A 72,089-nucleotide genomic window follows, 5' to 3' on the forward strand; every position below is an offset into this window, starting at 1 on the left:
AATTTGCCTTGTATTTTTCTTCTGTTTACACACAATCTCAAAGTTCATATACATTACCATCTTATAATAATCAATGTAAACATGACTTTGGAGCGTTCACTAATTTTGTAATATCGCGAAGACAGATTTATCAATACTTAAAAAGACTTGATACAACTAAAGGGACAGGTTATGATAATATCCCTCCTATATTTATTTCTAAATGTGCACGGGTACTAAGTTTCCCTTTATATTTATTATACAACGAATCACTTCGCTCAGGTGTTTTTCCCGATAAGTGGAAAATAGCTAGGATCGTACCAGTATATAAGTCCAAGGGTAGTGAGTGCATTGAGAATTATAGACCGATTTCCATACTTTCCACTTGTGCCAAAGTATTTGAAGCAATAGTTTACCCATATCTAGAATGTCATGTAAAGCAAATGAATAATAATAACATCAAATCTTGTTTCGTACAGTGAATTCATTGTGCCAGCTATTGATAACCACAAGCAAGTTGACGCAATTTATACCGATTTAACCAAGGCTTTCGACAAAGTTTCGCACGATATTTTACTCTTAAAATTAAGCAAGTACGGATTCAATGGTAATATGCTTGAGTGGTTCAAATCATATTTATACAATAGACAACAATTTGTTGTCTTAAAAGGTTTTAGCTCGAGTCTATATAAAGCCTGCTCCGGGGTTCCTCAAGGGTCACACTTAGGACCTTGGCTCTTTAATATCTTCATTAATGATATTTGCGATACGGTACATTATAGTAGAGTATTTTTATTTGTGGACGATTTAAAATTAACAAAAGTAATAAACAACTTAGCTGACTCAGAGCTCTTACAGGTGGATATTAATGCTATATATAATTGGTGTAAAAATAATAAAATGGAATTAAACGTCAGTAAATGCAAGCATATAAAATTTACGCGAAATCTCAATATAATCAAAACAATATATAGCATTGATAACATCAAGTTGGAGGAAGTTTTTGAAATAAGTGATTTGGGTGTCATTTTTGATGACAAGCTTACTTTTGTCCCGCACTTCAATAAAATAATTATGAAAAGTTCCAAAACGTTAGGATTTTTAATTAGAAATGGTAAACACTTCACGAATAACACGAAAAAAATAATCTATAACAACAAAAAAACCTCATACAATAAATCTAATAAAAATTACAGCAATCTCTTGAAAGACTTTAATATGGATAGTCTCTCTGTACGCAGACAATTATTAGATCTCTCTTTCCTATTTAAGATAATTCGTAACGAGATCGACTGTACTTACTTACTTGAAAAGATATACTATCGTATTCCAAGGCGCAATGTTCGTGGTTTTCTGGGCACTTTTGATGTCAGAATATCAAAAACGAAATTAGGATGTAATGCACCAATGCCTAGATCATCACGGTTGTACAATGGTTTTTGTCAAGATCTAGATATTTTTAATGACTCTGCCATGATTTATCGTAAACGGGCGCTAGAATTGTTGAGAGATGCAAATAAATAATAAATAAATAAATAATAAATAATGTTATCTTAATTTTATTTTGTATTAATTAGTATATTTTTAGTAATTTTTTTGTAACGTAAACTTTGCATGAATTTAATGAATTATTTAATTTTAATTTGTACCTATATCAATTTCAAACTATTTGTGTTATTAATTTTAATTTTATTAAGTGCATGTTTATTTTTTTATGATCTTTAATTTGTACCAATTTGGACTTTTTTTTTTTTAATCTTTCTACTCATGTTACTATAATTATGTGTTAATGTATTTTTAAAACAAATATTGTAATTGTTGTGGCTACTTTAAAAAGCTTCACATGTTAGCTATTTTCACTAAATTGTTTTACATTTGTCATTAAAACATGTAGTAGCTACTAGTGGTCCTTAAAATAAATAAATAAATAAAAAAAAAAAATAAATAAAATAAACATCTGCTGGTGAGCATTGGGCTTAAAACCGACTCGTAAGCCCGCGCCGTGGCGTCCAATGGCGACAAACTGCATGACGCCCTCATAAGCAGCTTTCATAGCGTTCTTCGTTGCTACTCTCTAGTACTTTTTGTGTGCATAGAATTTTTTACTTTATACTAGCTGCCCGCCCCAACTTCGTACAGGTAAAATAAAGATTTTATCCCGTGCCCTTTTATATCAATCAGGTATAATTCGCCAATCGATCTACTATGGGCATACAGTGAAGAGCTAAGGGCATATAATAATATATTATATGCATAAAACACAGCCCAGCATATTTTTAAATATATACTTTATGTACAAATTAATTCAAATATGGAAAAGTATAATTTTAAGGCACTAGTTGAAATTGCCAGCTAAATGTATCCTGGGAGGAATCATACAAATGTGAGCGTAGTCCTAATCAGCAAAATTTTTAATATTTGCAGGAGAGGTGGCGCTGCGCTCTAAAAACCCTCAAAGTACTTTAAATTAAGATTTAAAGAAGACACAAATATGAAAATTATGTTTTAAATTTCTAAAAATTAAAATGAAACGTTTGTTTGTTTATTACGTTCACTTATTTTCAAGATCCAGGTTTTCCAATTTCTCCTGAAAATTAATAATTGAACTTTCAAAAATCGAATAAGAACAACTATCAAGTGGAAAGTTTAAATAACTTATTATCCATTTAACAGGTCATATGATATTGAATAATGCAAGTGTTAAATACACAAATTAATATTCATCCTCTATATTGAATCGAAATATAACACACCATGTTTATTCAGTCCACATTATCAGCGTACTACGAAGATATATTATAGTATTAGGTACAGATCTATTATGTTTGTCAGGTATATTATGTAACATCTAAGTGTTTTGGATTAGAAATATGGTTTAACCCATCTAGGTAATTTAGGAGACGATGTTTAATCGCCTGTCCTTATAATGAAATTAGATATAGTATAGTATGAATCGTTGGATGATGTATTCCTCACAGTTCAATGTGAAAGTAAGATAACTGCATTGAAGAAATAATAATATTAATTTATATTCCCATTTATAAATAAAATAATAAAGAGCCAGATCTAAAGAGCATTACAAAGTTATTAACGTAACAAGCATAATAACCTATTAGGTTTCACGGTTGGCAAAGCATTGGAAATTGTATTGACATTTCCAATGCACTGCTAGCTTTGTCTATGACCAGCGTAGGAAACTTCCCGACAGAGCTTATAATTAACTCCATAATGTAATAATAATACCTTTTATCTATAAAATTATCTAATTTTGTATGAAGATTAACTTGGTATTATTATTGATTTTTTTTTAAGTCGATCATATTTCTTAGGTATGAAAAGTGTATAAGTTGCCATCGATATTAACAACATGATATATATATATATATATAGATTTTTCCAAGAAACTGTAACAGAAACACAAACTTTATATGCGAGTTGCAGATATTAAAACATTCTACATTAGACAAATAACATTAACTTCTTTCTTTTGTTTATTTGAAATTCTGTACTGTTTATTAATACATACTGTTATTAGGGCAGCCTCGTTGAGTAGAGAGCAGCTCCATACATGACCTTACTTGTACTTTATACAAGCTGAGCAGTTGTTCTTGCGTAAAGTAATGTCTCACCTTAGAGAGGATACCACGCTTTCGAGCGGCTGTTTGGACTTTGGACGCAATGAAAGAGTCGAAATTTAGATTCAATTGTCGTTGCAATGCCACTTACTATAATATGTGAAGGGTAAGGGTAACAAGTAACAGCAGCGATAGTAATAAATGTTCCTTTGCTCGACTTACTTTATGAATTAAACATAAAATTCCGAAACAAAACATTACAAAGTATTGATGTTTGTATGGAATAACTAATGATTGGGTGGTACGTACCCAGATGAGCTTGCACAAAACCCTACCACCAGTAAAAAGAGTCTAGACCAATATGGCTGTTATTATAATTAAAAAATATATTGTACCTATTGCATGAGGATAACAGATCATATGGCGAGCTTGTAAATGGTATACGATTGATTGTAATATGTAACCCAGTCTCACTTGGTCAAGCAAGTGTACTATTCACGTAAATAAATGCTTTATTATTAAAGCCTTTGCTTTTTTGCTTTTAAAGATTTCTGCTTGAACAGATTGTACATATTTTACATAGAAGGCAAGTTATTTTCCGATTGTTACTGCCGGGCAAACTTTAAATGCTAGAGCTTGGCTTGTGCCCAATTTTTTATGGCCCATGTCCTTCGCAAAGCGTTCAGCTATGTATTGTATCAGAACACAATGCGACAATAATTTACGAGACTCAAGGATTTAAGCAAGCGCTTTCTGTGCTTATGAATAATTTAAAGATCAATTTTACTTTATTGTTTTAGTATAATTTTATAGCAACAAACTTATGTAAATGTTTGTGATTGATGACAAGGGATGGACTTTGAATTAAATAATTTATATACTACATATATACTTCATATAAACTAAACTAATAAGTTTCTTCACCGCTAATCGCATGCCATTCAGTAGAAATTTCTTTTTTTTTTATTTTGTGCTGCAGGCTTAACATTAACCTTACGTCCTTCAGACCAATTTCGGCCACGGAAACCAATATCAAGAGAGATTAGCCAACTGCGCAGGAGATATTATAGTGCACAAGTGTGTGCACAAACACAGGTGCACTCTCTATTCCCTAGCTCTCATAATTCGATGGGACGGTAATCCGACACGGCCGGAAGAGTTCAGGCGCAGGACAAGCGGCTTTACGTGCTTTCCGAGGCACGGGAGTGTACACACTTCCAACTTCCAGACCCCGGGTTGCTACTGAGAATTTTCTGACAGAAAAACCCAATGGCATTTTATTGGCCCGACCTGGGAATTGAACCCAGGACCTCCGGTCCTCCAGTAAGGCTTAACTTTAATAATGTCTTATAATATGAAAGCAAATCATAAACAAATTGTTAAGCTTACAGTACTTTAGTAATTATCATGATTCCAATTGTATGGTGATTTGTGTAACTGCATATTGAATGCATTGCAAAACAATATTAAATGAAGTCAAACAAAATTGTTAATCAGTCAATTAGAACGACCGTATCGTTATTTGACTGATTAAACTAATACACAGTATATTTCTAAATTCAAGGACTCTTAAAACTATATATTTTAACGACATATATTAATTTACTTGCAATGTTTTTGCACCATCTGGTACGCAAACACAATTAAATAAGTACCGTCTTGTCACACTTAATAAGCTAATTTCTCCGAGCGTCTAGTTATCTAGTAGAACATGAAATGTTTGAAGGTAACGCATTACGTTGCAGACAAAGCAATTAGTCGTCGGCGTCAGTTGGTAAATATTAACACTGGTAATTGTATCCTGAACGTCAGCTCCCTCGATGTTCGTTACAGTGCCCACTTGCAACCTGAATACAAATGAATCTATTAGCAAAAAGAGCCGAGATAGTGGATCGGCGTTGATATCACGTCTCTACTCTCATGCGTGTTGGAGTTCTATTATTTGAACAGACATTTAAAGGTATATTGGAATTTGTATAATTATCAGTTCAAATTGAGAGCTATTATACTTTGGTTATTAAAATGTAAGTAAATGTAAATAGTAATTTAATTATCTAGTTTTGATTGTCTAATGTATATTTTTATTACAGTAAATTGTTTTGGCTTGAGATTGTGCCATATTCAGTCATATTTGTTTTCCGTTCCATTATTTGTTGAATTGGTATAAGGAAACAGTAAGTTAATTATGTAATACAATTTACCGCAATGAAACGTTGATAGCTATTTGGACCTGTACACAATTTGGCTCATAGTACATTATTTTGAAAGCATAATTTATTTGTGGAAGCGATTCGACCCCCGCAACTCGAAAGTTTTGCTGATTGTGATCAAAATATACTATATAGCTTTTATTCCAATTACTTTGTTACCAAAATCTTACAAAAATATTTCAGTTTAATATTTCAAAACAAGAATACCGACTTTGTCTAAGGGTTACAACACGTGAATTTAACTGAAGAAAATGCAGGTTCAAGCCAGGCTTAATACCAACAAATTTTCGTGTGCTTAATTTGTTTATATGTCATATCACACGCTATGCCTGATCTGACATATAAACAAATCTTGACGTCCTATATCTGTACATTTCATATGAAAATCTGCCATATGTGTATCCACCGACCCGCATTGGAGCAGCTTGTTGGGATAAGCTCTGAAATGTTTTCTTCAAGAGAAGAGCAGGTTTCAGCCCAGCTTTGGCACTTTTGATTATACACAATAAGTATTTACTGTGTATTGCTGTTTAGCAGGAGAATATCTGACGGGCTTGCACAAAACCTTACCTAGTAAAACATATTTCACATGTATGATTCAAATAGGTATTATGTGCGTTCAAATGGTCTTGAAGGAATTTTGTCACACACTGAGTTTTACGCTATCGAAACCGCGGGTTTTGCTCAAATTTAATCCAATCTCTATCATACACTTATGTTTATATACAAAAATCACTATTTAGCTATTTAGTTAATAAAGCTCTGTAATAAAACTGTTAATATTACGTCGTCACGAATTAATTGAACAGCTTTAAGCCACGATAACGAAGAATATATGTTTTTTTAACATGACTTGACCAGGCATTTTTTATCGCTGGAAAAACGCATTTACTCGTTTCCCACACATTAAGTGCGAAGGTATGAGGAACTCACCGGTTCCAAGTGCGCCAGAATACCTACTAAAAACATCGGTACTCACATTGTCTTTTCGGGCACGTCACAGGATGGGTGACGGTTGTCTCATCTCTGTGACCTCCAATTTCTATAGTGGTTCTCAGGGAACAGAGAATGCGCCTAGCTCCAGTGACGCATAAAGCGGGGAAGAAGGAATCGGGGCTTACTGTGATGTTGGCCAGCCTGAAGTTAGGAACTTTACACAATATAAATAACACTCAACATTTAAAAATAAAGGAAATAATTGAGTTTTTACGTAATTGACAAGGCACATACGTATTTTACTCCCCAGTCTAATTAATCCAAAGGGAAGAGCGGACGATGAATTGAAATTGTATCAAGAAAATGAAAAAATAAAAATTATACCCGCTTAGTCATTTGTGGCTAATATGCGAGCGATATCAACTTAGATTGCGTGTATTATATCTATATATAATATTTATAGTCATAAATAATTTAATATAAAAGCGTAACAGTCTGCAATTCAGTCACAGCGTATTTAAAATGATTCTACGAATATTTATAATTTATATTCAATGACTATTGTAATTAATTTTCTACATTTCCGAAATTGTGTACGTATAATATTTATAAAAAAAATTTATACATAATTTGCGAGTACATCATATAACTTTGCACTTAAGTACCTTCTTTGTAGACGTCGAGTAAGGTCTTAAAATAGGTTAAATGTCACTTTTTTAAGCCATGAGATATTTCTAATCTGGCTTAAGAAGAATATGTTGGTGGAATTTTGTATGTTGTTATCTATATATAAAATAAAATCGTAACTGATTATCTGATTATCAACGCAATAGAACCCAAAAAATTGATTGTATTTTGAATATTATGCATATCTTACTTGACAGTACTGTAACTGTGTTTCTAAATTTAAATATTTATAATAAATGAATAAAAGTGAACGCCTTGTTTTTGTCTATTATTCATATAACAACACAAGTCACGTTATAAATTTTTACATTGAAAACTATTTAAACATCACAACATTCGTTTATACACCCTGAATAATGCACTTTTACTTGAATTAGACTTTGAGAATTTTTAAATATTGCTTGTCAATTAGGCTTCAAATATTTTGCCGATTCCATATATGATTAAATTAACATTTTCACAAAAGCCTTAGTCTAGCAGTGGTACACTGATAGACTGATATTTTAATGGCTGAATTTAAAATATTACTAAAAGACTCGATGATAGCAGAAAAATTGCGCAAATATATAGAAAATGTGATTAACATTGAAGATAAAATGAAAAATATCAGACTATATCATTGAAAGGACCATTGATGGGATTCTTAATAACATATTGTGGCTATTTTTGAAGTTTTTACCACTGATGATAATGATAAATCAATAATTATCATTTTTGTCGTATTATAAAATATATTTTTTAATCTATTGTTCTATCTATGGTTTTATATGTTAACCGTCACTTTATTTAGCTTTAGGATAAAAGGCAATAGACAAAGCTACTAACTAACCTACTTTTAATAATTTGTTTGATTTTTCCTGTATATAATATAAAGTATGTGTATACATAGCCTATAGGCATATTACTTATAATAATTAATATTGTCAACCATTTTTTTAAATATCGCTAATTAATCTGGATATAATAATGTCAGGGGATAATAATATTGATCATAGCGAATAATGGTTCTCTTACTAGATACTTCCATTATCGGCTTAGTGTCATGTTCATAATCCAATGCGTCAATAGTAAATGCGTACATTAGCTCATTTCCCAGGGTGTAAGCCTTTAAGTGTCAATTAGGATAAGTGTATAGTGTGTTCTAGAGAACACCTATACCACCTTCATCTAAATCATGTTTTAATCAATATAAATGAAATGAATAATAAATATTGTTAAAAATAAGCATTATCAAAAGTTTACATGTTATAATTTAACATGGCATGGAATAGAATGATGCAAAATCGAACTAACGAAATATATCTATTTTATAGAATTAAACAATGGCTTAAGAAACCCTCGTATACATTTTACCTTCATCGAAATCAGTTTAGCCGTATTAAAAGTCGATATAAAAAGCCTCAATCATTCTCCATTATGTTTATTAATATCTCAAAAAAATCCATTCTCTATCAACACATCCATTCCTTTTTGTTTTTTTTTTAATAAATCTTCTAAATTATTTGCTGAAATTTTGCTAGCAATATGGAAATCGGCATTTAGGCTTTCTTACTTTTATTAAAGACAGTTGCTAATTTCCTGATGCTCGGCTTCCAAATCTGGACAAAAAAATGAGGTATTCCGTGGAATTTATCGACTATTATCGTCGATTCGCTGTCGACAATTTTGTTGGTTTCTGAATAATGTTTCTGACGGAATGTCTTACAGGGAGGGAACACGGCTAGTATTGTTAAATTTTTTTAATGTTAGTTCTGTTAAATCATTGATACACGTAAAACCATCCATTACGAAGAAAATAAAGGAAACAATATATATGTGGTAACAATTTAATAAATATTTTCATCTACTATCTACCAAATTGCTAAAAATATCTACAATTTTAATCATTAGCTTTTCTATCTATACGTTATATCATTCATCTATAAAATATAACTAATAACTACAGCTCCATAACTAATAATATTTCAGCATCTATTGTCATAATGTTTAAAATTCTCTCTATCAATATAACTAAACTATAATTGCGAGTCAAAATTTAACTATTCTTAAATTTAATTTACTTCATCTTTTCGAAAGATATATTGCGATTTTTTGTCATCCCTAATAAGATATTATCCGTAGAGGCCGTCGTTGAATGCTGTAAAATATCTTCTTTACTCTGCAGGGAATGATAGTCATTCATTTCTGACCAAGCTGGATCGGATTTGGCTATACGTTTTCTTTCTTTAAACTTAGTGTATAATAAAACAGTGACCATGACAAAAAATACTATAAAACCTAAACAACACCCTACAATTAATCCAGTGCGTCTATTTAAAATAGAAGACATTTTAAAACCCTTGTTTGTTTTAATTTTAATAGATAAAGGTTTTTTGTTTGTATCAAAAGAAACGCATTCACTAGCTGGTGATTGCGCAATTATAGAAGCTGCAAGGTTGCGTCTCATTTTTGATGTGATGTTTGTTAATCCATTATCTGTTTCATTAATCGCTGATATATTCTCTTCATCAATATTTATCATCGTATTTTCATACATGGTTAAAATGCACACAATGTAATTCATATTTGGTAATAAATTAGTTAAAAGAATCGAACTTGAATTTTGGTCAACAGCTCTCAGTTTTACCTGTAACAATATTAGCGAGTAAGTTTTAAATAATTATGTGTCATTTAATCAAATAAAATTGTATCATTGGTTCATTTCGCATGATTCAGAAGTTAAGCTATAATGTGTGTTTGAAAGATTTATTTTAAAAATGATTAGTGATTGAATGTTAGATATTGTACTCACATCAGAATCTAGGTTTTCATTATAGTACAAAATTTTAAGAGCTTTTATTGCAGTACGATTTCTTATTAGCCATGTTACTAAAATTGAATTATCATTGTGTTTGTCAATTGATAATTGAACGATTAAAGGAAAATCGCATTTTTCCTTTGGATAATCTTCGTTAAAACAAATCACTTCGTAAGACTTAAATATTTTTGGGTGATCTTGAATCCAAGTCCAGGTGTTATTCTTTTGACAACGACATATAATAATATTATCTGAAATAGAGGTGGTGTTAATAAATTTAACAATTTTCCAAGATTATACAATGCAATATTTGCATAATAGAAATAATTATGTACCTTTTATTAATATGTCTTGTATGTGGGTTTCTATCGACGTAAGAAGTTCCAGAGGTATAGTTTGAAGTTTATTGTGTTCCAAATCAATTTGAATAATTTTATTTAAATTATTGAATGATGTAGCTGATAAATACTTTAGATTGTTAAAAGATAGATTTAGTACTGTTAATTCTTTTAAATAAATTAAATGTTCATTTATGATGTTTTGTAATTTATTATAAGAAAGATCTAAAAGTTTCAGATTACTTAAATCTTCATCAAAAGATTCCATCGACTCTATATTGTTATTAGATAGACACAAAGAGTTTAATTTAATTAGACCACGAAAGTTGCTTGTTTTTAAATGAGTGATTCTGTTGTAACTTAAATCTAAGCTCTCAAGATAAAATAATTTAGAGAATGGGCTTATCGATAATCGGCGGATCTTATTAAATTGTAAATAAAGATGTTGTATATTTGTAAATAATTCAAACGTAATATCTTCAATGTTTGTGAGATTTGTTAAGGTAATGTGTAGTTCATATAAACTGTCTATGAGACTACCATTATCTACTTTTTTTGTTGTTGCCCAACTAATTGCTGGATTTTTACTTAAATCTATATTAATCAACGATACCCCAACTTTTTTATAAGATAATAAAAAATCAAAGTGCATTATGTTATTGTGAGAAATATTAATATTTTGAATATTTGGAAAATTATCAAATATAAATTCAGGTAAATTGTTGAGTCTGTTGAAACTAATATCAAATTGTATCAATTCATTTAGTATAATTTTTTTAGTACACGAAATGGTCAGTATTTCATTCTTCCGTAATATTAAAGACTTTAATTTGGTAAGTTTCTCTAGACCACTTATTTCAATTGTAGGTATTAAGTTATCAGTTATATCTAGTGTTTCTATTAATGTGAAGTTATCCAACATACTGTACGGTATATAGTCTAGAAAATTGTTACTAATGTTTAATTCAGTAATAGAGTTAAACGAACTAAATAACTTATCCGGTATATCACTGATAAGATTTTGCGCAATGTTTATTTTAAAAAGATTATTGTTATTAATAAAACTACCTTCTATAATTTTCTCTAAATTACAGTGTTCCAGTAAAAGGATTTCTAAAAGTGGAAGATTTAAAAAAGTTTCTACGGGTAAATAATCGAGGATGTTATATGACAGTGATAAATACTTTAAGCCCGGTATGTCAAGACACATTAAATCACTAGATTTCAGAGAATTATTCCGAAGGGAGAGATATTTTAAGTTGTTTAAGCCATGAAAAGTGCCATTTTCTATGAGTTCAATTTCTGCATTATCTAATAACAGAGAACTTAGGGGCAAACCTTGCTGAAATAGGTTTTTATTAAGAATTTTTAACGGATTAAAAGATAAATTGATGCTTCTAAGTTTCTTCAAAGTATGAAAAGCCATATCAAAAATAAATACTATTTTATTGTTTGAAAGGTCTAAGTCTTCTAATTCGCTTAAACCAAAAAACGTATAAGACGTTATGTTTTTAATTTTATTATACTGCAAATCCAAATATCGCGCTGAATTCAATCGTTGAAATGAAAAATCGTCGATTATTATAAGTTCGTTATGGCTCATTTCTAATCGCGTGAGGTATGTAAGATTAGTAAACGTTGCTTTTGATACAAATTTTAAGTGATTATTTTTTAAATTCAATTGATGTAACCTCCTTTGTGGCCCCAGTACTATATGACTTACAGATGTTAATCGATTAAATTCGAGAAAAAGTAATGCTAATTGAGAATTTATTTTGGGCAATATATTTTCGATATCTGTTAGTTTGTTATTATGTAACGCTATAAATTTGAGATTTGACATTTTCTCAAAAGTCCCAGACTCAATGAAAGTTATTTTATTATGGTTTAAATAAATTTCTTCTAAGTTGATTGAATTATTAAAAGTGTTTTTTGCAATATATTTGAGCTCGTTATTATGAATTCTTAGATCTTTGAGATTTATAAGAGAAACGAATGCGTCTTTATTTAAATCACTAAACTTATTATTGTCTAATTTTAATTTTTTTAAATTCTTATTATTTGACAAAATACTATGTGGCACTTCATTTAAATAGTTGTAATCTACCTGCAATTCTTCTAAATTTTCTAAGTCACTAAAACTTTCACTATTTATAGTTTGTATGCAATTTTTATCTAAGTGTATAACACTAATTTTACTAGAATTAAAAAAAGAATCTATTGGCACTTCAAGTATATTATTATGACTTAAAAATACTTTACTGAGAGACGGCATATTGCAAAGTAAGCCATGAAAATGATGCAAGTGGTTATGGCTTAAATCTATAAATTCAATTTTTTTATTGTTTTGAAAAAGATTTGTGTGTAATACTTTGATCCTATTATGACTCAAATCTAATGATTTCAAATTAACAAGTGAATAAAACGCGCGATGATGAACGTTAGCAATAAAATTAAAATGAAATGATAACACTTGTAGGGACGGACTAAATTTAAGGCAGTCTTCAGAAATAAATTCAAAATTGTTGGAATCCAAATCTAAATATTCTAAGGACAAAAGATTAGAATTCTCTAAGTTTTCAATTGAATGTATTTCATTCCAAGCTAATTTTAATGTTTGAAGATGTTTTAAATTTGCTAGAGAAATGATTGGGAATAATGTGAGATTATTTTCACTAAGATCTATTTCAGAAAGTGTCGACTCTAAAGTTATGAATGCAGTGTCAGATACGTGTTGAATAATGTTTCCCTTTATATTTAATTTTACTAACGGCAGTCCATAAAAACTATAACTTTGAATATCTTCGATATAGTTTGAAATTAATTCAAGAGACATTAGTTTTAGCATGCCGGAGAGTGCTTTTTGTGGTATTAATTTAATTTTGCTGGATACAATGCTCAATGTTTCAAGGCACTTTCTCAGTGGCATAAATGTTTCATCGTCCAAGTCTCTTATATTAGTACGCGTTATGTGTATATGTTTGATACAAGCGCCTTGCGGTATAAAATGTGGTCCCAAAGCTTCTTCGCTGCCGTCGAGATCGTAAATAGAAAAAGAATATACATTTGTTACTCTTTTGAGAGCATTTTTAATATTCTTTATGGTCGTATCTTGGCAATCAAGATAAGTAGCTGTAAAGCAAATTAATATAGATAATATTTATTAAATTGATATCTATTTATAATGAACAAATTAAAAATTATTCTTACCATCTTCGAATGTATAACAAGAACATTTATTATTCCTTATGTCCTCAGTGCACTCCACGGTATTTTGAGCTCGGTAAATGGGAAGGAAAAAAAACAACAACGAAATAAATTGGATAATGCCATTTTCATTACTTTTTGCCTCCAAACGAAAAAATATTTTCATAGTTACATTATTGTTGCAATGTTTATTTTCATAACTTCGTCTTCATAGCTTAAATCTGCAATATTAAAAATAAATCATGGCTGCTTGTGTTGTTTGTACTACAAAAACCCTCAAAATGTTAAAAAAGTAATATTGCATATAATTTCCAATTGCTTCAAGAAAACTATTTATTCATTTAAAAATAAACTTTGAAATTATATACAGCTACTAAAATAACGCATATAAAACAATTTAACCTAAATTCAAAAGTTACCTAATTACTTCATACGTTTTCTTTCATATAAAATGATGACGTAGTTAGCTATCAATATATAAATTTAAATTTTTCAATATATCACTGAAGTTCTCGAAGAAATATTAAGGTTAATTATTTTACATTAAAACAGTCGAGTACACGATAGTTTAATATAAATCTTTGCTTAATTTATATGAGAAAAAATGCTTACCTACAAATTCTTTGACGTTTTGAGCGCAACTTTTAATTAAAAACAAAGTTATCCTTTAGTAGTTAGAGTTCATTTTCGTAACGCAACTTCCGAAGGATACGAGCGCCTGTCCTTGAATGTTCACCACACGTAACAAGCTCAATTTAAATAGCGGTTAAGTTTTTATCAGTTACAGTGTTGCTGGTTTGTTTTATCGCGCAACACAGAACGCCTGAGGTCATTAGAAAGCTCGACAGAAGACTGCCGCGGCGGCGCGCGCTGTGTAGGTCAACGCTGTTGTTGCGGCACCCCCGACCCACTATTATTATACTTTTATGACGAATCGGATTTTGGTCGTATACCTATTTTCGTACAAATATGTAAGATTCATCTTGTGGGTGTAGCATCTTTGTACTAGTCCAGCCTTACAGACTATAAAATGTTAATGTTGTATTAAAAATAGCGGTTCAGTGTAGCAGTGTTACATATGGGTACATATATATCTACATATGACGTGAATACTAACTCCTTTGATGAATTCCTTATTTGTTGTTAAAAATTGGGCAATATTTTTTATGTGTGAAGCGTTTCAATATACATTTTAAAAAATATCATCATTCTTATTGAAAGTAAATAAAACAATATTCATAATAAATATCAAGGTAGTAAAACAAAAACCTTATATAATACGTATTTCATTTACAAACAAAATTTTCTTCACAAGAGGTGAAATTTTATTATTTGCTTAAAATTATCGATGCATTTTACCTTAATGAATATATAAATCAAATCAAATTTAAATTTTGGAATAAAGCTTGGTTATGCTTGTTGCACGCAACGAGCTGGAACCCGAACTAAGTGGCACTTGTCGGTACGACTTCGATCCAAATGACGTCATGTCTACATTTAACGATTCATACGGCGCGAAAACATTACATAAGTTATAAATATTTAGAAAACGATTACTTTGTTTTCTTTTCTAACTTGAGGCACATGTGCTAAAAAAATTAACAAAATATTAATCAATATCTCGTTTTTTATATGTTTCACAAATATTATTTTTCCAGCTAAATATTTTTAAGTACCAAAAACTACTTTTAATTATTATAATAAATTCTGATTTACTCTTTATATTTTGGTCTACTCTTAGTAATTGAAACATGCAGAAAATGCATGGATCTTTATGACAGAGAAAAGAGAACTTATACAGCATTCGTGTTTTCACAGTTTAAGTCTGACTCCGCATCCGTGCAAGCTGTAAATCCGGCCAGGCATTTCAGCCACGCTTTTAGACTACAAATCTAGGTCACAGAAACGCTAGCATTTCATTACCACCTGATAGATAGATTTCAAGCTCTTATGAAACTTGTTTCGTGATTGTAAGCTTGATATAGTCTCGATCGAGAAAAAATCTCGGTAATTAAAAATTTATATTTGAATAAGTATGTAATGTAAGTTCTAAGTAAAATATTTTATTTTAAAGCATCAATACCATGTATTTTTTTTATCTTTTCTACAAGTCCAACGGCCCGATTCTGAGGGTGATGATCAACACTGCTTTCACATTTCGCAGGTTAAATCTTTCGGCTAAGTAGGTTCTGGGGGAATTCGGGCTATTACCAAGCCGACTGAGCCCAATATTAATTGATTCCCGCGCTTGAAGCTTCCCATTGGACAAGTTACCACCGACCTTATTTGACTTTTTTCATCGGGGATGTTTGCGGAAACGGTGTACAGGGCCTGGAACAGCTCTAATAAAATCCTGATGATGTTCTTAGAAAACGACACTGTATTCGTGAACTGACTTGCTTCGAATAACGTCAATACCTATACGTTTTTTTTTCTATTATTATTATTATTATTATTACTCTAAATAAATCATTTTATTCTTCATTTATCTCATTGGATTTATAGTGATTTAATTTATTTTATTTCAGTTTAGTTGTATTTATTTTGATTTTTATCAATTTATTTCTTTAAGTTATTGAATTGACTAAATTCCATCTAATATCCATACAATAAAATAAAATTATTACTTATGACATATAGTTTATGTTTATATTTCTCAGCTCGTAGCTGGTTTTAAAAATAAATGCAGCATGTGGTTTTATAGTCTGGTGTTTGGTGGAGTTTCATTGTTATTTAATTGCATAATTTTTCTCACGATTATACAAGTGCTTAACATGGCGGACTTTGTAAGCATTTTGTATGAATGTAGATTCATTCAGACTTATTAATTTGATGAAGGTAAGGAGTAATACCAGTATTTGAAAGGACTCAAAAATGGAAACAAAAAAAGTTATATATATATTATTCCAGATTCATGGGATTTCTTCTTCATAGAAACTCAGGTTCTGTATTATTATTATTAATATATTATGCGGCATTAAGTAGACTGTTTCGTGTTGTAGATTTACAAATTTTATTGAGGTTACGATCGCATCTCTTACTATACATATATACTATAACTAACATGATAGGAAAGTTAAATATCAATCGGATTAGTAGTTATTGCTTAATCGTGAAACAATAAAAATAAGGAAATATCAACGAGCGCAGCGATATCATTTAATTTAGAAACTGACAAAGCTTTTCTAATAGTTACACAGCGAAAACGTTTATCGCGTTTTCAAAAAGCTAATCGTGTTTACCGATTATTATAATTTAATCAGCTTGTTTTGTATCGGGTTATGTTTATTGAACCAACAATAACCATATAACCAAAGGCTTGATAGTCCGAAATAAAATCTCTTTTTAAATGCCTATTGATTCTTAATGGAGTCCGTGGCCACTAATGATGTATTCCCATTTTGTTTATAGATCTGATTGTATCGTTTCTTAATGTGTAGACATATTGTTAGAATACTTCATCAGTAACTGACAACGTCAGGCGAGGGCTTGACTACAATATCATACCTGATAGAAATCGTTGATGTGGCCTAAGATGGACCGCCCTTGAATGCAAATTCATTTTTCAAAGTACCTTAGTTAATTTACATGAAGTAAGCTTTTGCAACTTTTATTACCGCTACTTATATATGCGTACATATAAGAAAGTTAGTATTTGAGTTTTGAAATAGTAAGCCATTTTTTTATGCATAAAAAAATACTCATTACCGATGCCTTATGTATATTACTTGTTATGTAAGCACATTCCTGCTTCAGACTGGCACTATATATAGCATTTAGGTCAATGGGTTTTTTCTTGTAAAGTTTATTTACAACAATATTACTAAGATCTTAGATCTTACCGTTTTACTGTCTGTTGTATGCTTACGAAAAGTCTGAATATTTTAAAATTCATTTTTGACGAAGTAATTTTATAAACCTTATATTGTCGAGCCTTTTTGGACAAAAATGGTCCATTGGCTCGCAAAGGGTGGTGTAGTTAGAATTTTATAAATTTTGTTTACGTTTGTACTCTGAATAATTCAAGCTTGTGACCTTAAGGTGTTGCCGCTCGTGCCACCATCTTGGTTGAAAGGTGTCACAATCTGTTTTTTTTAATATAATCCTCAACGGTTGATTCTACGACTAAAAACGTTCCATATAAACTTGAAGAGCATTACACACATTTTTTGTTTCTAAATAGACATAAAAATGTATCATGTCTTTCTTTATTTCGTATAAAACTGCCGCAAAAATTTATATTATTTGTACAAATAATAATATTAATAAAAAAGTATACAATTTAACTATTTTTAATTTTTATTTTAAGGCTTTAGTTTAAAAAAATATTGTTGCTAATAAATTAAAGATAATTTATAAATCATTTATTAATTTAAATAAAAAAAAATATTTTTAAATACTTTAAAGTAGGTAATAATAAAATATAAAATTTAATCTGGGGCCTATTCAAATTACAATTTACCCTTCTACGAGAATTATTAAATATTACAAATATAAAGCTTAACGTTGGAATTTTCAATTTATTTACCCTCGTAACCCTATTATAGTTTGTTGATTGTTGAAGTTGACGAGAGTTCTACACGGGTGAACAAAAGTTGATATGTAAGCACTGTCACGGCCTGCGTATTAAAGCTGTACTACGTGGCATAAATTTCCCCGAAGGATTTGTGTATTAAGTGGGGTTTTATTTGTTATGACATGCGCTAAAGGCCCTCCCCTTTCGGTCTTTGTCTATTTATGCCAGAATAAATTTTCGGATAATCCTATTCGATTCGTCATCAATTATGGGTAGATTAGATCACGAAAATCTATTCACCGTGAACGTGACTACGCATTTTATACGAGCATGCAGGTTCAGATAGTGCATGCCCGCATGTTTTGAAAATTAGTCTTGCAATTAGGAAGATGAGCTTATTTTTTATGTCTCAAAAAATCATATATAAAATATAAAAAATATTAGGGATTTTTTTAAACTTTCATATAATAAGAACAAAAAATTATTATACAGTACCATAGCATACTAATTCAACAAATAGAACTCAGGAAATATACTTGTTCCATATATGTTATCAATATCTTATTTATAACTTTATAACTTTTTAGTTTAAAGATCAAACATTTCATTTTTACAGGCTAATTTATTATAAACCTAATTCAAAATGCTTGTAATAACAGTCTCGATATGTTGAACACCGATAGTGTTGTCATAAGAGTTTGTATCGATGAAAAATGCATTTTAACGTTTATCTTATGTTTATTGTTAATCTTGAACATGATTTGTGAATAACGCCTATACGGCGTTGTTTACAAATCCAAGGGTATCAGTTGAAAAAATCCTTAATGACTGTTACATATTGAAATAGATTTTTACCATATTATGTTTCTTTGGGGAACTGTTTAGATTAATCCCAGTCGCCGAATTATACCACCGGACATCGCGTCTAAATTTTTAATTTCCATCTGGAAATTAAAGTCTGGAAATCCACTACTACAGCGCTATCTTTAAGCATTTCCTGCCTCTCATAGCCACTTTGCGAAACCATATTTTCCAGCGACTTTTCCGAACCGTTATGACAGAGAAACCTTCAAGGAAAGACCTAAGTCATTCCTTAAAGGCCGGCAACGTACTTGCAAACACTCCGGTGTTGCAGGTGTTCTTGGACAGTGGTAATCACTTTATCACTTTCCATCAGCTGAGCCTCCTGCTTGTTTGCCCCCTTTACGTAAAAAAGGTGTCTTCCAGTAACAGTTTATTTCATTACAAGTAGGCTCCTCACATCGCTATGTTTGCATTCTTCACATTCGAGATTGATAATTTTATTTGTACTTTCATTACAAGCAAATTTTCAATAATATGCCGTTGATCTGTATCGTAACTATCGCACCCCTAACTGTATATGTAAAATTAAAATTTAAAAAATGTTTATTATATTATATATTGATATTATCTTCTATCAAAGAAAGAGAGAAAGCGGAAAGCACTAGTATCTACGTGAAGAGTACTAAAGACTTAATGCTGATCATATTTATAATCAATCTGCATTAACAAAAGACTAAAATAAACTATAATATTAAGCTCACTAATATATTTTGCGTGATTTGTGAAAGTATCCGCAAGCGTAAGATCAACTTTCGGTAGATTATTTGTTAGTCTACGTGAAAATACTGTTCTCATTTTAGCATAAAATAATATACTAATAATCGTTCCAATATTATTATAAGTGAAAGAACGTATTTGGGGAATCAAATCGCAAAGAAGGATAAAATAAATACAAAATTATCAACGAGCGTATTGCAAAAGAGTCGCTCGCAATAACGATTGGGCGAAGTGACGTCACAGTCAAAACTCAGATGGAGTAAAATATTTACGAGAGCGCCGACATTGATTTATTTATTTAAAAAAAGGTTTACATGCATATCATGTATATCATGTCATAATTTTTTCACTCATGTTATTATAATAATTTAAAGATTCTTTTAGTACAAAAAAAATTATATACATCTTCCTAATTGTATATTTTAGTATCCGTTTATCCACATATTTTAGTAAATTATACAACACATAAAATCTTTTTATTGTTTACCGTACATTATACGAAGGAGATTTATTGAAAATGGAATGCCTGCGTTTTTAATTTATATTAATACAAATATATCGATTAAACATTTTTAACCTTTACGTAACTCTTTCTTCGCGTAAGTGCCGATGTGGGGGCCTGTTAAGCCCGTGCGTTCAAGTAAGCTTACAAATAATTGTTGGATTATAATGTTTAAATTAAGGGTAGATAGATAATTTATTGCAAAGTTTCAAATTAACTGTAATCGACATGATGACATGACATTTTTCAAAAAAAATATATGTTTATTCAATCAACATTTATCGACATAATTAGTCATATTTAGCTGTCTATATTTGTGATCAAAATATCTTGAGATCATCAATCAACTTGATTCGTTAAATATTTTTCTGAAAATAACAGACTTCTATACTTTTTATGGACGTTAATAAAACACTTATCAACAAAATAAAAAGAAATAATTTCTAATAAATAAAACGGTGAAAAACTACAAGTCCACAAATAGCACAAATATCCAGTAAAGTTTAATTTATTTAATCGCAATATAAGAAATTATCCATACCATTATTTGTTCAATGTTCTTCATGTGTACGTTTTTTTTCATCAACGACAGCTATATTCTATTTAAAAAAAATTCGTGTTGCACATAATTATTTTTCATTATTCAGAATCTGGTATAGTTACTTTTAAAAAGTTATGAAAAATAAAACATGGTGCTGTCAATTTTTTTCCGTAGTTCTCACATCTTAACAGCGACACTGCGACTAATTTAAGAAAAAAATATATGCTTGAATTATGACTGACAAGTGCCGGACAATATGTTAAAGCAAGATCGCTTATTCGACTTATACCTTCGAACCATAGCACCTACCGGCATTATTTTATTAGCATTATTTAGAGAATGGATTACGCCAGTATCTACCAGCCAGTAATGGCAGCTAGGTACTGGCGTAATCGGACACAGCACTATTAATTCGGAAATAAGCTTACCATTTGTGTTTATTTAGTTGTGTTTTAAAAATTGTAGAGTTTAAACAAGGGTGTGGTTTTTAGTAGAAATCCGATGGTAGATCTATTACGATAAGTCATGTACAAAACTGCCAAGCAAGACTTTGGGTAGCAAGAGAAACACTCTAGCTCGCTTTAACCTCGGTGGAAGTGTTCATCACCACATGGAACGCATTGTATATAACCAATCGCAGTATCTACAAGTGCAGTGTCTTGGAGTGGCCTAAGGCAGTCAAGTACCGCTATTTGATATAACTGTAGATTCAATGGAAGCAAAGAATGAGACCAAATCACCCACATCCACCAGAAAGAGCCAGGCTACACCCGACAGTCACCAAATTTGGCCACAGCTGTAGCAGATTACACGGGTCGTGTTCCACTAATGGTTTGTCGGTGCTCTCCTCCACTCCTCCTTGGTGTGTACGACAGCATGAGGCCATCTCGTCAGCCAATCTTCTCAGGGCCACCTGAATCAAGACATGCGAGGCCCTCGCGCATCCAATGCACCTAAGCTTATGCTCTATCTTTTAAAGTGAACCAAGCTGAGCCTTTCCTAGCCAATCGGCTCTTTTCCGATACCGTTCGGCCGTCTACTTCAAGACATTCTCATAGAACTTCAAGCCGGAACAGAAGTATAGCTGCTTGGCGGTAGAATATATATTGAGTCGGTGGTAACTACCAGGACTTGCCCTACCACATATATTAAAAGTTAAAGTTCGATAAATCGTTCGTTCGTTAAATTGAATATTTTATCTTGTTTATCTAGTTACTTGCGAAATCTTTAATGATTATACTGTTTGTTCTTTTACTATAATATTTACTATTCATGTGAAAGTTTGTATGCTGGTTGTGTAACCAGCATACAAACTACCGTCTAATTTCTGTCTACCGACTAAATTTACGACTAAACGACCAGAATGTCTCAAGCGTTTGGTACCTATTTTTTGTATATATAACAGCTAGGCAGACTGGCCAATGGGACTTGATGGTAAGTGATCACAACCACCCATATACATTGGTTATTTAATTTATTAATTTTTAACCACTCGTCATTGCATCTTCGACCTTGGAAACTAACTCCAAGTCTGAAATTATATTAGCTCATTCATCCTTTAAATCCTTCAAATAAGTAGCTACCCAGATTGGCTTCCACAAAGCCCTACTACAGACTAAGTAAGCACAAATCCAACCACCAACTATAGAGGTTGATAATCATTTTATTCATAAGAGAGTGTGCTTCAGCACACAATTTTTATAATGATACTAGCCAACCCGGCAAACGTTGTTGTCGTCGTTGTCTGCCATATAAATTATATCTACTGAATATTTTGGTTTTTTAATAAATAGTAACGAATTTATTGTAAGTTTGTGGGGATAGGATCTATGACAGAAAAAAGCAAGGTGCGCTGTAGACGATGACCGCCAAAAAACAACAAAACACCAACCATTCGTTTTCTCAAATCAATGTATTTCATTAATGTAATAGACATATTCATTGTTTGATTAAAATTTAAATGTAAAGTGAAAAAAGTAATATATTTTTATCCTAAAGCAGTTAATTTCGAAGAGCAATTAAGTGTACGATATTTTTTGTCAGTCCGTCTTAAGCCAACACAAATAAGCTCGATGGTTTGCCCACCCGAGAACATGCCACGTATAACTGTCCTTGTGATAAACACCACATCATATTGGTAAATGGTCATTTTACCCATATACATTGGCACTATAAAAATATTAATCATTCCTTACATCTTGAATGCACCACCAATCATGGAAACTAAACTTTAAACTTGTTGAACTTATGAATGTAGTTGCACTGGCTGCATCGCCCTTTAAGCCGAAACACAAAAATACTAAATATTGCTGTTTGGCGGTAGAATATGTGATAAACATAGTAGTTACGAAAACATAATATTTGCGCTGGCTATTTCGCTATCGCATCGCTGGCTTTAAATTAATCATTTTATAATTACAGTAAGGCAACCGCGTCTTTTTATTGTCTTTCAATCGATTTAATTATTTGAAATATTGTTTAATATTTTACACAACTTGAGATGATTTAATTCACACAAACTATAATAAACAAACACAGTCTGTTCAAAGGTGGCGCTGCTTCCAAAATTCAAATGGAATAAAGCTTTACTTATTGCATTAAATAATTAAATTTGATTCATAATAATGATATTATTTCTAAAGGATTTTATTTTGAATATTGTCAAAGTAATTTAAACCCTTTAACAATAAAAGAAACATCAAAAATGTCTTTAAAAGTTTCAAACAATCAAAACAGAGTCTACTATAAATGAAATATTGTTATAATTACTTGATAAACAAAGGTCATTGATATTGTTTTTTTTTTCTTTCGATCGTTTTTTTTGACGCTGATCATATGATTATACTATCATTTCTCTGATTAGATTGTCAATAGTAAACACTCGAATCATGTGTATATTGAATGTATGTAATTTATTTATACTTGAACTAATTTACATGGTTTATTAAATTATTTTTCAAGATTGCATTATTTACACTTGCTACAATTTCGGTTTCTGTACTTTCCTTCATAAAATTGCGATGAAGACACGATATAAGTCCCGTGTAAATTAAAACAATAACAAAAAAACAACGAACAGTTGGGGAAGAAGAGACCCGGGGAGAAACGAAGTCCTTTGCAATATTTTTTCGTGTGCGAATGGACTTCAGGAACAGCCTTGTTACTACGCATTACGTGGCGATGAGCAAACCGTTCAATGGTGACATGCTCATACGCACACTTTCGTTTTTTTTGTTGGATTTGTTCGTCTGTTCTTTCTGCTCCACTATTTCTCATGTTTGTTGCTTTATTCGTTCGACGGCCCATCTTGCGTCTTGCTGGCATTATTCACTATAACAAACAGACGCAAATAGTATTTACTGATGAAAAATGGTATACAGATAATGTATTTGTACTTTTAGTATTACAATCATAAACCACGTATATAATATTTCTTTTAAATTAAAAACAATTGTACATAATTTTGCACGCAGTGCGTTGTGATACATAACAAATACAGAATGTAATGTCAAAATGACGCGACGCTTCTCATGAAGGAATCAAAATAAAATACAAAACAAAAAAAGCCAATGAAATAGAAAAAAAAATCTTTGTAGGGACACCGTTATATCCTAGCGGTATGAAATATACTTTACGAATAATTCTCATACAACATAACAAATAACAATATACTTATACATAACAAATTTCATAAAAATTGCTGGAGCCGTTTCGGAGGAGTTTGACTACAAACACCGTGACACGAGATTTTTATATATTAGATTAAAAAATTCAACAAAAAAAACATTACTTAAGAGTAATATTAAGTATAGTATAGTATGTAGCTTGAACGGGCTAGTTAGCACACGTTCACTTAATTCGTCAGATGTCAGATGTCAGGTAGATCGGAGAGCAATCGGGGTTGTCGTCAAGCAAAGAAAACAATATGTTTGTCAAGCCAACCGATACTACGGAGCGTCTTTATTACATTAAAAGTACATATAAAAAATGTAATAACATAATGATCGTAACTGGGTCATACGAATTGTGTGACGTCAAGTGTCAAAGAACTTACAGGTACGTGTACAGCGCTAGCTTGTACATATTTCCAACTACAAAAAGAGAAAAAATAAGTAAACAAAAATAAGCAATTATCTAAAATTAAAAATACACGTTAGTTATTTAAGTCCCCAGTGCTCGCATTAAGATTAAAGTAGATTTTCCTCGGGATGGTGGGTGATGTCGCAGTGTCGACACTCGTTGTAGAGCCTCGTGTCGCTGTACTTGCGGCTGTCATTCTCGGGATCGGCGAAGAAGACGGCGGGGGCGACGACACTATCTCGTCTGATGTAATGTCATTGTTTGTAGCGGCAGGGTTTGGGTTGACCTCACTAGGTTTCCATTCACATCTTGGCCTCAGATTAAAATATGCGAGTGTGAGCAGCAACGTCGTCATCAAGAATAAAATTGTATAAATTACAATATAATGTGTAGAGCCATGGGTTTCAAATTTCTTCAAGTCTGACCGCTTCAAATCGTCTATGTTTTTCTTTATTGATGTAAACAATTCTTCATGGTTCTCAGCGGTGAAATTGTGAGGCAATGATATGTTCATGAACTCGTTCAGCGTAGATATAACTGGTACATTGATGTGAGTCGTAGGTTGAATGTACATCTGATTGACATAGTCATGTTGAGCGTGAATTGTAAAGGATTCACCTCTAATAGTACAACCAGGGTCAAGGTCGATTACTCCATTATCACGTAAATGTTTCATTGTTACATTATTCGGACATATGATTCGTATGGCGCATTCGGTGCAGCAAGAAAACATCCATGTGTCACGAGCGTGTAATTTAATCCATCTGTCGGTGCATACTTTCGCTTCTGACCGACAGTATGGTTTGTTTTCATTGCTAATCTGTAGTTTCATATTACAGAGCGATTGTTCAACTTGCATTGTGTATACAGGATGGTTCAATGGATTTGTTTAAAATGGATTGGATTTGTTTATGTGTCTGTCGTATGCACATATTTGTATCCTTTTCTGTCATGGGTATTATTGTGTCCTTTCTCACATTGACAGCGAGATATTTTGTTTCCGTGGAAGTATAGATGACTTTGTCTCCTCTTCGTTGAGGGATATCGATGACGTCATTCATTTCAAATTGGTCTCTGTTTAGCAGGGGAATCTTGATTTCCATTATCAGGAATCTCCTAGTCACTTTAGCTCGTACTTGTAAGAGACCGTAGAGATCTCGAAAATTGTCAGTTGGAACAACAACATCATCCTGTAGATGGCCAGATATTACATTTAATTGTTGCGTAAGTTCTGCCGGAGTTAATAAGTGTATGTTCAGGCGGCCGTTATAAATATCGGTCACGATGTCAAGCAGAGTGTCCTGCGTACGCCGAAGGTTGGAGATAATCACATCAACAGATATTAAAGATGACAGTAGATGGAATGCCTGTAGAGTGCTTTGTCGTTCTTTTTCGACTTGGTGCATCTCAGTAAATATTAATCGCAGATTTTTTTTTTTTATTTATTAGGGAAACATACAGCATATCGTATATTACAACTTAATATAATAATCATATTTTAACACTTATGCCAGTTAAGTTTCCACTACTGTTTTAACAGGGAAGTGGACTAATTTTGATGTTACATAAAATATAACTATTTATGACAAAGTAAAATTTTAACGTAAATATGGTTATGGTTAATTACTAATAAGTATTTTTCACAAGATTATAAAATTTACTTAAACTATTTTTAAACAGATCAATGTGGTTGTATTTTCTATTATGACTATTACAAGATCTTAGAATAAAAGAATTTTTGAAATAATTAGTTTTATAAATGGGTATTGAAAAAGTATCCTGAGAGCGAGCGTTAAAACGAGGACACTTAAATAAAATCTCACTGAGCAGATATGGAGAATCAATTAAATTATTTAATATTTTGTAAAGAAACATTTGGTCTCTTTGTTCTCTACGTTCTTCAAGTGGCATAAAAACAGAGTTAGGAAAAGTAAATTTGTATCGCAACCTCCTGATACATTTGTTTTGTATATTTTCAATTAAGTTAACATATTTTGCATATTGTGGATTCCAAACAGTTGACGCACACTCTAAATGTGATCTAACGAAAGCATTGTACAAAATTACAAAGGTATGAATATTTTTAAAATCTGCCCCTTGCCGAAAGATAAATCCAAGCATTTTATACAACTTCATCACTATTTCCTCAATATGCTTATCGAATATAAGTTTGTTGTCTAGTTGTACCCCAAGGTCTCTCACCTCGGTTACCCTTTTTAATTTAGTATTAAATATGGAATAGTCAAAAATTATTTGTTCTTTTTTTCTCGAAAATGTAATTACACAGCACTTGTCAACATTAAGCTGCAAATTATAAGCAATGCAATATTGTCCTAATTTATTTAAATCCTCTTGTAAATGAAAACAGTCTTGATTATTTTTTATTATCTTAAAAATTTTAGTGTCATCAGCGTATAATAAAACTTGAGAATTTTTGAAACAATTAGTTACGTCATTAATTAAAATGTTAAAAAGTAAAGGGCCAAGGTGAGAACCTTGTGGTACACCCGATGTTACAGGAATAAAACTAGACGTATATCCTTTAATAGCAACGGCTTGAGATCTTTCGCGGAGATAAGATGTAAGCCAACGTAGAAGGTCACCATGTATACCGATGTTGTTAAGTTTTTGTAATAACAAATTGTGCGATATCTTATCAAATGCTTTCGAGTAATCAGTGTATACGACATCTACCTGGAAACCAACTTCCATAGCACTTAATACTGTATGCAAGAACTCACACAGATTGGACTCAGTGGATCGCTTATTAATAAAACCATGTTGGTTACAGGTAAGTAGAGGCCTTAATAATGGAAATATCGTATCATAGACAATCTTTTCAAAAAGTTTTGGAATAACTGACAATTTAGAAATACCGCGATAGTTTTTTATATCGTTTTTATTTCCAGACTTATAAATCGGCGTAATTAAAGATTTTTTCCAAATAGTTGGTAATAATCCGTTGTCCAATGATTTTTTGAAAAGCATTGTTAAAGGCACACATAACACTTTACTGCAGTTTTTTAAGAAAATGGGATGTATTCCATCTGGACCATAACCCTTGGATGTATCTATGTTCGATAAATATCGTTCTACTTTTTTGTCAACAATCTCGATAGAGCTGATGATAGTCTGATTTGCGCTAGTAGAATAGTGATCCATTGTTTGATTTCCACAATTATCCTCAAAAACTGAATGAAAATAAGAATTAAACATATTTGCTATATCGTGTCCATTGTATCCAACTTGAGAGTTAAAATACATTACATTAGGTACAGATGTATGACCTTTTTTAGTCTTTATATAGGACCAAAACTGTTTTGAGCTAAAACGAATGTTATTCTCTGCTCGTTCCAGAAACTCATTATAACACGTTCCTTCTAAGTTTTTTGATTGTAGTCGTAATTCAGAGAACTTGTTATAATCGTTTTGTTGGCCATAAATTTTCCATTTTTTGTGGAATTTTAATTTTTTATTAATTAATTTTATCAAGGGTCGCGTAAACCAGCGTGGATATTTATTGATCTCATTTATACACTTAGACGGGACAAATGTCTCTATAATGTGATTTACGATAAGCTAGAACGTATCAACTGCCTGACTAATATCTTTGTTTTTAAATTCGTGTTGCCAGTTAACTTTAGCTAATTCAAAATTAATTTTATCATAATCAGCGCTGTGAAAGCGACGTACAACACGAATAGCTGGATTTAAATTTCGCTCAATGGTATTCATATCAACTTTAATACAAAGGGAAGGATGATGTTCATCTTCAGGTTCTGATAAAGGGTCCACACGAGATATGTTACAATTCAGATTGGAAAGTACTAAGTCTAAGAGCCTGTTATTTAAGTTAAGAATATAATTTAATTGTTGTAATCCAGTAAAATTCATAAAAACAGATATTTGATGTACAAGGAGACATTCCGAGGGATTTAAAATATAAATTGAATTATTATTATTTAATGACCAAACAGCATCTCGTATATTAAAATCACCTGTAATAATTATATCATCTTGTGAATTTTCTATAATCAAATCAGATATAAATTCAAAAAAATTAAGCTGTGAATCCGTTTGAGAATTATTCTGTGGAAAGTAACAACAAAAAAGATGCAGAATTTTCCTAATAATACCGCGTTTAGTTATAATTTTTATATAAGTGACTTCAGCACTAGGAAAATTAGGCAACTGAACATTTCTCACATCAACATCAATTTCGCGACGGACCGCTATCAGAGTACCACCTCCCTTCTAACTGCTCGTAATCACGGTCGTTACGATAAACATTATATCGAGCATCAAATAATTCACTGTCAAAGATTCCAGGTAAAAGCCAAGTTTCTGTTAGGCAAATAATGTCATAATCGCAATTAAGCACGTTTTTATAAAATTGATTAGTTTTAGTCCGTAAACCTCGGACGTTTTGATACAAAATATTTAAGAACATGTTGAATACTTAAAACACAAATAATAATTGTATATATTACATATCTGTAATAAAAATTCCTTCATAGTTTCTATTTCTAATAAGTCATAAATAAATGATTCCCGCAATGAACGCTGCTCAGATAAAACGAATAAAATCATAAAAGAATATACAACACTAACAATAAAATAATAACTAAAAAAGTCATGAAAATGGACATTAACTAAAAAAGTAAAGTTATGAAAAAATACTAACAAAATAAAATTAGACACTTGAAACTTATGTTTTAAATAAAACAATTTCGCACTTATACGATTTTTTTTAAACAATCTTCAGAAGTGATGTGCAGGACAGGCGAGCTTTCTGTGCGTCTAACCATAATCGTGCAGTTACGTACCCAACAAAACAAATAACCCTTTTTCTTTAACTTACGCTTTGCCTCATTGAATAAACTTTTATTGCGAGTAGAAAGGTGATCATTAACGTAAATTTGATTTTGCATTCCTGAAAATCCTATATCGCAAGCTCTTATAGTTTTTAATTTTCGAAGCAATGACAAAAAATCGTCTTTTTTGTAACGAGCTTGCATTTTTAAAATAATTGGTTTAGGCCTGATGTCATTGGAATCATTCTTAGTCGCTACTCTTGTGATAAAGTCTATGTCAGTAACCGGGTTCAAAGGGAAATTGCACTTATCAGCGAGCACTTTTATTAACTGTATAAGGTTTTCGCCTTTCTTTTGGGGAACTCCACTAATTTGGATATTTGAACGTCGAACCCATTGTTCATTCTTGTAATGGCTATCTTTTAAATCTTTCATAGAATTCTTTAGCTCATTTAACTCCAATTCGATGTTATGTATTTTTGTAAATTCCTTGTCAAAATTATTAACTTGATCCATGACCATATCATTGATGATTCAACGAGCTTTTTTTTTTGTCCATTCGTTTACAGTTTCGGTAACTTTTTTAAACTCATTGGTTATAAAACTTTTAAATGATTCAATAGATGAATTTAAATGAGTGAAACGTTCATCAAAGTGGTCTATAATAGATTTAGTATTCAAGGTCGAATAGGGCTGTGCAAGATCTAAATTGGTTTCGTTGGCGACATTAGGTGTAATGGGACTTTTATTATTATTTTTTTGGTCTGTTTACAACTTGGACATTTCCATTTAGCTTTATTCATTGGTAGAATCTTTTTAAAATCTGCAAGCGAAATTCCCACGCAGCCATGATGATATATATTTAAGCAAGCAGTACATTTAATAGATTCTTCAACTTTCAATAAGCATAAGCAATGTTTACACTCCATTCTATTCGCTTTTAAATAAATGTAGGTAAGCTTTAATGAGTTAACACAGCGTATTCAATTTACCTTGCTCTTCGATAATAGCTCGCGCCGAAAAAGTCGTAAGCGCCGCGTATATCGCGTACTTACGCGTTCTCTTCAAATAGTATGCACTTCAATATAATTACTGTGATTGTTTTAGTATTTTAAATATTTTTATTATACTGTGTCTTTGTATATTATTAAAAACAAGCACAAATATACTTTAATACTTATTAAACAACATGAAATAAAAAGTCACTTCCAATAACACTTTTATAAGGAATTAGGGATTATTTTGTATAGCACAAACGATATAGCACCGTACGTCAACTGTCCACCAATTTATATGTACACCAATTTTTGTAGATATGCTCAAATTGAGTCTTCATAATTTGTTCGTTTCTTTTCAGGATATTATTCTCCGCTTCGATCAATGATGTTTGGTTTTTAAATAGCTTAAGTAAATGATCTTCTCGCTCTTTTACGGTTTCAATATCCTTCTCGTATCTTCGAGCAAATGTGTCATCCAAGACCCCAAACAGGGTGATAGCTAGGTAACCGACCCCGTTGATTAAGCCTCTCTTGTTTCGTTGCAGGATGTGATGTTGGTTCGTCAGCAATTCGTTATAGTGTCGAAGTTCATCGAGCTCGTGAGCGAATTGCGTCACAACAGGTGCACATGAGTGATCGTTGTTGCAGGTTTTGTTTACCGAGTAGATATATTTTTCAACGGCGGTAATACTATGCCAATATGTTGTCATGTTGTAGTAGGCAATAAGTTTCCATTTGTCCTGTATGATTCGTACGTCAGAGATTTTGTCAAAGAACAATGTGTTATTGTTCAAGCTTTTGATGTAGACATTTGCTTCAATCGTAGATGTTAAAAGCATCAGCAGGAAAAGTACCATGTTCATCAGTGTAGTTGGCAGACTTCGATTTTTTCGCAATGTACGTGGTGTCGAGGTGTCATTTTTCTTGGGTTCATTTTCCAAAGTGATTTTTGAGAAGTCATGTTCATTGTTTACCGGAAGTGGAACCAACTTGATTATGGGTCGTTTTATTTCTCCACTCTTCGTACGTAGCGTCACGACTCTGATGTGCCCATCTATTCCTGAATGAACGTCAATCACTCGACCCATAGCCCATTTCGTCGGTGGCAGGTTCTCTTCTTTGATGAGAACAATGTCATTAACCTTCATATTTTCTTGAGGATGCTTCCATTTCGAACAAATTTGTAGATGTTGTAAATAGTCGGACGACCATTTTCGCCAAAAGTCACGATGCATTTTCTCAGTGAGCTGCCATCTCGTCTTGATACAACGTTCGTCAAAGTCAGTCAGCGGCGGGGATAAAAGCGGTCCTCCTACTAAGAAATGTCCTGGAGTTAAAAAGCTGTCGTCTTCGTTCTCCGTCAGTGCACACAACGGCCGAGAGTTCAGACATGCTTCTATTTGATTGAGTAACGTTGTAAACTCCTTAAACGTCAGTTTTTGCACTCCCAAAACTCGTTTAAGATGGTGTTTAGTACTTTTTACCGCCGCTTCCCACAATCCGCCAGCGCTTGGCCATGCGGGTGTATTTAAGTGCCAAGTGACACCCATCTCGGCAACTTCAGATAGAAAATCATTGTTGATAGCTTGCAACACTTCTTTGTATTCCTTTTTCAAAAGGCGTGATGCACCGACAAAGTTCGTGCCGTTGTCACTGTACATGTGCTTTGGGGTTCCCCTTCTTGCACACATACGTTTGAAGGCTGCTAGGAACGACGGTGTGCTCAGGTCAGAGACAAGCTCGAGATGTATTGCCTTGGTAGAGAAGCAAACAAACACAGCACATACGACCACGAGTGGTTTTTATTCCTCGTCCCTTATTCGCTTTCAATTCCACTTGGCCGGTGAAATCAACCCCTGTGTGCGTGAAAGCTCGAGACGGCGTCACTCTGGGCTCGGGTAGGTTAGCCATTATTTGGTGTTGATTGTGGCTCCTGAAGCGGGTACACTTCACACAGTTTCTCAGGTATTTTTTAACTGTGCGGTTGCCCCTAAAACCCAGTATCTTTGTCTCAGATATGTCAAGGTAAGACTTGGTCCACCATGCAGTGTTTGCAAATGAGCTTCTTTGATCAAAAGTTCTGTCAGTCTCGAGTCCTTAGGTATGATCATCGGGTGTTTTGCAGTTTCCGATAATTGCGAATGTCGAAGTCTCCCTCTAACTCGTAAAATATTTTTGTCATCCAAATAAGGCGTCAATGTTAATAAATTACTTTTTGAGTGCACCTTTCCATTTTGTTTTAGTTGCGTTATTTCCGAATGAAATTCTTGCATTTGTACGGCTCTAATTACAAGTCCGGAGACATATTCAATTTCCTTTGCAGTTAAGTACGTTGCCCTGTCACTATGGTTTTGATGCGTTACCACGTTACGTAAGTTTGTTGTGAAACGTAAAACGCGAGCTATCACTCGCACAATATGCTTTATTGAACTATGTTTATTAATTAATTAAACATAAGTATTTGAAGTTTGAGTGGCGCATATTTGTATATCTTTTTTCAGTTCAAATTGGGGTGTTTCCACCTTTGAGATGTCATTTGCTATGTCATTTTTCAACCACTCAGATCCTTTCCACCACAGCGAGTGTTCGGTGAGCTGTGAAGTAGTGAGTCCTCTCGTAGCGCAGTCAGCGGCATTCTCATTGGAACTCACGTGACGCCAGCACCATGACGGCATGACATCTAAGATTTCTTTAGTGCGATTAGCGACGAAAGTCTTCCAGCGAGAGGGATGGCCTTGGAGCCATCCCAAAACCACCAAAGAGTCAGTCCATCCGAAAATGGGAACGTCAGATGTTTGAAGAGCCTTCAAAACTTTTGTCATTAATTTGGATAATAATAGAGCGCCACATAGCTCGAGTCGCGGCAAAGTCATAGTATTCTTGCGAGGCGCCAATTTTGTCTTTGATGCGATTATTCTAACGATAGTTTGTCCATTGTCATTTTGTGATTTGAGGTATATGACGCCAGCATAAGCTCGTTCAGATGCATCACAGAATCCGTGTACCTCGACAGACGTATAGAGATTCCCAATCCACCGGGGTATGTAGAACTCGTCAATGTGTTTCAGATCTTCTCTGATTTTGTTCCAGTCTTGCTGTATCTCAAGTGGAACGTCGTCATCCCATTCCATAGATATCAACCAAAGTTTTTGAAACAATAGTTTGGCTCTAATGGTGAGCGGAGATAGCCATCCCAGTGGATCAAAAATTTTTGAAATATTCGATAGTAATATACGTTTGGTACAAAGGACCGATTCGTCATATTCTTCAATCGAGTGAAATGTAAACATGTCAGTAGCGGTTCCACCGTAATCCGAGCGCCTTTGTAGAGTTAGCATTTTTGAAGTCTATTGTTGTCGGATTTATTTGTTCGGTATTCAGGTGTGCAAGTAATTGCGGTCAATTACTCGACCATTTTATAAGGTTAATTTTAGCGCCCTGTAACATCTCGATAAGTTGTCTTTGGACTTCTCTTGCGTGGTCAATCGAATGGCTGCCGCTTAACAAATCATCGACGTAAAAATGATGAGTCAGGGCTTAGTAGCAAGCGGAAATTTAGTTTTATCGTCAAATGCTAGCTGTTGCATCGTACGCATAGCTAGATATGGAGCGGCTTTCATACCGTACGTCACGGTGCACAGTTGATATTCTTTGATACGATCTTGAATATTATCTCGCCACAGAATTTTTTGCAGGTGTTGTTGTTCGGGGTCCAGCAGAATACAGCGGTACATCTTCTCGCAGTCTGCTGTATATACATAGCGGTACGTTCGCCATCTGAGCAATAAACTTTGAATGTCTTGTTGAAGCTTGGGACCGCTTTCCATTAGGTCATTCAAACTGTTCCCCGTAGATGTTTTTGAGGAAGCGTTAAAGACGACACGAAGTGTGGTGGTAAGCGAGTCTAGCTTTTGTACCCCGTGATGTGGTAGGTAGCACATAGGCTCTTTGTGTTCAGTGCATTCGCGCATGTGACCTAGATCTATGTACTCATGTATGAACTGCCCGTAGCTCTGACGTAGTGTGCTATCCTTCATCAGGCGACTCTCGAGCTGTTTGAATTGAGCCACGGCGCGTGCTTTGGAGTGTCCAAGATGCTCTTCAAAGTCAGTTTTCATCGGTAGTCGCACTTCATACCGACCTTCAGGCAAGCGCTTAGTTGTTTTGGTATAAAGTTCTTCGCAAAATAATTCCTGTTGCGTCATCGGTGTGGTTTCGGATGCGATTTCCTCCACCTCCCAGTAGTTGGCGATGTCTTCAACTCCATTTATAAGAACGTGGCAGTTAAAAGTAGTAACAGGCCCAGACAGAATCCACCCTAATCTCGTCTGTTGGGCAATGGGCTGTTGTTTAGTTCCCTTGATCAAACCGCTCATTATGATTTCTGCATAAATTTTTGCGTCAAGTAAAATGTCAATTTTGTTTGAAATATTGTAGTCAGGATCAGCGAGTTGAATGTGTTGCAAGTGTGGATATTTCTTGGCTGCGAAAGTAGCATGCGGCAAGCTGTTCAGCTTGCCGCATGCTATGCTTGCAATGCTATGCTATGCATGCGTGGTGAAATTGTAGTCATTATAGATCGACATGCAGTGTAGGTGTATTCTTCCCTTGCTTCTTTTAGCTGAAATACCCACTCCTGTAACAGAGGCATTAAAATTTTGGCGAGGCAGTCCTAGGAGTTGCGCAGCATTTTCAGTTATAAGAGTTGTTTGCGACCCTTGGTCTAAATTCTGATCGTCGTGAAGTAGACACGTATAATTTTGTTGCTAAAGTAATTAATTCTTTCTTAGTGTAATTAACAAAAATATTTTCACTATTTGTGCTCAGTTATTGTGACTTTATAATATTGTGAAATTTTATAACATTTTGTGTTGTATATTTGAAGATATTAGGCAAAAACTTTTTAAAATCAGTGCATTTAAAGGACATCTTTAACGTTCATTAGTGATCGGAGTGTGGCAATGGTAATGAGCTTCATATATAAAAAATATAAGTTCACTGACCTCTCGTAACACAGTTTGCTCCAAATACAAATACGAGGGATTTTTTTGCGATATATATACATAGAGTTCGTGGCGCAGCCGTAGAAACCGCGCTTATTATTAGTTATATCCTGGGTTCAAATCCGAGCTCTGCGTTAATATTTTTCTTTTTACTCATTAACCATGGCTAATTTTATGTGTGCTGGGTGCCCTGATGAACTTGATGACTCTCAGGCATTACAATGTCACAAATGTAAAGACAGATATCATGTCATATGCACACGAATATCGAACCAGGATTTTATAGAGATGAGTTTGGAAATGAAAAGTGTATGGATTTGCGATGCATGCAGATGTAAACAGCCTAGGAAAGGTGATCATTCCAACACTCCCGTACGCAATACTCCGGTAGAAATGGAATTTGTCACTCAGCGCGTTAAGAGCCGTACTACTACTTGCTCCTGTTTGTCGGCTACTAATGTTCGTGAAATAATTAGAGATGAATTGCGCAATATTCTAACTAACGACCTGTATCCAAAAATTCAAGAATTAAAAAACACTGTTGCCTCATTTGAAGTTGCTTTGACATCTATCAATTACGATATTGAAAAACTTAAATCGGAACAGTCCACCCAATCTGTACAGTTGAATAATTTAATTAAGGAGAATGAAAATTTGCGTGCTGCAAACCAAACTGTCACCAATCGCCTTATGCAACTTGAGCAGCATACACGAGCGGCAAATATTGAGATCCAATGTGTTCCAGAACATAGACAAGAAAATTTAATAAACACTGTTCAACAGTTAGGTAAAATCATAAAATGTCCGGTAGCAGAAGAAAACATACATTTTTGTGCAAAACTTGCGAAGATGAATGCTAAACGTCCACGACCGAGAACGATATTGGTTAAGTTCAGCAGTCCTAGGTTGCGCGATGAATTTTTAGCAGCTACTATTAAATACAACAAAAATAATAGTACGGATAAACTTAACACTAGCCATTTGGGAATCGCTAATACCAAGAAAACTCCAATACATGTGGTAGAAAATCTTACACCAGAAGGAAAACTTCTGCATGCTGCAGCTCGCCGTAAAGCAAAGGAGCTGGGTTTCCGCTTTGTCTGGGTTCGTGATGGAAAAATTTTTGTGCGTAAATCTGAACGTTCAAACTATGTATATATACGAAATCATGACACTGTCAGTAATTTGTCATAAAATAACGCTAAGTTTGATTATTGTATTTACTTTTACTTAAGGGCCCTTTACAAAATAATATTTCTCTATACTATCAAAATGTCAGGGGGTTAAGATCAAAGACAATTGATTTATTTAATAATGTAATCTGTAACTCATACGATGTTGTAATTATGACGGAGACGTGGTTGAATGGGAGTGTTTTTGATTCTGAAATCTTCGATAGTCGTTATGTTGTTTATAGACGTGATCGGGAGAGTAGTGGATTCCACGCTTCGAAAAATGGAGGTGGTGTACTCATAGCTGTATCTAATCAATACAATTCTTCGAGAATGTTCAGTTTCGAGTCCGAGTGCGAGGATCTTTGGGTTTGTGTAGAGGTATTAAACGCCCAAGAAAAGATTGAAAAACTTTACGTCTGCGCTGTGTACATTCCACCTCCTGTACAAAAGCATATATTTAAACATTTCGTCGATAACTCGAATCGAGTACTAGAGTCCGTTACGGTTAATATACTTATCGCTGGCGATTTTAATCTCAGTAGCATTACATGGTCATTGGATCCACATAGTCATCTTTGTGCAGAACCCTCTAACAGTTATTTACAAAACCTTTTAACAGACTTTCTCTCATGCAATGAGTTGTATCAATTCAACTATATAAAGAACAATAAAAATAAAATTCTTGATCTTGTTTTATCGAACATTGAAATTCATACTACTTCATGCCTTGATCCTCTAACATGTGTCGATCCCCTTCATCCGCCTTTAATTCTTTCTTTCGATTTAACAAATTCTACGTCGCTCATCCCTAATAGCAACATTACAAAATTTTGTTTTCACAAGGCAGATTACGAGAATATAAAGAAAGAACTAAGCGAAATTGATTGGAAGGAAATTTTGAGTAAATGCCTCTGTGTTGATGATATGGTCTCATTATTTTATGCCCAAATTCGTAAATTGATATTAAAATATGTACCAAAAAAGAAACCCCGCAGTCATAAATATCCTATTTGGTTTACTTCGTGTCTGATTAAGTGTATTAAAGAAAAATATATAGAATAAAGATTCGAAAATACAGCAATCCTCGCGATAAACTAACTTTTGACTTATTGAAGAAAAGGTGCGAAAAACTCTTGTCATATTCTTATTCTAAATATATAGATCGTCTTGAGTTATCTTTAAGGTCTAATCCTAAGTTAATTTGGTCATTTTTAAAACAAAAAAAGGGGAAGAGTTCTTATCCAACAAAAATGATGGTTACCATGCTACCAATAATGGAGACATTTCTGTAAATTTATGTAATATTACGAACCTTAGTCAGATATCTTTTACTGTAGATCAGGTTTACAATGTTTTAAAAAGACTGGATTCTAATAAGGGAACGGGAGCTGACGGGATTCCTTCAATTTTTGTCCATACTTGGGCTAGAACATTGGCTTTACCACTGACACTAATTGCCAATACTTCTCTATCAACTAGCACTTATCCTACCTTGTGAAAAAAGGCCCTTGTATTGCCTTTGTTCAAAACTGGTGATAGAGAGGATGCTAGGAATTATAGACCTATATCAATTATGTCTGTTTTTGCGAAGGTATTTGAGGTACTTTTATATCCTGTTGTTTCTTGGCACTTCCAACAATTCGTTGCACCTGAACAACATGGGTTTGTGAAAGCCCGATCCACAGCAACTAATCTTGTGTCCTTTGTTGAAGACATTACTGAAGTTCTTGATACTGGCATGTGCGTTGATACAATTTACACAGATTTCAGTAAGGCCTTCGATAAAGTTGATCATGGTGTTTTAATTACTAAACTAGAAATTATAGGTATTTCAGGCCCATTACTGGAATGGTTTCGGTCTTATCTTGTCGACCGGTCTTCAATTGTTGTCGTTGATGGTTATGCTTCGGAACCATTTTTTGCGCAAACCGGCGTACCACAGGGCTCTCAACTGGGTCCTTTGCTGTTTAACATATTCATCAACGATATCAGTAGTTGCTTTAAATACTGTAAATGCTACTTGTTCGCTGATGATCTAAAGATTTTTAGACCTATCTCTACAGATACCGACAGAGAACTCCTACAGGAGGACTTGAATAAGCTATCCTTATGGTGTCGAAGTAATGGCATGACTTTGAATGCTGAGAAGTGTCATGTAATAAAATTTTCCAGGAAAAAGACTTCTTTAATTGATGGTACAGCTCTGTCCGAAGTTCCTCACATACGTGATTTAGGAGTTATACTCGATAATAAACTTCGGTATAATATCCACATTGACAATATTGCAAACAAAGGTTTTAAGACTCTTGGCTTCTTTTTACGTAACTGCAAGCAATTTAAGAATTCACGCTCTAAATTAATTATTTATTCAGCCTTGGTACGTAGCATTTTAGAATACTGCAGTGTTGTGTGGAATCCTCACTTCAATATTTATTCACAAAGAATAGAAAGTATTCAAAAACGATTTCTTTGGCATTTGTGCTTTGATCTTAACCTAGTCAAAACTCTTAGGACATACGAAGACAGGCTTAAGTTCTTTAAACTTCATTCACTTTCGGATCGAAGACGGCTCCATGATCTCACTTTCCTGTATAAATTGGTGAATGGTGTCATTGACAGTCCCTGTTTATTGAAAAAATTAAATATTCGTGCACCGGTGAGGACATTAAGACCGTCGTCTTATACTCCATTTGTAGAAAAACCTACACGCTCACGTCAAGGACGCTACTCTGAAATTAATAGATTAATGTTGAGTTACAATGCTATCTATAAATTAACAAAAAATAATTGTACTCTTTCTACTACGTCATCCACTATAGATAAAAAGAATTTAGATAGAAAGATGGATATTGACATATTTTGTGATAGCCTTGTGAAATTTAAATGTAATTTATTAAATTTTTATTCATCATATAATTCTAATTTAGAGTAATCTAATAATTATGATGGTTGTGATGCATTAACTTATTAATTTGTTATTGCCTAATATCGGAAAACTTTGTTACTCAATTAAAAATTTGATTTGTTTTATATTTTATTTAATTGGACATTGTAATTCTTTATTTTAATATTTATTAATGATATTAAAGTAAAAATTTATAAATATGCTCAATTTTATCTAATTTGTTACGATATGTTATTATTTATTATTTTAATGTTTATGTTGATGATTTTCTTTCCAAATTTTGTTTCTTTTAATTTTCACAGTTCACTTCACTAACAGTCACTGTCACGTTCAGATAGCCTGGGCTGATATTCCAGAGGCTGGGGGGTTTTAATGACCTTGTGCCCTTTACGCGTTTCGCCGTCTCAACTTAGGTTGCAAGGATCAACTAAGCCGATGCGCTATTCACACTAAAAAATACAAGATCATCCGGCTCGAAGGACCAAAATGAACGGGCTAGTTAGCACACGTTCACTTAATTCGGCAGATGTCAGATGTCAGGTAGATCGGAGAGCAGTCGGGGTTGTCGTCAAGCAAAGAAAAACAATATGTTTGTCAAGCCAACCGATACTACGGAGCGTCTTTATTACACTAAAAGTACATATAAAAAATGTAATAACATAATGATCGTAACTGGGTCATACGAATTGTGTGACGTCAAGTGTCAAAGAACTTACAGGCACGTGTACAGCGCTAGCTTGTACATAGCTATTTTATTTTAATTATTATAATGTTATGTTATGTTGGAACACAACAATAACAAGTACTGCTGTTTTGCGGTAGAATATCTGATGAGTGGGTGGTACCTACCCAGACAAGCTTGCACAAAGCTCTACCATCAGTAAAAATGTATACTTAAAATAATGTAGTACTTATGAATATTCATTTTCGGCGAAGCTTAACATTCAATCTCATTCTGCCCATATAACATTTAAGCATCCTTTTGTGTTCTTTTGAAACCTATGAAATTATTTTACAATATTAAAAACAGAGCTTAAATAAAAAATTTAAATCGGGTTAAATGTATGGAAATTCTTTATAGACATATGTTATAATTATAAATAATATCGATGGGCAAATAGGGCATCTAATGGTAATCTAATGATATTGGCGATGTAAGAAATACTAACCATTCCTAAAATTGCCAATGAGCCAACAAATTTGGGAGCTAAGATGTTATGTCCCTTGTGCTTGTAGTTACATTGGCTCACTCATACTTCAAACCGGAACACAACAATACTAAGTACCTATGTGGTACAGCGGTACCGCTGTGTAGCGGTAGATTATCTGAGGAGTGGATGGTACCTACACTGACGGGCCTGCACAAAGATAATGCTAAAAGAGCTGAGATAGCCAAGTAAATATATCACCTGGATCTCATCCGAAGACTACGTCGCTATGTCTATAGTTTATCTTGCTAAAGAAAACACAGTTTGAATACAACAGTGTTTCTATTAAAAACTTATATATTTTTATAAAAATAAAAAAATCATTTTCACAAAGATAAATCTTTATATTATCTTATTACATGTTTGTTTAATCTTTATATACATAATAAATCAATTAGATATATATATCACATAATATATTCTTTACTGTATTCTGTTTTAAATGTAGTTTGTAAAGTTTAACCAGTTTTATACGAACAATATTATTCCAATTCTTCTTTTAAAAGATAGAATGGAACGAACAACTTTCAAGGATAGACGTTTTTGCTAAATTGAATCGATGACCTGCTCACTAACTTATCTATTTGTTTCAGATGGTTTCTACATAACATTTCAAGACACTATGACCAACTATTCTTATTACAATCGGTAAATAATTCTTTTAATACATAATCATTGTAATTTTACTTTCAACTTATAATCCTATATTGTTGTCTTACTTACGGGGCTATCTAATGTTGGAGACTTTATTACTTTTTAAACGTTTTTTAAAAATAACTTTTTCATGCTTTGTTATCTGCTTCTTAAAATGATTTTTGAAATGATTAAAAACAAATGACTCCCTTATGCATTTTTTGATTTCGGATTTCGTATTTAACTGTTAAATTAAGATGGATTGAATTAGTTTGGAAACGTTTTTGTGTTGGTAATAGTGCAGCGTCAGCTGATAAATGTATAAGCAAGAGTACGAGGAACGAGGTAGCTAGCGCAAATAGCTTTATATCGGGTTTATTCACTGGCAGCCTTACTTATAAACGTTGTTTGGCGAGTATTTAGTTAAAGAGTGTTGTGTTTTCTATCTAATGTCAAATCAATAATGTCAGAAAAAGCGATATCAGTGTTTAATCAGCTGTTTAGCCGCTAAGCAACGTTTATAAGCAAGGTGGCTAGTATTTCAGACTACTATAAACCCAAAAATATCTGCAAATTGATTTATGTGTACATACCAAATTGTAACTTTGGTATGTACACCTAAATCAATTCTTAAAAACTTAGTCATATATAAGCCATTGCTATTTTTTCGGTAGTTTGAAATTTGAAAAATACCTTAAGCAGTCGCTATTGTGATATATTTCTATAAACTCTTACTCGTTATAACATTTTAGTTTAAACAATTTGCTCTGGGGCTCACTTGTCCTTCTTTAAATCTATACTAATAAATGAGATGATATCTTGTTTGTTAATATATCTAATAAAATTTTTTTGTCTATATCTATATTATATACCAATATATATAAATGATGTTCCACTCATTACGAGAACCCCTAAGCTATGCGGCCGATTGTCTTGAAATTTGTCACAGTTGCTCCTTCCCCTTTTTTTTTTTTTTTTTCTCGCTGGAAAAACACATTTATGTGTTTCCCCCACATGAGGTGGGGGGTATGTGGGACTCGCCGGCGCTGAAGGCGCCGGAATACCCACTAAAAACCAGCGGTACCCACTCCATCTTGTCGGGGGACGTCACGGGATCGCTTGCGCATACTACCGTGCCGTCCCGACGGTTGGCCCGCTTCTGCGGGCCTCCAAATCCTAGGGGGTACTCGGGGTACAGAGACCCCCTAGCCCCGGCGACACTCACGGCGGGACGAGAAGATGCGCGTAGCGCCGGCGTCTTCTCCCCGGTCTTCTTCGACGAAGCGGGTCAGCGGAGGCACTCTCCTCGCGCTCCCGCTCCGCGGCCTCCTTCTGCGACATGACATTTTTGCAGAAGGAGACCATCTCCATCCAGCACCTTTCGCTACCAAGCATGGCATTTATCACGCTCGGCAGCGAAAGGTCTCCGCCGATTAAAGTCGCCAGGGAAAGGCGCTGAGGCCCCCAAGCGGCACACTCCATCAGAGTGTGGCATGCCGTGTCCGTAGGCGCACCACACTCGTGGCAGGAGGGCGTTACCTCCCGCCTGACTATTCCGTGCAGGTACTTACCGAAGCACCCATGTCCAGTAAGCACCTGAGTCAGTCTGAAGGTCAGTGTGCCGCCTTTTCTCGTTATCCAGCGACTCAAGTGGGGACGGATCGCCTCCACTGTCGCCAGGCCTGCTGATGGGGACCTCAGATCCTCCTCCCACCTGCGAATCAGGGCTTGCTGCGCGAGAGTCCTGATTCGCAGCACCTCCTCCAACCCTGGACGGTCGCCACGCGACCTCACTTCCGCCCGGAACCGGTACACTTCCGCGAGCACCTCCGCCTGGAGCTCCCAAGGCGGATCGCCCGCGAGAAGTGTTGCCGCCGTCCACGACACCGTACGATATCCGCGTATCACCCTCACCGCTATGATTCTCTGCGGCCTTCGCAAGAGAACCTTGTTCCGAGTGGTGAGAGCGTCCACCCAGATGGGAGCACCGTACAGAGCCATGGACCGCACAACACCGGCGTATAATCGCCGGCATGGCGTTTCCGGCCCTCCTACATTTGGTAGGAGCCGGCTTAAGGCAGCAGCAGCGTTGATGAGCTTCGGGCCTAGTTGGACAAAATGCTGCCCGAAGCTCCATCTTCCGTCCAGGGTCAGGCCCAGATACTTCATGTGGGCCTGCACCTTAATCACCGTCCCCTGGACGGTGATAAACGCCCCTCGAGGGGGGCCTCGACGTGGACCGTGGAATAAGAGGGCCTCCGTTTTTGAGATGGAGACCCTCAAGCCCAACATTCCTATGCGGTCCACTGTGAGCGACGTACCGACTTCGGCCAGGCGAGCCGCCTCCTGATAATTCCGCCCTGTCGCCGTGATGAGAGTGTCGTCCGCATAGCACAACACCCCCATTCTGGGAAGGACGGATGTCCGCAGGAGCCAGTCGAAGCCAACGTTCCACAGAATTGGGCCGAGAACTGACCCCTGTGGAACGCCACAGCCTACCCGACGCCGGACAAGACGCCCATCGCCCTCCTCCCAGAGGACTACCCGGTCCTGGAGGTATGCCCCCAACAGCCTCCTGAGATAGGAAGGCACCCCGTGGTATCGGAGTGCCTCCCCAATAGTCTCGAAAGGAAGACTATTGAAGGCGTTCGCAACATCTATCGATACCGCCAGAACTACGTCCCCTCGGGCCACCGCATCCGTGGTCCGGGTTTTCAGGGCGTCCAGGGCGTCGATAGTTGATCGACCCGCCCTGAACCCGTACTGAGCCTCTGACAGACCCGGCCCCACCTCGTCGAGGTGCTGAATAAGACGGGCAGCGAGAATTTTTTCGAAGAATTTGCCCGTCTCGTTCAGCAGCACAATCGGCCTGTATGCCGAGGAAGAATCTGGCGGTCGACCTTGCTTTGGCAACAAGACCAACTTTCCCTCTTTCCAAGGCTTCGGAAACTGCCCGCTGCACAGACATTGGTCGAACAGCTCCCGAAGCCTTACGCCTAGGTATTCCAGAGCGTCACATAGAACACGCCCTGGAATCCCGTCTGGGAGTTGCTCCTTCCCCTACGTAGACGCTCACTAAGAATAGTTTTTGTTCAACCTCCATCCAAAGTGGATTTATCATATAGTATGACTCTCTCTCTCTGTATAGGGGAGTCCATAACAAACATTAGTAACAGTTGCCTTAGTTACCGTTGCCATAGTAATCGATTTCATGATGTTTATATTAATAAAAGATTCAAAAAATTTATATCGTTATACATACTAGCTGTTGGCCGCGGCTTCACTCGCACGTAATAATATATCTGTAACTATATTATAAAGAGGTAAAATTTTGAAATTTTTTAATGAATAAATTCAAAAACTGCTGTGCTGAATTTCTTTCACCTACAGAAAGTTACGTTACGAGTTCCCTACAATAATGTAACCCAAGGTATCATTTTTTTTCTATAAAAGTAATAAAAATAATTTACTAAATGTTTAAAGTACTCATCATTACATACAAAAAACTTTGGGAGGCTATACATCTCACTAATAATGTCCTCCACACCAATTTCGGCCACGGCGGCCAGTCTCAAGAGAGATTAGCCAACTGCGCAGGAGATATAGTGCGAAAACACAGGTGCACTCTCTATTCCCTAGCACTCATAATTCGATGGGACGGCAAAAACAAGTGTTGAAACGAACGATGACATTCATGTTATGATATTAATCCTTATGCAAATAAATAACTTCATAGTAAAGGTTGATTATACAAATGTAAATTCCTCTTTAAATTATTCGAATTTGACCTTTCGTCTAGAAGTAAGGACTTTTAAAATCATACAAAAAGTAAAAGAAATGCCGCAGTGTGAGCGAACCACGGATATTGTGAGCAAACAGTACTACGCTTAGTCTATTAATTTTTTACACATATTATTATTTGTTTAATAACTGAATTTATAGTACGTTTGTAATGTTAATATTTTTTATAATTGAAAATTTTTAAAACGCTATATAAAAAATTAAGCCGCCGGGGTTCCTGTCCATATTTGTTATTTAAGCTTTATACGTAACTAGCTATGCGTCCCGACTTTGTATTTGAAAATTAAGGATTTATCCAGGGATTTTTTTTTAATTTTGCACTAGTGCTTATTACACACATTCTAGTGCGCAAAAGAAGTTTCATGTACTCCACGTAGCTACGTCCCTGATACATCCCTACTCGATGTCTTTTTAATGAAATGCCGTATAAGCAGTTTTATTACAAGTTAAGAATAGTAGGATTTTTAGAAATTATTTGAACATTTTATAATTAAGTATGGATATGGAGTTAACACTTCTTCAAACCTTCTCTTCAAAATGGAGAGGAGACCTTAGCCCAACAGTAGGACATTAACAGGCTGTTACTACTATTACATGGAATTTTATGTTTATACTTGTATTTGCCATCATTTTTCCACATAAACATTTTTCTCTTTGGTATAGTTTCCTGTTTCTAGAGTTGATTAAAAATTAGCTTTACTTTTGAACTCAGTGTTTTTGTAGTACAGGTAGGAGGAGAATATGGGTCACCTGATGGTAAGTGGTCACCAATGCCTATAGACAATACCATTGTAAGAAATGTTAACCATCGCTTACATCGCCAATGTGCCACCAACCTTGGGAACCAAGATGTGACCTTATGCCTGTAATTACAGGCACAAGGGACATAATTACACTGGCTCACTCACCCTTCAAAACGAAATACAACAGTACCAAGTAGTGCTGTTTTGCGGTAGAATATCTGATGAGTGGGTGGTACCTAACCAGGCAAGCTTACACAAAGCCCTACTAGTAGTTCCCATAATAAATCTTATTAAAATCGGCTTAGCCGTGAAAAGATAGGCAAATAAGCAGAACGTCATCCCTATCCGTCGTCCGTCGACTGTAGCGCTGTAGCGGTTTATTAGTTGGTATTCCTCTGCGGTGCGCCGGCTAGTTGCACATACCCTCTATTTCATGTGGGGGAAACACGTAAATTCGATCCAGCGAAAAAAAAGGCAAATAAGCTGACAGATACTTTTGCATTTATAGCATAAATATAACGAATATTAACCGGCGTAAGCGCCGCGGAACTTACCTATGGCTAAAATCTCCACCTCCTAAAGTGGTGACCCCGACGTGATACTATAAAAACAGCTCTTTTAAGAGCTTGACATTACGTCATACTACGTCATTGCATGCTGCTTCTTGTTTCAAATAAACAGTTCTTTTCAGAGCTATTCATTGTTTCAAACGATGACGTCAAATAATGAGGCATGCGTGGCGTGTGTATTGTTGTTGCTATGCGTACTGTTACAGGAGTCCCCCTCAAGTGAAACGTACCGGCAGCTTGACGCTGCGGCCTGGTCGCGTCTGTGTAGGATTGCGATACGGCTGCGACGTCATGTTGTTTGGTGAATGAGTATGTTTTCTTTCCTCGGTAATGGTTTTAAGTTTTTTGCCTCGGTAAGGTTTGGTTGAGCGGGTAGGGTAACAGGTTGTTTCTGGTATCGGTATCTTGTAATACATATGCGGGTTTTAATCGATCTATTGATATGTTTGTTTGACGATTGGGTAATTAGAATTGTAAATACTTTATCCGTTCGTTTTACAACTCGATATGGACCTTCATATGGTGTTTGCAAGGGTGTTTTAATTGCGTCTGTTCTAATAAACACATGGCTGCATGTCTGTAGATCTTGATGTACGAAGATGCGTTTATTATTGCGATGTATATTATGTAAGCATGGCTTGTTCTGTGCTATGTTCGCGCGTAGTTTTTCGACGTAAGTATAATCCATTGTATTTGATGTTGTATTATTAGAGTCGTAAAAATCTCCAGGTAGGCGTAGGTTGTGTATTCTTGTTGCTGTGAGTACTGCTACATAACGATATATCGTAACTGCCAACACATAAACTATTTTGTTTTTGATTAAAAAAATCAATTGTTTAATTTATTTCGCTTGCATTGTTAAAAATGCAATGCCATTTTATTTTGCTTTGATTTAAAGAAATACAATTATTCATTTTAAAAAAGCAAATAATTCAATACTTCAATTGTTTATCCTACAAGTAATTAATTATTGTTTTTGTTTTCCGTATAACCTATAACTAAATCAAAATTCCGTATAACTAAATCAAAATTTATTTTAATTTGTTATTAATTCATGAATTTTATATTCGTTTAAATATATTTGTTTTGATTTGTACAAAAAGTACAACAAGATTAACATGATATTATAATTATTGATTTTATAAGAAAAACTAATTACAAGATATCTTTATTATGATTATTATAATTATTTCATAATTATGCAAAATAAAGCGTCATTTACGCGAGCTTTATAAAAAAAAACGTAAACGTAGAAATTTTAACATGTATCACTAGTTACCATTGCTTTCATAAAGTGCAATACAATCGACTACCTCTGGAAATTCATCTAGGTAAAAACAGGCTTGCTCTTTGTCAACGACATGGTAGTACATAGTCTATGAAAATGTAGAACAAAACTACCGACGAGTATAGTCTAGTAAAATGCATTGAGGACAATTTCATGCCACACATATGTAACCTACATATGTTAAGTTAATCCTTAAGTTAATCCTTAATGTTAGCGGGATAACAATGTCGACCAACGGATGAATCTATACATCTAAATAAAATTGAAGTATCTGTCTGTGATTTTAAATTAATTCTTCACATAACATAAACATTTCCTATATTGTATAAAACATGGGGTAATGTTTTAAAAACGAACTTACTTTCTCATAATCACAAGCATGTTGCCTCTGACATGAGAGTACATTAAACGATAAGTATAATAATGTCTGCTCATATACATTCAATTGAATAATATATCGCGAATTCAAATGGATTGCCACTTAAATAGGTGCCGGCGCTGTCCTGAGAGCAAGAGACCAAGGGTGTCGCTCGATAAACGATCACACGCGCTACTGACAGAAACACAATTATATTTTATATTTCCATCAGTCGGCTGCATAATAAAATACCCGTCTTATTTCACTACTTTCACTACTTGTTCCCTGTTGAAACCCAAGGAGCTAATGACTTGGTTCGGTGGCACAGGTCAAGCGTTAGAGAGTATTGGGCGTACAAATATTGTTTCAGTTTCTAAATTAAAATTCAGTTTATTTAAATTTTCCCTTTTTTGTATCTTATATATTATTTGAACACAGATATATACATTTTTTAGTTGAAGGTAAGTTTTTGTTTTTTTTTTCTATCGAGATGAGTTTTAGGAATCTATATATTTCCACCTTTACTATCATCATCATCATCCCTTTGTCGTCTACTGCCGGACATAGGCCTCTCCAGTGGCACGCCATCGATCTTCTGCTTTGCCCTCTGCGCTGCCAGCCTCTTTGCGTATATCGTCACTCCAGAATACGTCTATTCCGGTTGTCGGTTCTGCGACATATGTTTCCAGCCCACTGTCATTTCAGCTTACTAATGCATTAGGCTATGTCAATAGCTTTGGTTCACTGTCGAATCACCACATTTGGGATTCGATCCTTCACACCCTTCTCCATAGCTCGCTAAGCGTTTTTAAAATGGTAGACCAAATGCACTGTCAGTGTCCACGTCGGCTCCATAGGTCATAACCGGTAAGAAGCACTTATTGAAGACTTTTGTCTTCAAGCATTACGGTATCCGCGATGAAAGGACTTGATTATGCTTCCTATACGCTGCCCAGCTCAGCAGTACTTTTCTGCGTGTCTCAGTTTCTAAGTTGTTACGACCCAACTGCAAAGTTTGCCCAAGGTACATATACCTCTGAACAACTTCGAGAGAAACTCCGTTAAGAGGTATTGGTTTGGTAGTAGTTGACATGTTCATCCGGAGACTAATTCGAGCAGACAAATCAGCGAGGCTGCTCAGCATATATTGCATCTCCGTGAAGAACATAAAAGAATAGATCAGCTCTCAATAGAGTCAAAAGCCTTCTCATAGTCCAGAAATGCTAAGCACAGGGGCTTAACTATTGATTATACTATTACTCTTACTCATAACTTTACTATATATTATTTAAAAAGTTTGAAAAAAAATCATTGTTATGCTGCATCAAAATGAAACCATTTGAGGTTATTTAGACCCTTAAATTAATATGGTCATATTATAGTATATACTTTACATACGTTATGTTTTATGGATTAAATAAACGTGTCACGCTAAAAATAGAATAATATATATATATTTTATAACTACCTCTAGGCGAAACGGTGTCGGTTAGTACTTGTTTTATTATATTTAAAAATATCTATTGTATATTTATTGTATATGGCAGGTGTTTCAAAGGAATTTTCAATTTAGAACTTCTATAGATATTTTAAAATTCTCATCTGAAATCCAGTCTGCTTTAGTCCATATGTCTCATGAATTATTCACGTACGGCGGCGGCTTGTCCCACCCGGTGACGTATATATATATATTATGTCGGTTTCATTCGCTAGGGACAACAAGAGCAAGCCACCTATCTATAGATAGGTGACTAGGCATATTTCATAATCTACTAATTTACCAAAACGGGTTGTGAACGACAAGGATGGAAATAAAACTGACTTGTAGGAAATTTGTAATTATCTGTTTGGGTACATTTTATCGCTATATTGTAATTATATACGCTGTATTATTTCATAAGAAATTTAAATTTTCTGTAACTTGTGTTTCTGTAACACAAGTTACAGAAAATTGTTGCAAGATTCTGAAAATACCTTCGTAAGTGTTGTCTAGTAGTGAACGGTGAATATTTAACAACTCATGTTATAAAGTAATGATAACGCCTGGTTTTAGTTTTAAGATTAACAGTACAGGACAGTAACAGCCTGTGAATGTCCCACTGCTGGACTAAGGCCTCCTCTTCCTTTTTGAGGTTGGAGCTTATTCCACCACGATGCTCCAATGCGGATTGGTGGAATACACCCATTTCAAAATTTCAGTGAAATTAGACACATGCAGATTTCCTCACGATGCTTTGATGTTTAAGAGTAAAAGCCCCAGATAATTATAGTCTACAACCATTATTAATTCCTTTCTGACAGTGGATTTTAAGTATGTCAAATATGTTAATCTTGTAAATGAAAAATATCACTGTTATTTTTTATTGTTGTATATATTTATGGCAGCAGATCCTTAGGTCCTTGTCTGAAAAAGCAAATTATTTTACATATGCATAAGCTTAGTTTCAATGACAGTGACAATGACCATTTTCAGTACGTAATATTTTTATTTATTATTCTGCTGATTTTCGACTATTGATTTAAATAGCCTTTCGACAACAAATTAGCAAGCATTTCATGAGATGTAATCGATTTTAATCAATAATTCTTTACAGCTTGTTTAATATGATAGTATTGAACATCATAAACATGTTTAGTTATAGTGTTATATAGTGAATTAATTTATATATTATAGCCAATTTAAATATCCTTTGAGTATCACAACGTCATGTAACACATATGTACCAGTAACATCATATAGTAAATTTCTTAATTATATAGCTTCTCTGGAAAACAGTGCCGTAAATTCAGCTTCACTGCTAAATAAAAAAAAGTTTTTGTGTTTTCTGCTTTGCTATTTGCCAACCTTGATAAAGAGGTAGCTCATATAAGAATTCATGTCTATGCTATCACTGACTCCATCTGAATAAAAACTACTATGGAGCTGTACATTTTTTTTAAATTATATCTTAAGCAATATTTTTTACTTGGTTGTAGGTATAGATAGGTAGCGGTGACCACATACCATGAGGTGACTCATTTGCTCGTCCGCATACCTGTTATAAATAAAGTCTATTATAAATATCTCATAACTTTTTTAGTGTAATTAATTAATATATAATTATTTTCATTATTTCGGTTATTAAATTGACTAAGATAGCTTAAATAACATGCTATGGCAGGTCTATTCATTATAGCTAAATAAACTACAAATTAATCTTTAGTATGGAATACAACTTTCACAATTCTCAGACTTATTTGAAACATTAAATTCAATCGGAGAATCTACAGAATGACATTCAGACATATCAAATCTAGATCATCTAGATTGTTCTATATATTCATATTAAACTACTGTTACAGTAATACCATTTTCATCTTCATGCCTTAGTAACGAATAACAGAGCCTACATCTTTCAGCTTAAATTTAGACCCGTAACCCGTAACAGCCTGTGAATGTCCCACTGCTTGGCTAAAAGCCTCCTCTCCTCTTTTTGAGGAGAAGGTTTGGAACTTATTGCACCACGCTGCTCCAATGCGGGTTGGTGGATTGGCACATGTGGCAGAATTTAGTGAATTAGCTACATGCAGGTTTCCTCACGAAACAAAGTTCTAATCTACAATTTTTAGTTGCTAATTTACATTAACAATATGTTCTGCATTAACAATATCCTTCTTACGAAGCCAATAATGGCTGTTTTAACCTATAAATTGCTCTTTAAAGTATAAAAACCTTCCTTTTACATTCATTTACAGTCATCATTACGGTTTTTAAGGACATCTTAGTTCCCAAGGTTGGTGGTACATTGGCAATGTAAGGAATGGGTAATTTTTCTTACAGTGCCAATGTTTATGGTGGTGACCACTTACCATTAATTGCCAAATTTGTCAGACCGCCTACCTATTTTAAATTATAAAAAAATAATAGTTAATTGAACTTTATATAATAGCCAAATGTGAAGTTTAAATTATTATTAATTAATGTCATCTTAGTTAAAGGACTAATTAACAATTCTATTTATATACCTAGTCGAGATCCATTTTACATTTTATATATTTTAATATATATTTTGTGTTTAGCGAGCCTTACAAATAAAGAAAAATATAATTAACACGTCAAAATACGAAATATTACTCAACCAATCATGGCCGTGTGAAATGGAGCCTATAATTTTTGCGGCATTTTCATTTTGAATTGTAGAATCACAATAGATCCTCTAGATAAAACATTAACCAGCCGTTCTTTCATCGAAGTATACAGTATAAATGATTTAATCATATTTTGCGATATTTATAATAATAATAATAATTTAATTTAATATTATATATATGTATACGCAGCGCCAATAAATCGCTCCCATCGGCATGGTTTCTTCTGACTTAATAAACAATCTTTGCCAATTTACACAAAACCTTAGAATTATGTACATAAACCTTCCTAATGAATCTCTCCGTCCATTGGACATTGTCTAGACTCACGACACTTTTACTGTCTGCACGATCACACTATATAAAATTATATTTTTGAAGTATTAGTTTATTGTATTTTGTTGTTGATAATTAAGATATATACATTTGTTAATATGTCATTTATTGTTATTATAAATCTTTTTTTGTACAATATGCATCTGCATGTTATGTTCCACATTTTTTTACATTTATATGCGTCTCTCATACCCGTATGACTCCTGCCGCTGCCAAGAACTATTAATAAGGTGCAATGGAAATGTAATTTTCATTATTTCAGTAGTAAATGGCTTTGTTTGTTTGCGAGATATGTGATTGGATAATCTCGGTCGGCGTGTCAGGATTACAATGTTATATGTGAGAGTGTTTAATGGAAAATTTATGCACTAACAAAATTTTCTCTTATTATTTTAATGTAAATTAGCATAGCACACTAATTGAATTTGAGTCGTGGATTTTGGAATAATGCGCTTTATTTATTTGTTGAAATACGAATGTACATGAAATAACTTAATCCCACCAAAAACATTTTCATGTAAAATAACGCAGAGATGAAAACATATTGCTTTCATTGTGAAAAGTTATCAGATCTTATGGAGAGCCAAGCTAGTAGCTCAACCCATTTCTTTTTGTTTTTTTTTGAGGAAATCCTCTAAAACAAATTAGTTGGTAAAGAATTCCATTTTTTGGAAGTGCGACAAAGAAAGGAGTTGCCAAATTTCTTTGTGTGCTATGGAATTAATGTCACAGTTAGACGGTGACATCGAGAGCCAGCACGCGTAGACTTGTGAAGGAAGGGGGAAGCAGGAATTAGAGAGAATAATTTAAATTTTTCCAATTTTTTAATATTAAATAATTCCTCAGAGCATTCGCCGCGATACAGCCGATAGAAAGCGCTCAGTGCTGCTATCTTTCGACGCAATTGTAAAGGCTCGAGGGTGTTTGTGACATTTACATCGCCAATGTTCGACGTGTTTCTTTAAATTGATATAACTTTATTTTTTATGAACCGATTGAAATAAAATAAACACTAAATTTTAGGAGAAGTTAGCCAATAAATTAGTGAACAGAACCGAACAGAATCGCACTCAAATCCGTTAAGCCGTTTCTAAGATTAGCTTGCACAAACGCACAGACAAACAGATAAACAGACAAAAATTCATACAATCATTGTTTTGGGTCGTATTGCATTGATAAAGGCCCCCGTTAATAGTTTTACTCATATATCTTCAATGTACAGACAGCGATCAGTTACAGATTTATTATATGTATAGACATCTCTGCAGTCCTTAGAGTTTGGTATCATAGGAACAATTATAAAAAAATACAAAATTAATTTTAGCAATAAGTAACATGCTAAAAACTATAATATAATATATAAATTATATTAGCGACTAGCGGCCCGCCCCGACTTCATTTAAAAAATTACAAATATATATTTCATCTCGCTGGAATTTATATTTATAATATGCTGCGTTGGTTTTGTAATACTTGAGCGCACTTTATGACTCCTCTCGGCAGTTATTCAACTCACTGCGTTTTCCATTTGCTTAGATATAATTGCATCAATAATTATTTATTTCAACAAAGTTTAATTCTATAAAAAATATTTTAAGGTGTAAAAATAGTACACTGTTTATTTATTTATTGATTTCTATACATTTTTAAATATTAAATTTAGATTTGACATATCTTTTTATTTTGTACACAAAAAAGGTGCGCAATTAAACGATACAACTTAAATTATAAAGAAAAAGACAAAGAATTTATATTTTATATGTGCTTGCAAAAGATGTTGTAAACGAATTAGCAGCAAATATATTATTGATACATTATCGTAATGTTAGATATTTATTTTTTGTACAATAGATAGGCCGACTAGCAAATGGGTCACGTCCATATACATTGGTACTCTATAAAAGATTCACTATTCCTAATATCATTAATAATCTTGGGAACTAGTAAAATATATGTCACTCTTCAAACCAGAACACAACGTTACCAAAATAGCGCTGTTTAGCGGTAAAGTATGTTAAAAACTTTATGGTCAAGTAAAATAAATAATAAGTATTAATAAGCAGAATAAAGTGTTTTACCTAAAATTAAAACTTACCTATTATTTTTTAATCAATATCCGGAATCCATTTGGAATCCACCTTGAGTCAAGCACCAATCTTTCAGTCTTAAATCAACTTTTCTTATTTCCTCTTCGTTAGTGGAGCTCCCTTATTATTGTTTTAATCTTTGTTACCTTGGTTTCGCCCCGGGTGACATTTTTCATTATAATACTCATGATGCATCAGGTAGACCTTACCTGGAACTTTAGGTAGAACTTACGTATATCCTTCCAGATAATAATTAAAAAATAATAGGTAAGTTTTAATTTTAGGTAAAACTCTCTATTATTTGTTTTGTATTAATATCCGGAATCCATCTTGAGTGAAGTATTTGTTATCACCTGGTGTTAGTAAAATTAATGTTACTTTATTGACGCTAAAATGTGTAGAAATAAGAATATTCATGTAAAGTAAAATGCATTTATGATTATAAAATGCATTCAATATTATTAAATATAATTATTTAAATATTTAGAACTTTTTTTTTTCATAGAATAGGAAGGTGGACGAGCATATGGGCCACCTCATGGTAAGTGGTCACCAAACGCCCTTAGACATTGGCATTCTAAGAAATGTCAACCATCGCTTATAGCCAATGCGCCACCAACCTTGGGAACTAAGATTTTATGTCCCTTGTGCCTGTAATTACACTGGCTCACTCACCCTTCAAACCGGAACACAACAATATCAAGTATTGCTGTTTTGCGGTAGAATATCTGATGAGTGGGTGGTACCTACCCAGACGAGCTTGCACAAAGCCCTACCACCAGTGGGTTAGGTACCACCAGGTACTACCAATATTAAATTACAAATGACAAAGCTATAATTCATCAATTATTTTAACAATATATTTGGATTCCAAATTGGTGGTTTTGATTGTTTTGGGCGCGCAACTGATATAGCTTTAACCATATATTTTATAAAGAAATTTGGAGATAAATCTTATCAACGTGCAAAATGAGAATAATTAATATACAAGCCGCTTGCTCTCTTCCTCGATTATTTATTTTGCAAGTCATAACTTACTGCTTAAAGTTGTATGTTATCCAATATATATGTTAAATAAAAAATGAAATAAAATTAAGGTTGCAAACCAATATCCAGAAATTATTAGTCTTGTAAGCTAACAATATAATAAAAAGAAATATAATCTATTTCAGAATGAACTTTCAGGTTTAAGCAGTAAGTTATGATTAAGACAAAGTTAATACAAAAAATGCTAGCTATGCAAAAAAGTAGTAGCAGTATTTATGCCTCTTTTTCAAAATAATTTTAAGTAACGAAATTGTTGTAACGAAATAACGAATATTTTGCTGATCATCATAATGAGTAACGTCCAAATTACCCGGAAATTACCCCATTCGATTAAAAATAGAAAGGTTATTATATAAACACCTTAAAGTTCGATCTCTATATTTTTTTTATTTCAAATAGTTTGGCAGACTAGCTTACCCCCTGAGAGTTAATGTTTACCACCGCACATCGTTAATGCGCCATAAAACTTGAAAACTAAGTTGTTAAGTTCCTTGTGCCTGTAGTTACATTGGCTCACACATCCTTCAAACAGGAATACAAAAATATTAGATGTTACTGTTTGACGGTAGAATATGTAAAGATGATTAATATCGAACACAAAATATAAATTTGCGTTGTTACCGTGATAACTAGGATGTTTCTTGGTGTTTATAACTACACTGACTCACTAACTAATTAAACTAGAGCACATTATTAAAAGTAAAACTGTTATGAATTAAAAAAAGGGATTTGCGGGTAATACCGAATGAGAGGGGCTACCAAGTATGGCGGTAAGCCCAACCGAGAAATTTGATATGTATCAAAAGGAATTTCATGATGAAATGGTTTTTCTTGAAGATTTTTTGATGTTTGTATTACTTTTCATTCTGGTTAAAACCATTACTGATTGAAACATGAATCTATATCATATTGACGAGCCGGTTGACGTGGTTGGTAGATACTTGCCTTTCACGCCGAAGGTTGTGGGTTCGATTCCCACCCAGGACAGACATTTGTGTGCATGAATATGTCTGTTTGTCTCGAGTCTGGGTGTTTTTTTTTTTATAATTAATAGGCCAGCGTTTGACCGTTGACTTGCCTGATGTTAAGCATCGACATGGTCTAGGATGTAGCACGCTTGCCTATAAGAAACCTGTTTACTCTAGATTTGAAGGGTGTAATTATCTATATAAGTATGTATTTACAAAAGAAAAGTAGTATATATTGTAAGGACGGGACTAGGTAAATAAAGTAGATGTTTAAGGTTTGAAGATAAATTTATTACTGCCCTCAATACCATGTGTCAGCTGCTTATATACTACACTACATGCCCTACCAAACAAAAAAAAAAAAAAAAATGTTGGATACATTAACATTTTTTTTTATCAAAATACAATATGAAAAAGTAAAATAAAATTGAATATAATAATAATTAAACAAAATAAAACAAATATGTAAACAAAGGTATAATAATGCAGTGCTGAAATTTAATATCAAATATCATAATAGGTACAGTCATAATCACAAGTCTTAATAAACAATATGTTTAATGATCATTCAACATAAAGTCTTGTCCTATTTTTATGAACAGTTTTTTCTTTACCATTGACTAAAATTACAACATTCGGTGATAAATCTTTAACAACTGTATATGGACCTAAATATAATGGATCAAGTTTGCTAATATTTTCATTTTTAACCAATACTAAGTCTCCTTGTTTATACTCCACTGGGTTTATACTTCTATCATATTTTATTTTTCTTAAAGTTTTACAATTTATGAGGTTTGTTTTAGCATCATTTTGTGACTTTTGTAACCGGTATTTTAGTTCTATTGCATAATCATCAAAATTGTAAATTGGATCTATTGTCGACCTAAGATTACTTGGTAAGTTACATTGTTTGCCAAACACTAATTCGTATGGAGTAAATTTTGTACTCGAGTGTACAGAAGTGTTATACGAAAAACACCAGTAAGGAATCCATGAACTCCATTCCTGACTATGACTGTTAACTTGCATTCTTAAATAAAATGTTAAATGTTTATGACTATTTTCAAGTGATCCTAAGGTCTGATGGTGGAAGGCTGTAGACTGTAATTGACTTATATTTAAAATTTTACAAACCTCTTCCATTGTAGAATTTATAAATTCAGTTCCTCTATCGGTCACGATCTGCCGAGGGATGCCATATCTAAGTATAAAATTATTTACTAGAGTTGTAGCTACTGTGCGCGCATCCTTACCTGCTATCGGATATGCCTCGACATATTTGGTGAGGTCGCATTGGAGCGTTAAAATGTAATTATAATTATTATCTCTTGTCAATGGACCTACCAAATCTAAATAAATCTTATCAAAAGCTGAATTTCCACAGTCCGTTATGGTCATAGGTTCTTTTATGGTATTTAAATATTTATAACGTTGACATTTACTACATTTTTTTACAAAAAGCTTAACATCATGCTCTAATCCTGGCCAAAAATATTTTTTACGAATGTTATTTAACATACGTCTTATTCCTGCGTGTCCGCTAGTGGGCAGGATATGATAATCGTTTAATATAACTCTTTTCGTATCGTCGTCTATAATTTTTGTAACTCCTTTAATTACGCATAAACGGGGTCCGGACCACTTACGCATTTTATTAATAACCTGAGCTAGCTCTTTAATTATTTGAAAATTATTCTCATCTTTTATTACATATAACGTATTTATTTTTAAATCGATACAAAATGATTCCATTTCCCTCACAGAGACAGCTCGTGTACACTGTGATTGGGTAAACAGTTTCACAAAAATTGTACGATTTGACGACGAGTATGCATAATCACCACGCTCTAATGATACGCATTTTTTAAACTTTCTCCATTCTTCTTCATTCACAAATACCAACTCCGTGTAATACTTCGGTAGTTTTAACATCTCTACAACTCTTGGGTGATCAGTCCAATCGTCAGAAGAAATATTAGAAACCGAAGTAGAATTACAAGGTTTTTCATCAAGCTTCTTCTTTTGTGCCCTTGTAAGTACTGACAAAATATGATCATTCATCGCCTTTAATTCTTCACTACTAATTTCTATGCGTGACAATGCATCTGCAGCTACATTATCACACCCTTTCACATAAGTAACCTTAAAATCATACTCTTCAAGTATTAGCCGAAATTTTAACAATCTACTGGAAGGATCTGTCATATTGTATAAAAATATTAAGGGTCTATGATCCGTTTCTATAATGAACTTTCGTCCATAGAGATACGGTCTAAAATATTTAACAGACCAAACAATCGCTAAAAGCTCTTTCTCAATCGTTGGATACCTACGTTCAGCTTTATTTAAACTACGACTGGCGTAAGCTATTGGTCTACGATCAGCATTACATAAAATCGAACCTATTGCATACCCTGAGGCGTCTGTCTGTAGTATAAATGTGTTATTATAATCGAAAATAGGATATTGTAATATTGGAGGGCTCATTAACATTTCTTTTAAAGTACTAAATGATTTTTGACAGTTTTTATCCCAATTAAATATTACATTTTTACGACATAAATCATTTAATGGAATACAGATTTGGGCGAAATTCGGAATAAACTTTCGATAATAGTTCGCAAAGGCTACAAATCGTTTGAGCTCGTCTACGTTTTTAGGAACCGGATAATTAATTAACGCCTTAATTTTTTCTGGATCTGGTTTAATGCCGTCCGCTGATACCACGTGTCCGAGGTATAAAATTTCTTTTCGAAGAAAATCGCACTTATCAGGATTTAATTTTAAATTAACTTTTCTAAGCCTTGTTAAAATATCTAACAAATTTTTATTATGACTATCTAAATTTCTTCCGAAACAAATTAAATTATCCAAATATACAAAACATTTATCGTAATTAAGTCCCGACATTGCTACTGTCATTAAGCGTGAAAATGAACCAGGACTGGTTTTCAAACCCATAGGCATACGGGTCATTTGATACTGGCCAGACGGTGTTGTGAATGCGGTATATTTCCTACTGTCAGCATTTAGCTTCGTTTGATAATAAGCTTGTGTTAAATCTAATTGAGAAAAATAAATAGCTCCTGAAAGTGAGTCTAATATATCACTTATATTCGGAAGGGGAAATTTGTCATGCATTATACAATCATTTAATTTCCGAAAATCTATCACTAAACGCCAGCTTTTATTATTATCTTCTGATTTTTTAGGTACTAATAGTACTGGGCTAGACCATTCGCTGTTAGCGGGTTCGATAATATCATTGGCCAACATTTTTTGAACTTGTTTTTCTATTTCATCACGTTGAGAAAACGGTAATCTATATTGTTTAGTATAGACCGGATTCGTATTAGCTTTTAGTTGTATATTTTGTTCGTAAAGATTACACGTACCTAACTTGTCTCCTGGCAAGAAAAATACGTCAGCATATTTCGCACAAATACTTTGTATACTAATGCTTTCTTCTTTGTTCAAATGATTCAATTTAATTAATGATAATAATTTCCGAACTCTTTTTCCGTCCAAATTTTCTTTGTTAAACGAACAAATATTATAATTCGATAATAAATCAATTTCAGGCCTAAAATAACTAAGATTAATTTCTGTTTCGCGAGTATTTAAAATTTGAATAAATATTTTTCCCTCTTTCGGTTGACAGATACTTCCAGCGATAAATACACCTTCACACAATTCTCTGGGAAGTATAACACACGATTCATTCAAATAAGAATCAACTTGAAAAAACTTTTCACACCTCGGAGGTACCTTTATAAATGTATTTTTACCTAATTTTCCTAAACCTAAGGAGAGCGTAATTGGTTTGTCGAAGCTATTTAAAGTAAATGTATTATTTTCGTAATTTAATACACAATTATAATTAGTTAAAAATTCTTGTCCGATTAAACCATCTTGAATACAAGGCAAATTCTTTAAGACATAAAACTTATGTTTGAATTCTATTCCATATAAGGTAAACGGTATGTAAACATAGCCCTCGGTGTACGAGGTGCCACCAATACCATTTACGGCTACGCGTTTTGGATGTATTGGAATATTCCTATCTCTTATTACATCGTATTTAATCACTGACATCGAGGCGCCCGTGTCAACTAGCATTCTATATTTGGTACCTAATATTGTAAACTCTACGAAACTATTATATGTATTGCATGCTAGAATAAAGTTAGGATCGAAAAAACTCTAAGTTTTGGTTATTTTCCGAAGTAGTAACCTGTATATCGTTTTGGGATTGATTCATAAGATACCCATGCTGTTTTCTACCGTTATTATTTCTACCTCGCGATACTGCACGTTCAAAATTATGTCCGCGTCCTCGAGAATTACTTGTGGATCCTCTATTGTTTCCTCGGTGGTATAAACTAGATGTTTGATTCGGCATCGGCCTAAATGAACTATTTGGCGTGTAATGTTGGCGTGCGTTGTTTAATACTCGACCTCTACTATGCCCCCTATAAGATGGTGGGTACTTACCTCGATGTTGAGTCGTGAAAATCGTTTCAGCTGATGTAAAAGAGCCTTGACGCGACAGTTCCTCGTCTTTGGCTGCTCTTATAACATCTTTCAGCTCTGAGTAGTTGCGGGCCGCTAAAATAGTGCTTAATCGACTGTTCCTCAAACCTTCGGTGAATCGCTGTATTGCTAATTTTTCGTTTACGGGTCTCAATATTTTAAACGCGTTATCGTCACCGTTAGCTTGGGAAATAGTCAATTCAACAAATACATCCTCAAGTTTCTTACCAAATTCCTCAATACTCTGCGAACCTTGTCTAGATTTTAACATTTCTATTTGTAGTGCCGTGGCTGACTGCTTAGTCAACAGATTATTTTTCATGTCGGCAATAAGTTCTGTGGAAGATTCATAGTTAGATAACAAACGTAATTTGGCATTTTTAGTTAAACGAGTTTTAAGGACAAAAGAAATAAGTAACTGTTCATGTTCTTTCCTAATGGTTTGGCTATAGAATTCGATACAATCTATTAATTTTTTAGTAACTTCTTCATCTCCTGTCATAATAGGTAGAAGAGAAGTAGCAGTTTTCATGTCAAAGTCAGTCATGGTGCTAAAATCTTGGTCACTAACTAAACAAGTTGTTTGAATTTTTTGATAAAGCGATTCAATTTCTTCGCAAGCAACTAATAAGTAATTTATCTCTTCCTTTTTTATATACCCTTTAGATGCATTAAAGTTTAACTCGTCACGATATTTTATATATTCGTCATATAAACTTTTTGCCTCTAAATATTTCTGTTCTAACAACTTTTTAGTTCTTTTCCCTTTACTTAGTTTAATTAAATTTATTTTTATATTTTCAATTTGATGTTTTATATCTAATATATGATCCATTTAAATCTTAAGAAACGGCTTAAAAATATACACTTAAAAATAATGATAAAATATGAATATATCTATTGTCTATAATACCATAACACCTTTGCTGATGACACTATTTCACTTCTCCTTTTATATATTTTTCACACTTTTACACTCCTATTTTTTTTTATAAGCATCCATTGATGCGTCTCCAGGCTAAACGACACGTTCCTGATTTATTTCTCCAGTCTCTGGTCCACGCCTCGAACGTCTGAAAGCGCTCCTGGCCATCTCCTGACGCATCCAGTTTATGTGGCAGCGTTTATATAATTTATATATGGCAAACTTTGCCCCCAAAATTAAAAGTAAAAGAAAAATACCCAAAATTATATTTGTCACTTTCTGATTTTAGTGTATAGTTCCACGTCGGCCGAATTCACGCCTCCTGCGGCATTTTGTGCAACCACAATTTGTTCTTTACTTTGTTCTTTGCCCATTTTGTATTATGACGCTACTAACGTTCGAACAATTAAATACACGAATGTCCAATATTACACAGAGCGACATTATATTGTTATACTGCACTTCGTTAGAACCCGAAACCGAACCTTAAATGGCAGGGTCGCCATGTAAGGACGGGACTAGGTAAATAAAGTAGATGTTTAAGGTTTGAAGATAAATTTATTACTGCCCTCAATACCATGTGTCAGCTGCTTATATACTACACTACATCATATCAGTTGTCTGGTTTCCATAGCACAAGCTTTGTACAAGCTTAATTTGGGATCAGATGGCTGTGTGTGAAAAATGTCCCAGGATATTATTATTATTATAATTATATGTTGTCCCTCCATATAATATGAACTTTCTACCTATTATCAAATTATATTATCTCATTTAAATTTAGTAATGTTATAAAGAACATTTTACTATTTAAAGACATAAGTAGTGCAATACAAGTTTGAAATACTTTATGGTATGAAGAATTTTGTAATTATCATTCTGTTCATTTAATCAACAACAGAAATATTCTGAAGGTCTGGTATTTCAACGGGGCTACCTTTTTAATTCTTATTTGATAAACCTCTAAAAATCCTTTTTGCGAAAAAGTTTATATATATAGAGTAATCATAATTACTGTAAATTAAAGCCGCGTCTGTCTATATGTATATTTGAGCTAATCACAGATAGCCGTGACTCTGCTAGTGCGAAGCTAGTGCATACTGATTTATAATGAATAATATCGTCTATTTAACATAAATAAATAAGAAGACTATATGAAGAACATGATATTCGTAGGCGTAAATTACAGATTAAAATGTTGAGTCTTCATGTTCTTCATTTATGTTTATAATTAATCTCGTGGAAAACATCGTAACAAAACCGCACGTATCGCCACACAAAGCAATGGAACTTATGCCATTGGCCTATTTTACCTATTTAACAGCGTTGACATTAACTGCGATTTGCATGAAATGAAAACAGTGTTGTCCAATGGCAATAATCGGAATCATAATATGTGGCTGTGAGTTTTTTTCGTTGTCGATAACGAGCATCAAACATCAACTAAATTCGAAAGTGAGACCGTAAATTCATTTGATTATTTTCAATCGTTTTGTAGTATTATTATATTATTTAGTAGTTTTGTGTTGTAAGGAAAATGAATAAACAAATTACTTCATAAGTTATTTTAAAAAATAAACATGTATCCATACTAATATTATAAAGAGATAAAGTTTGTGAGTTTGTGAGGTTGTAGGGGGTAATCTCGGGATCTATTGAACCGATTTTGAAAATTCTTTTACCAATAGAAAGCCATATTATTTGTGAGAGTCATAGGCTATATATTTACCCGAAAAATGAAAAGACTTTTTCGTGGTAGTCGAATTTGCAAAGTAAGTCGGAGAAAAAACGGTCGAAAGAAAACGTTTCTTACGAATGCTGCCATAACGATGAGAGATATATGATCTAGTGAAAAGTTGTAAAGCTTGATAATGCCTACAAAAAAGTTAGCGACAGCATATGTTTAACTTTTATATTTAAGTCACAAAAAGTAGTTTTTTATATTAAAAAAATAACATTAAATCGTTAGGTCATGTTTATTCGTCATATTATCAACAATGATGAATTCTTATTATAATAAGTAAACTTATTGTCTCAAGTGCTTAAAAAAAAGACTTTTCCCTTTTACTGCATATAATTTGGACGAATGATTAAAGAGATAATACGACTTAGGTATGGAACTGCGATCGTGTCGTAATCTCATCATTATTAAACGATATTTCTATTAGATTTTTCTACAACACGTCAATATATTTAGAAATAAATTGCTTTATCGTTAAGAAAATTTTATTTAGATAAAAATTTTTACAGTAGGTTTTTTGGTTGCATAGTTTAGAGATAATTTAAAAATATCAAATACGCAAGGCAATTTTATTAATGTTCGGCCAACGCGACTTTTGGCAGTCAGAAAATAAATCAAAGCACTAAGTACTAACCGAACCACAACCAATGTTTGCCGCCCAATGAAGTGGGCACCGTCAGCTAGTATTACATATAGTTAGGTACTTCTCCATTATTGAAGAGATAAATATGTACTCCAGAGGTATAAAGTATGTATCACAGCTGATATAGAAAGTAAATAAGTTTACAATTTAAAACATTGAATACTGAGTCTATCCGTTTCAGTTGTCTGACTATTAAGGTAGAGAACCATTTTGTGTACAAAACGACCCTTTTAATCTAAAATAAGGCATGCGAAAATGTAATTAAGTAAAGTGAGTTAATTCACTTTTTACGTGTCTATGTGAATTAGCTAGTTTATAAATTATAAATAAGTATTAAAGTTTGTTTGAGAGTGTTTTATAATCCACAAACGTTCATTTCTATGGAGTATTTTTTTATTTTAAGTGAAGGCAGACTTGCCAATAAGCATCCTATTTGTAAGTGACCACCACCACCCATAAACATTGACAATATAATAATATTACTCATTCCTTACATGGTCAACGTGCCACAAACCTTGGGAAATAATATCCTATGTATCTTATGTTTGTAGTGAAGATTATGACGTTTATAAAGGTAAACTAGTGAGAGTAACCTAGTGTAACTGTAGGCACAAGGCCCATAACATCTTAGATTCCAAGGTTGTGATGTAAGAAATGGTTTATATTTCTTACAGCACTAATGTTTATAAAAAGTGGTGACCACCTACCATCAGGTGTCCTACTTGCCCGTCTCTCTACCTAATACAATAACAACAAAAGTAAAAGTTACATTGGCTCACTCACGTTTTAAATCGGAATATTTAATGATGATGTTTGGCGGTAGAATTTATGTATGGTACTAAATGGGTGGTACCATTCCATACGGTCTTGCCCAAAGCCCTATCGCCAAGTACTTTTTTATCTTTCGTTTCTAAACGTACCAAATATATATACCAACTTTAATAAAAACATTTTTGAACGCTTTATAAATATTAAAAACTCGCTAACAATGATTTTCATTGCAAATAATATATATTGAATGTTATCGGAATTCGCAGATTAAACTGTTTTAAATAAGGCAAATCGACGTATCATTTAACAAATAGACGACTGATTGATTGGAATTGTCGAGATATTTATAATAGCTCCGTGATTACTTATTTATTAAATCGATCAGACATTTTGTATAGTTAATTAAAGTTATTCAAAAAGAAAATATAACGTAACATTCAAATATAGCGCTTGTGTGCTAAAATCAATAAAATATAATAGCAGTTTTGTATAGGATTTTAAAAGTGGGAGTTTGAACTAGAAATCACGTAATTCGTGAATCAGATTGGTAACGTGTATCGCTTTACACTTACATCATTAAACTTAATTAACCAGCGAATTCATCCTCGCTATTTACTTAATAATATAAACGCGAAAGTATGAGGGTGTATCAAAAAAAAAAAGATTGTTTTATCATATTTAAGATTTAAAAGTCTGTAACTATTTTAATCCTATTTTATACTTACCAATACTTAATAATTCCTTTAGAGCATTCTCTAAACTTGTTTATTTCTATCCGACTGTTTTAAAAAAAGCCTGGTTTAGTTATTTGTTTCAGAGAAGAAACATGACAGTTTTCTACGAAATTCACGTAATTTTAAGGCATTACTGGAAAAAAAATACTTACAGCCGTTCAAGCAACTCGTAAAATTATTTAATATGAAGGGGAAGGTGTCCTTGATCAGTGCACTGCGTGACGTTGATTTGAAAAAATTAGTAGACAGTGGAGATACGACGTTGGAAAGGAAGAAGGACTCCAGGCGTCCATTAATGGATATTGATGAGGTTCTGCAGAAAGCCTGTTAAGTCAAATCCGTCTACAAGTACTCGCGAACTTTCCATGGAGCGTGGTGTGTCGAAAAATACTGTAAGTCGCCATCTAAGCTCCATGAGGAAGGTGAAAAAGAGCAGTAGACTGGTCCCTCACCAACTTATTCCTCAGCAATCAGCTAAGAGGTTAGCAATTTGTGAAAATTTATTGAAAAACCTTGCTGATATGAGATGTTACCGGAAGATTATCACCTGTGATCAAAAGTACACTTACTGGCGAAATCCGAATACAAATGAGCAATGGCTAGGTCGTGGTCAAACTGCTTTTCCGGTTGCTGCAAGGGGGCAATTTGATAAAAGCCCATGCTTTGCGTTTTTTGAAAATTTGAAGGTGTTATCCATCACAAATTTTTTCTTGATGGATGCTCTATGAACTCTAAACTCTACTGCGAACAACTGAATAAATTGTACGCAAAATTATTAGAGCGTTATCCTGCTATGACCAATAGAAAAGAGTTTTATTCCAACAAGATAATGCTTGTCCTCACACTTGTCGTCGAGCCAAAGAAAAGTTTGAAGAACTTCATGAGTTTGAACTCCTGCCTCATCTACCATATAGTCCAGACCTCGCACCATCAGATTACTACTTCTTTTGATCCATACACTATTTTCTTCAAGGGAAAATATTGGATAATTATGCATAAGTTGAAATTGCGGTCCAAAAGTTCTTCGACAGCAATCCCAAGGAATGGTATGAGCGTGGGATCGAGCAATTGGCTAGCAGATGGCTAATGACGGTTGATAACAATGGACTATACTTCAAGTATTAGTTTTATTTTATATCAAAGAAATAATAATACAAATATTTGGTTAAAAAAAGAGTCATTTTCTTGATACAACCTTATAACTTTATTTATTTGTTTGTTTATTACGCTTACCTCTTAACTGCCCGGCGAATGTTGTATTGTGTGTTTTTTTTTTCTATAATTATATTTTTTCGCCTATTGTCCTTGTACTGAAATTGAGGAATACAAATTTTAATTACGATACAAAAATTAAAGTAAGCGAAAAAATACAATCTAATATATAAAAATCTCGTGTCACGGTGTTTGTGGTCGAACTCCTCCGAAACGGCTCGACTGATTTTGATGTAATTTGTTATATGTATTTGGGAGTCTATTTCATACCGCTAGGTGACCCTTAAGGTCATCCCATTTTGTAATCACGATTTTAATATTTTTGTATGAACAATATCAAAATAATTACTTATAGTGAACCTCATCGAACTTTCGTCCACGTCATTTACGAGAAGCGTCGCGACATTTTAACATTTAAAATTTGCAAAATATTTAACGATTTATTTAATTGATAAGAAATATAAACGTGTTTTATGATATTGAAAAGGTTGGTAAAATAGTAAAAGATCAAATACATTATCGGTATAACGTTTTTATCTGTAAATACAACAATTTGGTCTATTTGTGCGTTACAGTGAAAAATGCCAGCAAGACGCAAGGGGGCCCATTCGGGCCATAGAACTATTAAAGCATCAAGCATGCGTAAAAATAGAGCAGAAAGAACAGACAAACAAATCCAACAAAATAACGAAAATGTGCGTGTGGACATGTCACCATTGAACGGTTTGCTCATCGGCACCTATCCAGTAGCAAGGCTATTCCTGAAGTCCATTCGCACACGAAAACATATCGCAAAAAGACTTCGTTCCTCCCCGGGTCTCTTCTTCGGAAATTGTAGCAAGTGTAAAAAATGCAATCTTGAAAAATAAGTTAATAAGTCATTTAAATTAATTCAAGTATACATACATTACATACATTCAATATACACATGATTCGAGTGACTTACTTACTATTAATAGTATAATCAGAGAAAGGATAGTATCATATGCTCAACGTCAAAAAAACTATTGAAAGAAAAAAAACAAAATCAGTGACCATTATTGATCAAGCTATTTTAACAATATTTAATTTATAGTATTCTGTTTTGATTGTTTGAAACTTTTAAAGATATGTTTAATTTATTGTTAAACTATATTTCAAAAAATATTTAGCAGTAATTCAATTTGTCTGTTTTAATAGAAACTGTTAGTTGCTAATAATTGAATCAATTGAAAGGCAATAAAAAGACATGGTTGCCTCACTGGAATTATAAAAGGATTAATTTAAATTAATATCTTAGGAGTCACGGCAAAATTAAAATTCTCGCGCAAGAAGAAAAATTATGGTGATGGCCAACGATGCGACAGCGAAATAGCCAGCGCAAAGATTATGTTCCATTCGTATGTACTATATTTGTCCCATATTCTAACGCAAAACAGCAATATTTAGTATTGTTGTGTTCCGGCTTAAAGGGCGAAGGAGCCTGTGTAACTACAGGCACAAGGGACAATTTAGTTCCCAAGGTTGGTGGCGCATTCGCGATGTAAGGAATGGTTAATATTTTTATAGTACCAATGTATATGGATGGGGGTAACCATTTACCAATATTATAAAGAAAACAAATAACGGACCACCTTTTTTAAAAGTTCTGTCTCATAATATACACATGTACGATGAGCTGAATGATGAGATGAACACAAAATCCGTAGACTAAGAAAACAATAATAAATAAACGCATGAAATAAAAACGCAGGGTAATGCTATATAAATAATGGCATTCAATAAGTCGCAAGGCCAAACGATGTCCGTTAGTGGCTTAGATTTGGGCATACCATGTTTATCACACGGACAGTATACGTGGAATGTTCTCAAGTGGGCAAACCATCGAGCTTATTTGTGTTGGCTAAAGACGGACTCACAAAAAATATCGATACGATCGTATCGTATCGTCGTATGGCAGAACAACGTTTGCTGGGTCAGCTAGTTATTAAAAAATTTTAAACAAAAAGATTTTACTTGACATTAATTATAATTAATTATATAATTAGTATTAATGATTTATTTCTACCCCTTACAAGTTTTTTTTTACTTAACCCAATGTTTTATTTTAAAATAAATGTCAAGTATAGCCCTTCTTTGAAATTATCATTACTATATTTTAAAATTATAAGTATTATAAGTAAGCTTTATCAGCATTAAAATCCTGCTTTATTTGTAGATCTTCCATTTTCGCAAACTTGTATTTGATAAAACGGAATTGCTTTACACTGCCAAAACTAATTCTTAGGCTGATTTACTGCCCACTTTAATTAAGGTCACTACAGAGTTAATGCTATATAAGCAAAGAGACATTATTTTTTGTTGGGTCTATTTCGACCTTTTTGATCTTTAATATTTTCCGAATAATATCAACAACTACTGGGGATGAAAGTTAACCGAAGACTGCGAATTCAATCCCGGGTATTCACCACTGAGTTTTTATGCGCTTAATATTTAGCTATAATTCATCGGTGCATATTCATTTGACATAATTAATATTCCTATAAACGTGCCGTGTGGTGACGGCGACGAATATTACCACCACATCTCATCACGTGGGGTGCGTAGAAGTCAACCCGAGGGAATATACACCAGAGAACGGGCAGCATTTCTCTGAGTACTATGACTAACTTATTGCGATCCCAACCCGTCTGCCAAGCGTGGCGATTATAGCATATCCCTCCATATAATTCGTACAACTAAGCTACGGCCACTAGTCCCTGGCAGCCCTGCTATTCCTAGCCTTGGTAACAGCTGTGGTAACGGCGGGGCAGGGGGTGCTAAGAATCCACGGCTGATTTCGTGTTACTAACACCGACGACCTCTAGCCCTGGCAACATATAACACGCGTACACTGCGGACCGACGAGAAGATCATCGAACTAGCGGAAGAACTGAGTAGGTTACACTGGGATATCATCAGATTATCCGAAGTCCGAAGACAGGGGGAGGATACGATGGTCCTGAAATCCGGTAGCCTTCTCTATTTCCGAGAGGGCGATCAACTGTCTCAAGGGGGTGTCGGGTTCATAGTCCACAAGTCCCTCGTTAACAACGTTGTGAAAATCGAGAGCGTGTCGACGTGTGAGCGGTATTCTTTGAAGGTCATACAGGTATACGTGCCGACTTCGACACATTTCGACGATAAGGTTGAGGTCATGTATGAGGATTTATCTAGAGCCATACATACCAATAAGAGTAATTTCACTGTTGTAATGGGGGACTTTAACGCGAAGCTGGGCAAACGATTCGGTGATGAGTTAAAGGTTGGACCATATGTAATTGGAGACCGCAACCCTCGTGGCCAGAAGCTGGCCGACTTTATGGAGAAGGAGGGACTCTTTATGATGAACTCCTTTTTCATAAAGCCAGGTCATCGTAAATGGACCTGAGCCCTGATGGGAAAACCAAGAATGAGATAGACTTCATCTTGTCGACCAGAAGACAAATATTTAATGACGTCTCCGTGATCAATGCAGTCAAAACCGGGAGCGATCACAGACTAGTAATAGGCTCATTAAATATGAATGTTAAACTCCAGAGGTCCCGACTGATGAAGTCTACGCTCCGACCATCACCTCTCCAAATCCGAAATCCCTAAGCCTTTCAGCTCGAACTCCAAAACCGATTCGATTGCGTAGCAGACTGCGAAGAAGTGGACAACGACAAGTTTGTGGAAACAACGACAGGTTTGTGGAAACTGTCCGTACGGCTGGGTCTAAGACCTTCAAGACCAGCCGTACAAAAGGAACCAATAAGATCTCTGCCTCTACCCTACGGCTTATGGAGGAAAGACGGAAAATGATTCTGACGTCCCCCAGCTGATGCTGCCGGCTATCGGCTGCTCAACAGATAGATTTCAAAGTGTCTGACTCGCCACTCACTCGCCAATTTAATACAATGCGCATTAAAGAGGCCATCGAGCGGAACAAAGGCTCTAAAGTGTTCGCCAGAGATCTGTATGTTGGTCAGAATCAACTGACAAGGCTGAAAACTGAGGATGGCAGAATAGTCACGTCAAGATCTGAGCTGTTGGAAAAGTTTGAGAAGTTCTACGGTTAGCTGTACATGACAGCTCAATAACCTGTCAGTAGTTATGCAGATCCCAGAGCAAGACTAACCCAACACTACACTGAAGATTTTCAGGACGTCAGAGATTAGAATGGCTTTTCGAGATTAGAATGGCTCTCGAACAACTCAAAAACAACAAGTCACCTGGTGATGATGGTGTTACAGCTGAGCTTCTGAAGGCGGATGGTACACCGATCCTCAGGGCTCTTCAGAGGTTTTTTAACTCCTTCATAGCCAAAAGTCAAACGCCAAAGACATGGCACAGAAGTGTGGTGGTACTTTTCTTTAAGCAGGGTGATAAAACCCTTCTGAAGAATTACAGGCCCATCTCTTTGCTGAGCCATGTTTACAAGTTGTTTTCGAGAGTCGCGGAAGCCGTTTTGTACGGGCAGCGCAAGACCGGCCAACGTGGAAATCCTTGGGGGAGGC

The 72,089-nt window shown here is 34.0% G+C and overlaps 2 protein-coding genes and 1 long non-coding RNA gene across 4 annotated transcripts; all 3 read right to left on the reverse strand.

Moving 5' to 3' along the window:
• Nucleotides 1–3,167: 3,167 nt before the first annotated feature.
• Nucleotides 3,168–7,117, reverse strand: LOC126769071 (uncharacterized). 2 transcript variants are annotated; one of them, XR_007669294.1, is made up of 3 exons: nt 6,995–7,117; nt 6,744–6,914; nt 3,168–5,401 (listed from the first exon to the last, which is right to left on the reverse strand). It is a non-coding gene; the product is annotated as an uncharacterized LOC126769071 (long non-coding RNA). The 2 variants fall into 2 exon arrangements; XR_007669293.1 differs by having other exon boundaries at nt 6,744–6,901; nt 6,995–7,110.
• A 2,119-nt stretch (nt 7,118–9,236) lies between these two features.
• LOC126768870 (chaoptin-like) lies at nt 9,237–14,563 on the reverse strand. The gene is made up of 5 exons (XM_050487247.1): nt 14,342–14,563; nt 13,733–13,950; nt 10,520–13,654; nt 10,179–10,435; nt 9,237–10,013 (listed from the first exon to the last, which is right to left on the reverse strand). The coding sequence occupies exons 2-5, from the start codon at nt 13,893–13,895 to the stop codon at nt 9,444–9,446; spliced, it is 4,125 nt and encodes a 1,374-aa protein (XP_050343204.1). The 5' UTR covers nt 13,896–13,950; nt 14,342–14,563; the 3' UTR covers nt 9,237–9,443.
• Nucleotides 14,564–34,291: 19,728 nt separating this feature from the next.
• On the reverse strand, nt 34,292–35,137 carry LOC126769221 (uncharacterized). Its single transcript, XM_050487858.1, has one exon. It carries the CDS (start codon nt 35,135–35,137, stop codon nt 34,292–34,294), a length of 846 nt encoding a protein of 281 aa, XP_050343815.1.
• Nucleotides 35,138–72,089: the final 36,952 nt, after the last annotated feature.

The sequence above is a fragment of the Nymphalis io genome, chromosome 6, assembly GCF_905147045.1.
Source record: "Nymphalis io chromosome 6, ilAglIoxx1.1, whole genome shotgun sequence".
Classification (NCBI taxonomy): Eukaryota; Metazoa; Arthropoda; class Insecta; order Lepidoptera; family Nymphalidae; genus Nymphalis; species Nymphalis io.

What these genes read in the sequence shown, in the direction of transcription:
- LOC126769221 (XM_050487858.1), bottom strand. Translation starts at nt 35,137, where the DNA reads ATGAGCGGTTTGATCAAGGGAACTAAACAACAGCCCATTGCCCAACAG.
- LOC126768870 (XM_050487247.1), bottom strand. Translation starts at nt 13,895, where the DNA reads ATGAAAATATTTTTTCGTTTGGAGGCAAAAAGTAATGAAAATGGCATT. An exon ending in TTGTTATACATTCGAAGATG is followed by an intron (nt 13,655 to 13,732) that starts GTAAGAATAATT and finishes TTTGCTTTACAG; the next exon opens with CTACTTATCTTGATTGCCAA. An exon ending in ACAAGACATATTAATAAAAG is followed by an intron (nt 10,436 to 10,519) that starts GTACATAATTAT and finishes CCTCTATTTCAG; the next exon opens with ATAATATTATTATATGTCGT.